At 40.5% G+C, this 72,089-nt stretch overlaps 1 protein-coding gene and 3 pseudogenes across 1 annotated transcript; 1 reads left to right on the top strand and 3 right to left on the bottom strand.

The window, feature by feature from the left end:
* Positions 1-25,809: 25,809 nt before the first annotated feature.
* Positions 25,810-26,740, top strand: LOC129677392 (vomeronasal type-1 receptor 4-like; annotated as a pseudogene).
* A 7,744-nt stretch (positions 26,741-34,484) lies between these two features.
* LOC129677393 (vomeronasal type-1 receptor 5-like) lies at positions 34,485-36,076 on the bottom strand (annotated as a pseudogene).
* An 850-nt stretch (positions 36,077-36,926) lies between these two features.
* LOC129677386 (putative vomeronasal receptor-like protein 4) lies at positions 36,927-38,011 on the bottom strand (annotated as a pseudogene).
* Positions 38,012-71,051: 33,040 nt separating this feature from the next.
* LOC129677401 (putative vomeronasal receptor-like protein 4) lies at positions 71,052-71,942 on the bottom strand. The gene has a single exon (XM_055608046.1). It carries the CDS (start codon positions 71,940-71,942, stop codon positions 71,052-71,054), a length of 891 nt encoding a protein of 296 aa, XP_055464021.1.
* Between the last annotated feature and the right edge of the window lie 147 nt (positions 71,943-72,089).

Raw genomic sequence — 72,089 nt, forward strand, 5'->3', positions numbered from 1 at the left:
GTTTGCTAGTTACCTGGACTGCTGGGTATCCTGAGTGCTGATATTGGTATTGCCCAGAAAGAACCCAGTGGTCCTACCCAGCCAGAAGAAATAAAGAGGTCTATGGCCCCTTTTCATTTTAAGCTTCTTTCTATCCTACCTAGGGTTGGGAGTTGGAAGAGAGGTAGAGGTATTTAGGAGTGCCAAATAAAGTAGAGCATAAAAATAGCACCAACAAACAAGAGATTTCCATTTTAAAAAGTTTTATTTATTACAATTTATTCACTTTGTATCTCAGCCATAGCCCCCTCCCACAACCCCTGCCAATCTCACCCTTCCTCTCTCTTTTTCTACTATGGCCCTTCCCCATTCCACTAATAGAGGAGGTTCTCTCCTTCCATTTGACCCCAGCCTATCAGGTTTCATCAGGACTGTCTGCATTGCCTTCTTCTGTGGCCTGGTAAAGCTGACCCCCAACCTCAGGGGGATGTGATCAAAGAGCCAGTCACTGAATTCATGTCACAGACAGCCCCTCTTTCTATTACTAGGGAACTCACTTGGAGACTGAGCTGCCATGGGCTACATCTGTGCAGGGGATTCTAGGTTATTACCATGCACGGTCCTTGGTTAGAGTATCATCTCAGAAAAGACCCCTGTGCCGCAATTTTGGGTTCTGATGGTCTCCTTGTGGAGCTCCAGGCCCCTCCAGGTCTTTCTATCTCCCCCTTCTTTCATGTTTCCCTGCATTCTACCCAAAAATTAGCTATGAGTCTCAACATCTGCTTTAACACCTGCTGGGTAGAATCTTTCAGAGGCCCTCTGTGATAGGCTCCTATCTTGTTCCTTGTTTTCACCCTCTTCTGATGTCTGTCCCATTTGCCTTTCTGAATGAGAATTGAACATCTTACCCAGGCTCCTCCTTCTTGTTTAGCTTCTTTGCTGTACAGATTTTAGTATGATCAGTTTATATTATATGTCTAATATCCACTCATAAGTGAGTATGTACCATGTGTGTCTTTTTGCTTTTGAGATACCTCACTCAGGAAGATCTTTTCTAGTCCCCACCATTGGGCTACAATTTTCATGATTTCTTTGTTTTAATTGCTGAGTAGTATTCCATTCTGTAAATGTTCCATTTACAATTATTATATCCATTCCTCAATTGAGGGATATTTGGGTTGATTGAAGATTCTGACTACTATGAATAAATTTGCTGTGAATGTACTTGTATACTTGAACATATTTTGCATATATGCCTAGGAGTGATATAGCTAGATCTTGAAGAAGTGCAATTTCAAATTGTCTGAGCAAGCACCGTATTGATTTCCAAAGTGGTTGTACAAGTTTACATTCCCACCAGCAATGTGGAATGGGTTTCCCTTTCTCCACATCCTACCTAGCATGTGTTGTTACTTGAGTTTCTGACCTTAGCCATTCTGATGGATATAAGGTGGAATCTCAGGGTCTTTCTGATTTGCATTTCCATGATACTAAGGATGTTGAGTCTTTTTTAAGTGTTTCTAAGCCTTTCGATATTCCTCTATTGAAAATTCTCTGTTTAGCCCTGTACCCCATTTTTTAATTAGATTACTTGATTTGTTGCTTTTTAACTTCTTGAGTTCTTTATATATCCTGGATATTATGGAAAGATCTCCTAGGCTCATGGCTTGGCAGGATAAACATAGTAAAAATAGCCATCTTACCAAAAGCAATCTACAGATTCAATGCAATTCCCATCAAATTACCAACACAATTCTTTACAGACCTGGAAAGAAAAATTCTCAACTTCATATGGAATAACAAGAAAACCAGAATCGCTAAGACAATCTTCTACAATAAAATATCTTCTGGAGGTATCTCCACCCCTGATCTCAAGCTGTACTATAGAGCAACAATAGTAAAAACTGCATGGTACTGGCATAGAAACAGAATGGTGGAATCAACTAGAAGACCCAGAAATAAACCCACCCACTTATGGACACCTGATCTTTGACAAAGATGTCAAAACCACACAATAGAAAAAAGATAGCATCTTCAACAAATGGTGCTGGTCTAACTGTATATCTACATGTAGAAAAAGGCAAATAGATCCGTACTTATCACCCTGCAAAAAACTAAAGTCCAAGCAGATCAACGACCTCAGCATAAAACCAGACACACTAAACCGGTTAGAAGAAAAAGTGGGGAAGAGCCTTGAACTCATTGGAACAAGAGACAACTTCCTGAACAGGACACCGACAGCACAGGCTTTAAGATCAATAAATAGGACCTCATGAAAATTAATAGCTTCTGTAAAACTAAGGACACAGTTTTAAGAACAAACCGACAGCCTACAGATTGGGAAAATGTCTTCACTAACCCTGTCTGATAGAAGGTTAGAGTTGCTTTTCTTAAGAAGTCTAGCACTTCTCACTTTTCTAAAGACTGGTTCAGGGTTTCTGGGCAGGAACAGAGTGGATTCTGAGCATTTTCTCATGCTATCATCTCTATCATGTGGCTTTAAGCTTCTCATTATTCCTGGGAAAATACTGGAATTAAGCTTCTATCAGAAGCATGTATTTTATTTTCCCCTAAAGACAGAGTAGGAAAACAAGATAGAGGATGTGGAGGTGAGGAGGTGACCCATATTTGAGCTTTGCTTGCAGAGCAGAGTGAAGATGACAGAGAGACAAGTGAAGTCATCACAGCAAGGAACATTGTTTGACATTGCTAGGTTCAGAAACTGCTAAGAAAACTAGCTTCGATGAAATAGGACTATGACAATGACAATTATAATGAGGTTAGACCTTAAAGTAACACAATAGGACACTGGGAACCAGGTTTTCTCAAATAGTGTTATCAAGAGACCATGCTCTTAGCCAGGACCTCAAGGGCACACTGATGTATTAAAACATGATGACAGTATCTTTTTTTTTTAAGTCAGTTGCATTTATTTACTAGATGAGGCATTTCTTTTTTTTTTTTCATGTTTTTTTCTTTTTTTCTTTTTTTTGAATTTTATTTTTTTTCTTATCAGTTACATTTTATTAACTCTGTATCCCAGCCGTGTCCCCATCCCTCATTCCCTCCCAGTCCCTCCCTCCCTCCCTCATCTCCACCGTGCCCCTTTCCAAGTCCACTGATAGGGGGGACCTCCTTCCCATTCATCTGATCCTGTTTTATCAGGTATATTCAGGACTGGCTGCAAAGCTCTCCTCTGTGGCCTAACAGGACTGCTCCTCCCTTGGGGGGTGGGGAGGCCAAAGAGCAAGTCATTGAGTTCCTGTTAGAAATAGTCCTTGTTCCCCTCACTATGGGAAACCAATTGGTTACTGAGCTACCACAGGCTACATCTGAGCAGAGGTTCTAGGTTATATCCATACATGGTCCTTGGTTGAATGTCAGTCTCAGAGAAGACCCTGTGCCCAGATATATTTGGTCCTTGTGGAGCTCCTATCCTTTCCTCATCAGACTAACTCCCCTTCTTTCTTATGATTCCCTGCCAGAGGTTTGGTCATGAGTCTTTGCTTTGAAAACACTGCTAGTTAGAGTCTTTCCAATGCGCTCAGTAGACTCCTGTCATACATTCAATGCACATCCCATCTGTCTTTCTAAACGAGTATTGATCATCTTACCCCATGTCTGCTCTCTTGATTATCTTTTTTAGGTGTACAAATTTCATTATGTTTATCATATCTTATAGGTCTATATAAGTGAGTATATACCGTGTTTGTCTTTCTCCTTCTGAGATATTTCACTCAGGATGATCTTTTCTAGAGCCCACCATTTGCCTGCAAATTTCATGATTTCCTCCTTTTTGATTGCTGAGTAGTATTCCATTGTGTAAAAATACCACAATTTCTGTACCCATTCCTCCGTTGATGGACATCTGGGTTGTTTCCAGGTTCTGGCTATTAGAAATAAAGCTGCTATAAACATGGTTGAGCAAATATCCCTTTTGTGTACTTGAGCAAACTTTGGGTATATACCTAGCAGTGGTATAGCTGGGTCTTGAGGAAGCACTATTCCTAATTGTCTTAGAAAGCGCCAGATAGATTTCCAGAGTGGCTATACCAGTTTACATTCCCACCAGCAGTGGAGGAGGGTTCCACTTTCTCCACAACCTCTCCAGCATGTGTTGTCACTAGAGTTATTGATTTTAGCTATTCTGATGGGTGTAAGGTGAAATCTCAGGGTCATTTTGATTTGCATCTCCTTCATGGCTAAGGATGTTGAACATTTCTTTTAAGTGTTTCTCTGCCATTCTATATTCCTTTACAGAGAATTTTCTGTTTATCTCTGTACCCCATTTTTTAATTCGATTACTTGATTTATTGCTTTTTAACTTCTTTAGTTCTTTGTATATACTCGATATTAGTCCTCTGTCAGATAAAGGGTTAGTGAAGATTCTTTCCCAATCTGTAGTCAGTCTTTTTGCTTTGATGACAGTGTCCTTTGCTTTACAGAAGCTTTTCAGTTTCATGAGGTCCCATTTATTGATTGTTGCTCTTAGAGCCTGTGCTGTTGGTGTTCTGTTCAGGAAGTTGTCTCCTGTGCCAATGAGTTCTAGGCTGTTCCCCACTTTTTCTTCTAACAGATTTAGAGTATCTGGTTTTATATTGAGGTCTTTGATCCACTTGGACTTTAGTTTTGTGCAGGGTGATGAATATAGACCTATTTTCATTTTTCTGCATGTGGACATCCAGTTGGACCAGCACCATTTGTTGAAGATGTTGTCTTTTTTCCATTGAATGGTTTTGGCTTCTTTGTCAAAAATCGAGTATTCATAGGTATGTGGGTTTATTTCTGGGTCTTCTATGTGGTTCCATTGATCCTCCTTTCTGTTTTTATGCCAATACCATGCAGTTTTTATTACTATTGCTCTGAAGTACAACTTGAGATTGGGGATGGAGATACCTCCAGATGATCTGTTGTTGTACAGGATTGTTTTGGAGATTCTGGGTTTTTTGTTTCTCCATATGAAGCTGAGAATCTTTTTTTCAAGGTCTGTAAAGAATTGAGTTGGTATTTTGATGGGAATTGCATTGAATCTGTAGATTGCTTTTGGCAGAATGGCCATTTTCACAATGTTAATCCTACCAATCCATGAGCACAGGAGATCTTTCCATTTTCTGAGATCTTCTTCAATTTCTTTCTTCAGAGACTTGAAGTTTTTCTCAAACAGGTCTTTCACTTGCTTGGTTAGTGTCACCCCAAGGTACTTTATGATATTAGTGGCTATTGTGAACGGTGTTGTTTCCCTAATTTCTTTCTCGGCCCTCTTGTCTTTGGTATACAGGAGGGCTTCTGATTTTTTTGAGTTGATTTTGTGTCCTGCCACTTTGCTGAAGGTGTTTATCAGATGGAGGAGTTCTCTGATTGAATTTTTGGGGTCGCTCATATATACTATCATATCATCTGCGAATAGTGACACGTTGACCTCTTCCTTTCTGATTTGTATCCCCTTGATCTCCTTTAGTTGTCTTATTGCTCTGGCTAGGACTTCAAGTACTATGTTGAAGAGGTAGGGAGAGAGTGGGCAGCCTTGTCTTCTCCCTGATTTCAATGGGATTGATTTAAGTTTATCTCCATTGAGTTTGATGTTGGCTATAGGCTTGCTGTATATTGCCTTTACTATGTTTAGATATGTGCCTTGTATTCCTGATCTCTCCAAGACTTTAAACATGAATGGGTGTTGGACTTTGTCAAATGCTTTTTCAGCATCTAAGGAGATGATCATGTGGTTTTTCTCCTTCAGTTTGTTTATGTGGTGGATTACATTGATGGATTTCCGTATGTTGAACCACCCTTGCATGCCTGGGATGAAGCCTACTTGGTCGTGGTGGATGATATCTTTGATGTGTTCTTGGATTCGGTTTGCAAGTATTTTATTAAGTATTTTTGCGTCAATGTTCATAAGAGAGATAGGTCTGAAGTTCTCTTTTTTTGTTGGGTCTTTGTGTGGTTTAGGTATCAGGGTGACTGTTGCTTCATAGAATGAGTTTGGTAATGTACCTTCTGTTTCTATTTTGTGGAATAGTTTGAGGAGAATTGGTGTGAGCACTTCTTTGAAGGTCTGGTAGAATTCCACGCTGAAACCATCGCGCCCAGGGCTTTTTTTGGAGGGGAGACTGTGAATGACTAATTCAACTTCCTTGGGGGATATAGGGCTGTTCAGTCTTTCTACCTAATCTTGACTTAATGTTGGGAGATGGAATCTATCAAGAAAATTGTCCATTTCATTTAGGTTTTCAAATTTTGTGGCATATAGGCTTTTGTAGTATGACCTAATGATTGTTTGAATTTCCCCAGTGTCTGTAGTTATGTCACCCTTTTCATCTCTGATTTTGTTGATTTGGATAGATTCTCTCTGCTTTTTAGTTAGTTTGGCTAAGGGTTTGTCTATCTTGTTGATTTTCTCAAAGAACCAGCTTTTTGTTTCATTGATTCTTTGAATAGTTTTATTTGTTTCTAATTGATTGATTTCAGCCCTGAGTTTGATTATTTCCAGCCTTCTGCTCCTCTTGGGTGTATCTGCTTCTTTTTTTTCTAGGGTTTTCAGTTGGGCCATTAAGTTGTTTGTATGTGATGTTACGAATTTCTTCTTGCAGGCACTTAGTGTTATAAATTTTCCCCTGAGCACTGCTTTCAATATGTCCCATAAATTTGGGTATGCTGTGCCTTCATTTTCATTGAATTCTATGAAGTCTTTAATTTCTTTCTTTATTTCTTCCTTAACCCAGCTGTCGTTGAGTAACAAGTTGTTCAGTTTCCATGTGCGTATAGGCTGTTTGTTATTTCTGTTGTTGTTGAGGTCCAGCTTAAGTCCATGGTGGTCAGATAGAATACAAGGGATTATTTCAATCTTTTTGTATCTGTTGAGGCTTGCTTTATGACCAACTATATGGTTTATTTTGGAGAAGGTTCCATGAGGTGCTGAAAAGAAGGTATACTCTTTTGAGTTTGGAAGAAAAGATCTGTAGACGTCTATTAGGTCAATTTGATTTAGGGTCTCTGTAAGTGTTTTTATTTCCCTATGTGTTTTCTGTCTAGTTGATCTGTCCCTTGGTGAGAGTGGAGTGTTGAAGTCTCCCACTATTAGGGTTTTAGGATCAATGTGTGATTTAAGCTTTAATATTGTTTCATTTATGAATGTAGGTGCTCTTGTATTTGGGGCATAGATATTCAAAATTGTGATGTCCTCTTAGTGAATTTTTCCTTTGATGAGAATATAGTGACCCTCCTTATCTTTTTTGATTAACTTGGGTTGAAAGCCTATTTTATTAGATATTAGGATGGCTACTCCCGCTTGTTTTCTGGAACCATTTGCTTGAAAGACATTTTTCCAGCCCTTTACTCTGAGGTAGTGTTTATCATTGTTGCATAGGTGTGTTTCTTGGATGCAACAGAATGATGGATCCTGTTTCCGCAACCATCCTGGTAGCCTGTGTCTTTTAATTGGGGAGTTGAGTCCGTTGATGTTGATAGAAACTAGTGACCAACAATTGATAATACTTTAAATGTGGGGTTGGTGGTGTCACTGAGTTTCATTGCTTGTATTCTTTTGGGGTTTTTTGTTGTGTAGTTATCTATTTCCTCTGTTTTCTTAGATGTAGTTGTTTTCTTTGGTTTGGAGTTTCCCTTCTAGTAACTTCTGTAGAGCTGGGTTACTATGTAGATATTGTTTAAATTTGGTTTTGTCTTGGAATATTTTGAATTCTCCGTCTATGTTGATTGAAAGTTTTGCTGGGTATAGTAGTCTGGGTTGGAATATGTGGTCCCTTAAGGACTGTATGATTTCTGTCCAGGCCCTTCTGGACTTCATAGTTTCTGTTGAGAAATCTGGTGTGATTCTGATAGGTCTACCTTCATATGTTACTTGGCCTTTTTCCCTTGCTGCTTTTAGAATTTTTTCTTTGTTTTGTAGGTTCAGTGTTTTGACTATGATGTGACGTGAAGAATTTCTTTTCTGGTCTAGTCTACTTGGTGTTCTGTAGGCCTCTTGTATGTTTATGGCCATCTCCTTCTTTAAGTTGGGAAAGTTTTCTTCTATAATTTTCTTGAAAATATTTTCCGGACCTTTGAGCCTGATGTCTTCTTTTTCTTCTACTCCTATTATTCTTAGGTTTTGTCTTTTCATGGTGTCCTTGATTTCTTGGATGTTTTGTGTTTGGAACTTTTCTGATTTTATTTTCTCTTTGAGAGACATGTCAAATTCCTCAAGTGTATCTTTGGCTCCTGAGATTCTCTCTTCCATCTCTTGTATTCTGTTGGTGATGCTTACCTTTGTAGTGCCTGATCTTTTCTCTATGTTCTCCAGCTCCTGGTTTTTCTCTATTTGTGTTTTCTTTATTGATTCTAATTCTGTTTTCATGTCTTGCACCATTTCCTTCATCTGTTTGAATGTGGAGTCCTGCTTTTCAATGATAGCTTCTATTTTTTTTTTTTGTCCGTTTCCTCTCTATGTATCACTAATTGTGCCTCTACTTCTTTGGGTATAATTGCCTGTATTTCTGTGATAGCTTTGTTTATTTCATCTTTATTTGCCTTCATTTGTGTGGACATTTCTTTGAGAGTTTTGTGCATTTCTTCTCTGTTTGCCTCAATTTTCACGGTCATTTCTCTGACAGCATGATTTGTTTCCTCTTGGTTAGTCTGGATTTCTTTGGTTATTTCTCTGAGGGCTTTGTTCATTTCATCTTTATGGGCCTCTAATAGCTGGAGAAACATAGTTTTGAGGTTGTTTTCTTGTATATCTAGTGAATTGAAGTGTCCATTGTTTTGTGGGGTTGCTGGTGAGGTCATTATGTCCTGATTTTTGTTGGGAGTTTTCTTATGTCTGCCTCCATCCATCTGGTTATTTATAATCCTCACTGTTTGTTCCTCGATATTGTAGTTTGGGCTATGATCCTCTCTTTCTGTTTTCTGGACTGTTTTTTCAGGAAGATGAGAGAGGTTCACTGCTTTGGGAGTGTGCACTGTGTTTTCAGTTTTGCCTAAGTAAGGAATGTGACGCTGGCGCTATTTGCGTGCGCTTTTGGTGGGTGCAGTGTGCATGCGAGGATTCTCTGACTATTGCAGTGGCCTGCAAGCCACTATTAAGCAGTTCTGACTGAGATCCAGGGATTGTTTGCCTGGATTACCCTGGTGGACCCGCAAGGCAGAGGCTTCAATGTTGGGGTCGCTATCCCAAGAATCCCTATGATGCCCACACTAGGGGTGTGGATGGCAGGGATCTCATCTGGTTGCTTCTGTGGAGAAGCCCTGCGTCTGGGGCAATCTCTCCCTAGAAGGCTCACTCACTCTCTTGCAGGACCAGTTGGAATGCACAGGGGTTCCCCTTGCTCACTACTCTCTGTCTTGGTCCTGCTTCGGAAGTGCACGGGTAGGCTAACAGTCAGTTCTGTGACACTGTGGCTGCAGGACTCGGTGTCCACCTTTCCTGTGTGCTGCCTCTTTGCCCTTTCCCTCTGCCAGGAGGGGTTATGTTGACTGGTCCCTGGGTGGTGCAGGAAAGAGTTAGGTTGAGTGTACTCAATCCCAGATCCCGGGCCCAGATCTCTCTGCCAGAAGCAGCCTGGCGGTAGAATCTATGTTTGCTGATCCCGAGAGAGTACCAGGTAGGGTTGAGTGTCCTCAGATCCAGAGCTTGGGTTTCTCTGCTAGGGGCCGCTGGGTGAGCTGGAGAGAGGTTGCTGTGTCCTTGGCAGTCTGCCTCTCTGTCCTTCCCCTCTGACCTTCCCCTCTGCTAGGGCAAGCTTATGGAGGTGCTCTCAGGGGAGTGCTAGCAGGGGTTGGGGCTTCTCAGTCCAATCCTGAGGCGGCGTTTCTCTGCCAGGAGTCGGGGGGGCCGCCGATGATAGAACTTGCTGCTAGACCTTATTGCGCTGGACCCAGGAGAATCTCAGGACGTGTAGAATGACCACAGTCCCAGATCCCAAGCTGTAGTTTGTTTGCTAGGAGCAGCTGGCAGCACTGGAGTTCCAGCACTGTGAAGCCACTGTGCACCTCTTTATCCTTCTGCTCCACTGCGGCAGGGTGATGGCGGCCTTTGGGGGAGTGCCCGAAAGGATGGGGTTTTCTCAGCCCCGATCTCGGGTTGGGGTACAGACAATGTGGTCTGTGGCAGATTCTGCTGGATGCGTTCTGCCTCCTCCGAAGAGGGAGTAGGGATTTTGAGCTGGGCGCACAGCTTCTCTCCATGCATGGCAGGAACTCAGTTGTGATGGTGGCAGGTACCCGTGGTTGGAGAGACGTTCCAGGGAAAGACTGGGTGACCCGTGACCAGTCTGGCAACTTTCCTTCCCTGTGGGGTTTTTTTGCGACTGGGACTCCCAGTCTCAGGCACCCTTGTGCCCACTGATCAGCCTGGGAAAGTGATCGGGACACGCAGGCTTGCGACACCAGCCCAGAGACCCAAAGCCCGCGTTAGCCAGGTTCTCTTCCGGGTTCTGGCTAGGCAGCCGAGAGTGGACCCAACCCATTCCCACGCCATGGGAGCCTCCCCTCACTTGGGAAACACGATCGCTGTTGTTTTAGGGCCCAGAGTTCAGTCTCCTGGTCACTGCATGGAGTGTGTTGTCCCGCTTCTCAGTCACGGTGTTCTCCCAGCGCCGCCATCTTCCCCCGCCATGAGGCCTATGACAGTATCTTAACGCTGGAGCTTCAACTGCTCACTCTGGGTCACTCACTATGACTAACACTAAACATTGCAATATTTGCTAGGCCTCCTTACCTCCTGAACAACTGACTCTATCTTCCATGATGCTGTTTAGTTCATGCCGCTGAGCTGAAGAAAAGAAAATTAAGGTTCTGAGGGCTCAATAAGGGATCTCTTTGGAGGAAGCAGGGTCGCATGGCTATGCCAAGTGGCAGGGCAAAGGGAGCCTTTTGACATCCACAGTCTCTGGCCCAGGAAGACCTCAAGAGTCAAGAATTATCCCAAGTGTAGGTCAGCAAGATATTGTACTGCAGTCATCCCAGGGAGGCTCCTGTCTGCTCTGAGCTGTGTGAACGTCACTCCTGATAAATGCAGGACCAAAGCTGTCCTTCAGCTCACTGCGGTTCCTTTCCAAGATAAGCAGAAATATCCCAACAGTTTTTGCAGGGAGTGGGGCTGAATTCTTTCTCTGCAGTTGAGTACTGTGGCTGGAGGAGAGCCGAGGCTGCCTGTATTCTTTCTGGTCCAAGACCAAAGAATGTCTAGAAAAAGCAAGAGCTGAACCAGGCTGGGGGTCTCTGAAATATTATGTTTTTGCTAAGATATACTAGGTTCTTAAAGTTTTGGTAATATAGATGAAATACCATTATTATGGTTAGAGTCTATGTCAATCTCCTGAGTAGGGAGGCTCACCCTGAAGAGTTTGTGAATTGTTGCTTTTATTTCCTCAGAGGAAGCAATGAGATAAGAGTCTTACCCATGCTTTAGGAACACATGGCTTGGGCTGAGCCCAGAGTGTTTCTATCTCTGTTCTAAGTATTTCTAGGCCTAGGCCTGGAAGCTTGTAGCCTCCCTACAATCTAATCTTCTGCAAGCACAGACCATGAAGTGTTTAGCTTCTATCCTCCACTGCTAACCTAGAATGTTTCAGCTTCTAAGAATTACTGCTGGATGAAAAATGAACTCACCTTTTCTAGTTTTTTCTGAACTCTAGATGGCTGTTTCATCTCAACTGTTCTGGTTCAAGCTCCTCTCCAAATTGACTGATTATAATTGGCTTCTTTCGGGTTTCTGAGTAATTTGCTCTGCTTGGAAGAACAGCTTCTGAACTCCATGAACTGAAATGCACTGGCTACAGGAACTGAACAAACTGCACAAACTACCAGGAACTGAACTGATCTCCATTGCACTCTCTGTGGGCTTCTCTTTAGTGGCCTCTCTTTCCTGTCTGTTCTCATGAGAGTTCAGTGTATCCTATCTCTAACTCATTCTGTCAAATCTTCCTCTGATTTCTCACTTTGTCTACCCCTCAATTAGAGGTCACTTTCTTTTTTATTATCATTATTTTATTAATCACACTTTATTCATTTTGTATCCCCCCCATAAGCCCCTCTCTCCTCCCTTCCCAGTTCCACCCTTCCTCCCCCTTCTTCACACATGCCTCTCCCCAAGTCCACTGATAGGGGAGGTCCTCCTCTCCTTACTTCTGATTTTAGTCTATCGGATCATATCAGGAGTGGCTGCATTGTCATCTTCTGTGGCCTGGTAAGGTTGCTTCTCCCTCAGGGGAGGTGATCAAAGAGCATACCAATCACATTATGTCAGAGGCAGTCCCTCTTCCCATTACTATGGAACCCACTTGGACACTAAACTGCCATGGGCTACATCTGTGCAGAGGTTCGAAGGTTATCTCCATGCCTGGTACTTGGTTGGAGTATGACTCTCTTGGAAGACCCCTGTGTTCAAATTTTCTGGTTCTGTTGCTTTCCTTGTGGGGTTCCTGTCCTCTCCAGATCTTACTATTTACCACCTCTTACATAAGATTCCCTGCACTCTGCCCAACAGTTGGCAATAAGTCTCATCATCTGCTTTGATAGTCTGCAGGGCAGAGCCTTTCAGAGGCCCTCTGCGGCAGGTTCCTAGGTTGTTTCCTGTTTTCTTCTTCTTCTGATGTCCATCCTCTCTGCTTTTTGGGATGGGGATTGAGAGTTCTATTCAGGGTCCTCTCTCTTGATCAGTTTCTTTAGATATGCAGATTTTAGTAGGTTTATCCTATGTTATATGTCTATATGAGTGAGTATATACCATGTGTGTCTTTCTGCTTCTGGGACAGCTCATTCGGGATGATCTTTTCCAGTTCCCACCATTTACCTGCAAATTTTATGATTTCCTTATTTTTCATTGCTGAGTAATACTCCATTGTGTAGATGTACCACAATTTCTGCATCCATTCTTCAGTTGAGGGGCCTCTGGGCTGTTTCCAGCTTCTGGCTATTACAAATAAAGCTGCTACAAACATGGTTGATCAAATGTCCTTATTGTGTGCTTGAACCTCTTTTGGGTATATACCTAGCAGTGGTATGGCTGGATCTTGAGGAAGCACTATTCCTAGTTGTCTGAGAAAGCACCAGATTGATTTCCAGAGTGGTTGTACAAGTTTACATTCCTACCAGCAGTGGAGGAGTGTTTCCCTTTCTCCACATCCTCTCCAGCATGTGTTGTCACTTGAGTTTTTCATCTTGGCCATCCTGATGGGTGTAAGATGAAATCTCAGGGTCGTTTTGATTTGCATTTCCCTAATGGCTAATGAGGTTAAGCATTTCTTTAAGTGTTTCTCTGCCATTCGATATTCCTCAAACATGGCCACTTACTTCTACAAACTAAATTTATTCCAGCCAGAGAATTAAAGATATATACTGAGGGGTAACCACAATGCGGGATTAAAATTACTCTACAAGTTCTTCTGTTGTGGTTGATGTGGGAAGACCCACCCCAGTTGTGGGTGCCCCCTAATGGTAAGTGTCCAGGTCAAAAGGGTGTGTCAGAGGGAAGATCATCCTGCCTTGAGCTTGCTTTGCCTTCTAGTTGATTTGCTCTGTGGCTGCTGCTGCTAGGGCTGATTCCTTTGCTGTTAACAGAACCAGAGGCTCTCAGAAACTTCCAGGCTTCTGGAGCCAGATTGAGGCTGCTGAGGTGCCTGCCCTGTGCACTAAGTCATGGCCCCAGTTAGAGACAACTGTGGTGAGACTACTCCAACTGGTGAGGCTCACAGGTTCAAGGACCAAGTAAAACACTGAGTTCTCAGCTGCTCCAGTGTGATTTAGCTGTTTTTATTGTTTTAATGCTAACTTAATAAATTCTGGAATCATATGTACATGTTTCTTATATCAGATCATTTATTTTGTATTATATATTATACTTTTCAACCCCTTGGTTCTGTTCCTCTAAAGAACCCTAACTAAAACAGCTACCATTTCCAGAGTGTTCTGGCATAAAGGCATGGCTTAGGAAGAGGGCTGTTTCTACAAAGATCTTATGAGTATTTATAGGGTGTATTCACTGCCTTTCTTGTAGATTGGTCAGTGTGGGTAAGAATGAGATGTCAGTGCCTCACAAGACATTTCTATGAAAAGTCATTTAATTTTCTGTATTTTTCATGTGTTACTAAAAATAAAAGTGGCATGTAATTAACCTTGAATCGATGCAATTTTGATATAATTTTGAAACCTCAGATGAGCTAAATTATCACATCTCCTTAGTTGTCTTTGGTGGGTAAAGTGAAAGTCCCTGAAATCTCAGTGAATTCTCACTGTATACTGAAATATACACCAAAATCACCATGGTTTCACTATCTCCATGAAATTACTCTACCTGAGAACAACCTTGCTCCTGTGACCAACAGCTCACCTACTTCCTACCTCCCTGTCTTAGAGAAGCAGAATTGTGCTCTCTGCCTCTGTTGTTTCTGATACTCAGAGTTCCTACAGTTTTTTTTTCCTTTGAGAAATTCCTAAGTAATGTTTGTAAAAGCATGAATTACATATAACAGTTCTCTTAACATGGATATCTGCTCTCCCTGTTACTCACTGTGGTCCAGGATGTCACCATCAGTTGGAGGAACACCTGTTATTAAAGGTTAAACCACAGACTAAGTGACAAGCTCTTGCCTATTTAATTTCCTTTGGGATCTTTAATTTCTGATGAGCTTCAAATCTCTCCACAGTCAGAAGCATAAACAGATCTGGAGCTGAAACGTATTTGGGAGTGTTGCTGTATGATACAGATACTGTCTAGAAGTCTTTCCTGGATTCATTTTCTCTGCAAATTAAAAACTTAAGAAGCAGTGGGGAGATCTCAGACATAGAAGGAAAATTAACAGACAGAAGGAGAAAAGGGTTTTTTTCATTAGGGATGAGGATACACACACAGTGAGGACCTGACTCCTTTTCCTCAGCATGATCCTAACAATGAAATGAAGGGATTATTCTCTTCTCTTCTCTTCTCTTCTCTTCTCTTCTCTTCTCTTCTCTTCTCTTCTCTTCTCTTCTCTCCTCTCCTCTCCTCTCCTCTCCTCTCCTCTTCTCTTTCTTCTCTTCTCTTCTCCCTCTATACATATGTATGTATGTATATATATACACACACACACATATATATACATATATATATGTATACATATATATATATATCCTCTCTTATCCTCCTTTTCCTCCACTTTTTGTGATATAATCTTTCAGAGTTTTATGGGTTTTAGCAGTGGGCCAATGCTAAATCACAGATGTGTCCTCTTCCTTCACAGTTACAGATTAGCAAACAATCCCAGTTCAGAAACCAGAGCTGCACAGAGTGCTCTTATCTTCATGACCTGTGTCCTTAATTTTTATTGAGTAAGTTTACTTTTATCTTCTTACAAGTGTTCTAAGTATTGGCCATGGCTATGCCGTTTGGTAAAACTCTTCCATTATGGTGAAACTGTGACAATTCCCATGAATGAATTTCTAGAAGTAATTTCTTTTTTCTAGATTCTTGTATCCTCACCTTATGGACTATTAGTAATGGCTAACCATGCTTACTGTTAACAAAATCTAGCCACAGACCATAAAAGAAAACTTTTCAATCTCCTTCCCTAACCTCTCCATGTGAAAAAAAAAATCTAAGAAGGGTCGGCATTGTACCCAATGACCAGATCTCTCTTCAGAGTCTCTGCATGCTGCTGCTGTCCCTGGTGTTGATAACACTTCTAACAAATTTCTAATCCTCAAATGATGATCCACCTCAGTGTCACCCTTGAGCTCTAAGTTGAAATGATTCACTAACCACTAACATGATACGTGCTTCTTCAAAATTAGATGTTAAAATATTTCTAAAGCTTGTCCAGGCTGTACTCTGTGCCCTTTCCCCGATCAGCAGGGATGCAGATACTGCTAAATGACAAGTAGCACACTGACAAATGCATTAGTTATTGTTTATACTGATTTCTCTGTGTACCTAAAGTGTACTTATATACATATATATATACAAATATTAAAAAGTGCTGTGCCATAATGTTCTTATACATCAAATCATTAAGTTAATCATGGCTTTTAAAGATAACTTTGCATTGTTTTTACAGAATTGGTGCTAGGCAATGGAAGAGTTGCCCAAGGAGCCTATAAACCTTAAAAGAGAATTCCTACCCACCTACAACTCCACTGTGCCCATCATGTGGCTTTGGGTCTCTTGCTTATTGAGAAAGATAATGGAGATGACCTCATTATCTGGAAGCTAAAGCTATAAATAAAAAAGGAACAACTATAGACCATCTATGCTTATATAGGGCTTTCAGGGGCATTGTGTCACAGAAGTTCCCAGCACTTCCTATTTGTCATGGATTCTCCCAGAGATCAAAATCAAGAGACCAACAGGAAAAGAGATGTCATGATGTAACTGTCCTGTCAGGAGAGCAGATATTATAAAGAGAGACATCTGTCCTCTCCTTTTCACTACTAGAATATTGATAAAATAAATCCAAAGAGTTAACATTTGCCACTATATATATTACAAGCTGAAGTATCCCAGTGTTCTAATATATCAAATCATTAAGTTAATCAAAGCATTTAAAAATTGGCTTGAAGAAAATCAGGAAAGATGCTTATAGCCTTCTCCTCTCTCTAATAACCCAGCTAATGCCAAAGTCTCATCCTCAGCTCTGTAGCAGAGCACACATGGCAGCCTTCCTTGTCCCTCCACTCCCGTCTTCTGTGCATCTCACAGATATTCCCTGTCTAACCTTCCTCCCCCAATTATGTATCATTTTTCCAGACCCCATCTCTACCAGGAATCACTGCTCATCCAATAGCTGCTTCCCTAGAGCAAGAAGAAGGCTGAAGGTGGACTCACAAGTCTTCTATAGCTCCTGAGATCAAATTCCCCCCAGGCAATTTTCAGCTTTGTAGCAGAAAAACTAGTGTGATATCTCTTTCATCTCTAACACTATCACCAAGGGATAACAAATACTTTCTCCTCTAACCTTCCTTCCCCCAACTCATCCCGGTATCCCAGCCTCCAACACCAGCAGGCAATCTCTGTGAATATACCAGCTGAGCAGGCCAGGTAAACAGGTGACAAACAGCCCTCAGACTCTCTCAGGGCAATATGCTTTCACTAGAGCCTACCTATTCTACCATAGCAGGTCCTGAATATCCCAAAACAGCTGAAGCACAGGAAAATACCATAAAACCACCCATATAAAAATGATGGAGAGACTTAAAGAGGAAATGAATAAATCCCTTAAAGAAATCTAAGAAAACACAGAAAAAAAATGGGAGAAATAGATAAATCCTTTAAAGAATCCAAGAAAACACAGACAGTGGAAGGAAATGAATAAAACTTTTCAATATATGAAAATTAGAAGACAACGTTAAAAGCTGCAAGGAAAAAGATTCCAGTAACATATTAAACCAGACCTCTTAGAATTACACCCGACTTCCCAATGGAGACTCTGAGAGCCAGAGGGGCTTTGAAAGATGAGCTGCAGACTCTAAGAGACCACAGATGCCAGCCCAAATTACTATACCCTGCAAAACTCTCAGTCACTATAGATGGAGAAAACAGGATATTCAGTGATAAAATAAAATTTCAACAATATCTGTCTTCTAAAAGAAAAAATGTCAACCTAAGTAGATTAACTTACACCCATAAAAATACAAGATGTAAATGGCAAAATCCAAAGAAGGAAAGAACATACACACACTCACATGTACCAACAACAAAATAACGGGAATCAACAATCATTGGTCATAAACTCAATAAACTCAATAAACTCAAATTTCCCAAAAAAATGCAGACTAACAGAAGGGATGTCAAAACAGGAACCATCTTTCTGCTGCGTCCAAGAAACATACATCATCACCAAAGTTAGATACTACCTCAGAGTAAAAGACTGGAGAAAGATATTCCTAAGAAACGGCAGTAAGAAGCAAGTTAAGAAGTATCCATTTTAATATCTAGCAAAATAGATTTATAACCAAAATTAATCAAAAGAGATGAGGAAAGATACTATATACTCATCAAAGGAAAATTCCACCAAATAACATTTTAATTCCTAACACCTGTGTCCCAAACACAAGAGCAGCCACTTTTGTAAGAAGAAACACTTCTACAGTTTATGTCACGTATTGACCCTACATACTTGTAGTGGGAGACTTCATTATCCCCTCTCACCAATGGACAGGTCATCCAGAAAAAAACTAAACAGAGAAATATTGGAGCTAACAGATGTTATAGACCAAATGGACCTACCAGATTTTTTCAGAACATTTCACCAGGGCACAAGAGAATACACCTCACAGAAATTTAACCAAAGTTGGCTACATATTCAGACACAAAGAAGGTCTACAGATAAAAGAAAATTGAAATAACCTCCAACAGCCTATCAGATTACCAAACAATAAAGCTCAAAATAAATTTAAAAAAAACAATAAAAAGAAGAGAAAGCTTACAGAAAAGATTTATTTATTTAAGATTCATTTATTTATTTATTTATTTATTTATTTAATGGAAACTAAAGAACTCTCTACTGAAAGAAAAGAGTAGGTCAAGAAAAAGTAAAAATATTAACGACTTTCTAGGATTTAATGAAATGAATACACAGCATATTTAAACCTGTAAAAGTGGTGTTAATGGGAGACTTCATAGCATTAAGTGCCTACATACTGAGAAATTGAGAGATTTCATGCTAGCAACTTAAAAGCATAACTGAAATAGAGAGAGAGCAAGAAAGAGAAAGATAGAGGTCAAACCTAACTGGTAAGAAATAGTCAAAGTGAAGGCTGAAATCAATAAAACAGAAACAACAATACAGACAACAATACAAAAAAAAAATCCATGAACTAAAAAGTTAGTTTTGAGAAAATCAACAAAACAGACAAACCCCTATTCAAACTAATGAAAGGGTAGAGAGAGAGATTATCCAAATTAACAAAATGAAAAGAGGGCATAACAGACTCTGAGGAAATCAGAGAATCATAAGGACATACTTTTAAAACCTGTACTCCACCAAATTAAAAAAAAATCTAAATGAAATGGATATGTTTCTTGATAGATACCCCTTACCAAAGTTAAATCAAGATTGAGTAAACAATTTAAATAGACAGAACACTCAGCAAAATAGAAGCTACCATTAAAGGCCACATACTCAAAAAAAAAAAAAAAGCCCAAGGCTAGATGGCCTTAGCACAGAATTCTACCAAGCTTTTACAGCTTTTACAGAGGAGTTAATTAGTATTGACTCCTCACATTGTTCTGCAAATTAGAAAGAGAAGGAACATTGACTCATATCATAAAGCCACATTTAGCCTGATACCTGAACCACATAAAGACAAAAAAAGAGAAGCACAGACCAATTTCTGTTATGAACCTAATTGCAAAATTAATCGACACACACAGAGGCATGCCCACTGTCATGTGTCAGAATGCAGGAGACAACAGTACAATGAGCAAGTGGTGAAGAGATGGGAAAGAAAGTGGACCAGTTCATGCACTACGAGGAGAGGAGAAACTGGAAACACGAGAATGGTGAGGAACAACCTGATATGACCAGCTTGTGCTGCCACCTGAGGCCATGGTGACATCCTGGTTCATGCTGCTGCCAGAGGTTATGTCTGGGTCTACGGCCCGGCAGTAGTCTGTGTCAATGTCTGTAGCCCACGTTACCAAAGACTGCAGACAGCCCTACTCTGGGCTGTCACCTGGGGTCAGCTTGATGTCTGAGGGCTGAGCAAAGCTGGCCTTGCTCCTCACTGGCTGCATCACCTGGGAGAGTGTCCCTGCACCTCAACTGGGCATAACAGCAGAGCTGGCCCTGGTGATGTGGGCACCAGTAGGTCAGCCCTAGAGGGTGATCAAGGGACAGCTGGTCCTGCCTCTTGCCTGAGCAGTTTGAGAGAGCTGTCCCCAAAAGTATGAGAACAGGTGATCTGGCCCTGCCTCTTGCCAGTTGCAGTACTCAGGAGCCCTGTCCCCTGCCTGGGAAGGGTGGGAGGCCTGGCTCTGATGGCATGGGTGCTGGAGAGCTGTTCCTACCCTCACCTGGGCAAAACAGGAGAGCTGGCTCTGGTGGTGCAGGCACAGGACCATTGACAACATTAGACCAGATACACTGAACAGGAGAGAAGAAAAAATGGGCAATAGCCTTGAATTCACTGGCAAAGGAGACAACTTCCTGAACAGAACACTGATAGTACAGGCACAAAGATTAATAAACGGGATCTCAGGAAACTGAAAAGCTTCTGTAATGCAGAGGACACAATAAAACAAAGCAGCAGCTTCCAGAATGAAAAAGACTTTTGCCAACTCCACATGCAATAGAGGATTAGTATCCAAAATATATAAAGAACTCAAGAAACTAGATGTCACAAAAAATTAATCCAATTTTAAAATGGGGTATAGATCCAAACATAGAATTTCAATACAGAAATATCAATTGACTGAGAAACACTTAAGGAAACATTCAACATCCTTAACCATCAGGGAAAGGAAAACTACTAGTAAGTACTAGTAAGAGATTCCATCTTACTCCTGTCAGAATAGCTAAGAGCAATAAAACAAGTGACATCTCATGTTGGCAAGGATGTGAGCAAAGGGGACTCTCTTCCATTGCTGGCAGAAGTGCAAATTTGTAGAGCCGCTATGGAAATTAACATTGCAGTTCTTCAGACATTTGAGAATTGATCTACCTCAAGCCCTAGCTATACGACTTTTGGGCATATACGCAAAGGATGTTCCACTACACCACAGAGCTACTTACTCAACCATGTTCATTGTGGTTTTATTCATAATATCCAGAAGATGGAAACAGCCCAGATGTCCTTCCACAGAAGAATGGATAAAGAAAACGTGGTACATTTATACAGTGGAATATTATTCAGCTGTTAATAAAAAATGCCATCAAGAAATTTTGCAGGCAAATGGGTAGAACTAAAAGCAAAAACATCCTGAGTGAGGTAACACAGACCCAGGAAAATAAGTATGGTATGTATTCACTTATAAGTAGACATTAACCTTTAAGTAAATGATAACAAAGCTGCTACCTATAGACCCAGAGAGGCTAGAAAAATAGGAGGGGTCTGGGAAGGACAAATGGATCTCCCTGAGTGGGGCAAATGAAATAGATTCTTTGAGAATCTGAAGAGATGGCTCAGGGTTAAGACCACTGGCTGCTCTTTCAGAGGTCCAGAGTTCAAATCTCAGCAACCACATGGTGGCTCAAAACCACCTAAAATGAGATCTGATGTGTGGGCATACATACAGGCAGAACATGATTAAATAAATAATTCCTTAAAAATAATAGATTTTATAGGTGGACTTGGGTCATAAGAGGACAGGAACAGGAGGATAGGGTTGAGAGGAAGCTAGGGTGGAGGGATAGCTCTCTAGAATTAGGGATTATTTGGATGGTGATGTGGAAATCCAGTGCAGAGGTAACTTCCTGGAATGACCCTATGAGTCCTAACAAAGACTCCTAGTAATGAGGATTATGGAGTCTAAACTGGCCATCTCTTGGGGCCAGGTGAGGCTTCCAGTGGTTGGACTAAGGTGCATTCAGTTGAGTTGTTTGCCAAGAGTGTTCCACAAAATCCCCCAAATATCCGAGGTTGTTGCTAAGATAAAGGATTGTTCTCTGACACCCGAAAGATGGGCTCCATTGCTGAGGACATCTACAGAATAACTTATACTTAGAGAAGTTGAGATGATGCCTACATGGACCCGTCAACCATAAATTCTAAACTCTTTGGTATGAGAAGGTACTCTTGCAGGCTTCATAAAGAGAATCATAGTCACCAACCAAGCCATAAACCTTTGACCTTCAATCTGTCATGCCTGAAAAATGTGCCAGGGAAATAGTGGCAGAGAAGTTATGGGACTAGACAACCAATGTCTCCTTATATTTAAGGCCTACTCCATGAGAAGGAACTCATACCAAACACTGCTTATGTGACCAAAACCAGAGACTGGAGAGTCCACAGAGCTAGGGTAAAACCCAACACTACTGCTTTAAAAAAAAAAGAAAGAAAAAATCAGTAAAATGACCCCTAATGATATTTTTCTGTATTCATAGATCAGTGTGTTATCCAGTCATCATCAGACAGGCTTCCTCTGGTACCACATAGGAAGATGCAGAGACCCACGCCCAGACATTAGGCAGAAAGGGAATCTATCTGGGAGGTCTCAATCAAATCCCTCCCTGCAGAGCACAGGGGGTCTATTGGAAGAGGAGGTAGAAAGACTGTAAGAGCCAGAGGGGCTGAAGGACACCAGGAGAAAAGGTCCCTCGGAATCAACTAAGCAAGGTGCATATGAGCCCTCAGAGACTGAAGCCTCAAGCACAGGGCCTAAATGAGTATATAGGAGGTCCTCTGGAGATGTGGGAACCTCAGTGGACAGAAAGTTGGTGAGTTGTTCATTTTCTCACCCCACATTCTTTCTCTCAAAATAATAAACCCCAAATATGAAATAACTTCTGAGCAAAACAGATGTAGTAACTGTGGGGACAGAGGGAAGCTTTCTTCAGGGACTGTGTCTCTGCAGAGGGCTTCCTTCCCCTGACACTGTGACAACAAAAAACTTGAAGTCCACAACACCTGATGGCAGCCAAGAGCCCCACAGATTCAGACAGTACAAATATGAGCTGGATAGTGTCACTTTTCCAGAGCTGCTCCAGAGCCTGTCTGCACCACAGAGGTCCAGGTGAGTCCATGGAGGTAAAATCATTCTCAGCTGTGCTATGGAGAGTTTCACTAAAGCTAAAGTCTTTCTCTGACTAAGCCAGGGAGTAGCTTAGAGGCTCTGTGAGCTTTGGGCCCTCTACTTTCCTTCTGACTCTGACAAGGCTGGTCCCTGGCTCCAGAATGTTCAAAAAGACAAGTCTTGGAGATATGGAAATGGAACTAAATGCTGAGGCATCGCTATCTGGCCTCAGGCTGATATGCCATGGCAGAGCTCTGGGTGGATTTTTGCCTAAAGTTACCTTCTTGTTTTTCTAAAAGAATCAATAAGATATAGAAGATATTCAGAGGTCTATCAAAAATTTGAGACAATAATGAAATTGTCTCATAACTGTCTCATAATATTATGAGACAATTTCAATATTATGTCCGTAATATTATTACTAAAGAGACTGAGGCAAGGTAATTGTTCAGGGCTAGCCTGGTTTACACAGGGAGACACTGCCTCAAATAATAACAAGACAAAACAAAAACAAACAGAAATAAAATTTGAGGGTTCATGTTTGCCAGCGCTGTGATTTCAATGCTTTCACTAGTGTTTGTGAAATTTCTACTTTTTACTTTTGAGTCATTTTCACTTTCAAATATTGGCACATGTTTTCTTTTACAGTAACATTGTAACTCCTAACTTGAAGGTTTTTCTTTTATATCCATTTTCTTTTATTTTGAATTAATACATTTTCTTTTTAATTAATTTATTTTTATTAATTACAGTTTATTCACTTTGTATCCCAGCTGCAGCCCCCTCCCTCATCCCCTCCCAATGCCATCCTCCAGCTCTCATCTCCTCCCATACCACTTACCAAGTCCACTGTTAGGAGAGGTCCTCCTCCCCTTCCTCTGACCCTAGCCTATCAGATCTCATCAGGACTGGCTGCAATGCATTCCTCTGTGGCCTGGTAAGGCTGCTCCCCCCTCAAGGGGCGGTGATCAAAGAGCCAGCGACTGAGTTCAAGTCAGAGACAGTTCCTGTTCTGCTTACTAGGGAACCCGCTTGTAGAATGAGCTGCCATGGGCTACATCTGTGCAGGGGTTCTAGGTTATCTTCATGCATGGTCCTTCGTTGGAGTATCAGTCTCAGAACAGCAGAAACAGATATATAATAGAGTACATATAATACAGGATAAACATACTAAAATCTATACAACTAAAGAAGCTATGCAAGGAGGAGGACCCAGGGTAAGACAAGGACTACCTTTTAAAGATATCTTTAAAGTTAGCATTCATAGAGTGAATTCACATAATGATCACTTAATATACAAAGTTGTTGAAACTTAATACTTTAAGTTAACATATTAAGATATAAACATATAAAAAACTTAATGTATTAAGATGTAGAAATTGGCTGTAAGTCTCAGCATCTGCTTTGATCCCCTGCTAGTTGGAGTCTTTCAGAGGACATCTATGGAAGATGTCCTGTTCCTGCCCTGTTCCCTCTCTTCAACAGCTTCTGGTGTCTATACTACTTCCCCCAATGAATGACAATTAAGACTCCTCCCTAGGGTTCTCCTTGTTACTTACCTTCTTAAGGTGTGTGGATTGTAATATGATTATCCTGTATTGAATTGCTACTATCCGCATATAAGTGAGTATATACCATGTGTGTTTTGGGAGGACTGGGCTACCTTACTCAAGATAGTCTTTTCCAGATCTATCCATTTGCCTGACAATTTCATGATGCCCTTGTTTTTAATAGCTGAATAGTATTCCATTGTGTTAGAAGTACCACAGTTTCTTCATCCATTCTTTGGTTGAGGGACATCTGGGTTGTTTCTAGTTTCTGGCTATTACAAATAAAGCCACTATGACCATATATGAGCAAATGTCCTTGTTGCACGGTAGAACATCTTTTCAGTGTACACCTAGGGTCTTGAGACTCACAGCCAAACTTTGGGCAGAGCATAGGAAGTCTTTGGAACAGTGTGGGGATAAAAGGACATGGAGGCAACAGGAGCTCCACAAGGAGACCAACAAGCCAACAAATCTTGGCCCAGGTGGGGACTGTGTAAACCGATAGACCAACTGTGGACCATGCATGGAGAGGACCTAGGCTCCCTGCTCAGATGTAGCCATTGGCAGCTCAGTCTTCATGTTCCTTGTTAGGGGATCAGGTTCGGCTGTGTCTGACATAAACTCTGTTGCCTGCTCTTTGATCACATCTTGCCAAGCCACATAGGAAGAGTGTGCAGGTAGCTCTGAAGAGACTTGATAGTCTGGGTCAGTTGGTAAGGGAGGAATGTTCCCCCTTTCTGAGGACTATGGGATTGGGATAAGGAGAAAGAGAGAAGGAGGGTAGGACCAGGAGGAGACAAGGGAGGGGGCTACAATAGTGATGTAAAGTAGATTAATTCATAAAAAAAATTTAAAAGATGCAAATATTGAATTTATAAAGCTTTGAAGCCAAATACAATTCTAAAAATTGTTGTACTATTCAAGATGCAGATACAAATAAATTGTCGCGCAAAAGAGGAGACAGTGTATACTGTAAGAGATGTCACAGGTGCTGACCTGCAAGGTTTCCTACTGTCTGTGTGTGGCGTAAGGAAGGCAGACTGGTTAAGAATGAGCTTTAGGTTTTGGGAATTGAGGGATTGGTTGGGGAAATATCATGAAATAGAATGAGAATCAGAGGAAGAAATTTTGGTTGGGAACCTTGGAGTTCAATTTGACTTTGCTGAGAGGTAACAAGGATAATGCATGCATGCAGACAGACTGACCAAAAGACTGACACACGCCCAGACACACACACACTTGGACAAATCAATTTTGCTAGTGTAAAGCTTTAAAAAAAAATCTCCTTTAAGTTTTTAGATTTGAACATAGCATTCCAGAATCCACAGGAGAAAAAAAAAGGGGCGGGAATTCAGAGACCTAATCCGCAACATCACAGCAATGCTATTAAGCAAAATGTGCTCTTAAGATTCATGTCTAGGGCTGGAGAGACGGCTCAATGGTTAAGAGCACTGTCTGCTCTTCCAAATGATCCGGGTTCAATTCCCAGCACCCACCTGGCAGCTCACAACAGTCTGTACCGCCAATTACAAGAGATCTGACATCTTCATACTAATGAACATAAAATGAAATTAAATAAATTATTTAAAAAAAAGATCCATGTCTAGAATTTCTGATTCTTTCTTCAAACGTATTTGTATCCTGGATACATGTTTTTCTATCTAGGAGGAAGAAATGGTTTTGAAGTATACTAAGGGAACAATTGTCCTCTTTATCACTGTGGTTGGCATTCTGGGGAACCTGTCTGTTTCCGTGAATTATATGAAAGGCTCTGAGAAGAAACCCATACACCTTATTCTCATCCACTTGGTTTTTACAAACATCATAATCCTTCTTGCAAAAGGATTACCAAAGACAGTTGCAGCTTTTGGCTTGAGAAACTTCCTAGATGACATAGGCTGTAAGATCCTCGTTTACCTGGAGAGGGTGGCCCGTGGCCTCTCCATCTGCACCAGCAGTCTCCTCACTGTGGTCCAGGCCATCATCATCAGTCCCAGAGCATCATGGTGGAGGAGGTTCAGTCCAAAGTCTCCATGGCACATCCTTCCATTCTTCTCAGGTTTTTGGATACTCAATGCATTAATAAGCATGAACCTAATCCATTCCATCAAAAGCATAAGTCTGAATATATCTCAGCTTAAGAATGACTACAACTATTGTTATTTTATGCCAGAAAGTCAGGAAATAAAATGGATTGTTCTCCCTCTCATGGTCCTGAGAGATGCAGTGTTCCAGGGTGCCATGGGAGGGGCCAGTGGCTACATGGTATTTCTTCTCCACAAGCACCACCAGCATGTCCTCTACCTTCAGAACTCCAAGCTTCTCTACAGAACTCCCCCTGAGCTGAGAGCTGCTCAAAGTGTCCTCCTTCTCATGCTCTGTTTTGTTTTCTTCTACTGGGCTGATTGTGCCTTTTCTTTAACTATAAGTATCTCTTCAAGGGACAATTCTTTGATGGTAAATAGTAGAGAATTTCTGACCCTTGGTTATGCAACTTTTAGTCCAGTTGTGCTGATTCACAGGGATGGACTTCTGGTTGGATGTTGGCATGCTCAATGGAAGAAAGTGAGAAAATATTTTTCTCCTTTACCTGTTTAATAAGCGTAAATGAACTTGCAGTTCTGCAATATTGTGGATAAGACAAAATCTCACAAAACAGTTTAGGCACGTGTTTATTCTCAAACACATTTCTTAGTGACTCAAAACGTTGTGCTGAGAGACAGAGAGGGAGAGGAAGATCCTAGCAAATTACAATGATATAGAAACTCATTCTCTGTTTTCCCCTATTTTAAATGCACTTTTTTAAAAAACTTTTCTATATTTGTACTAATTTGTGTAATGAATACTATGCCTACATTTATGACTGTGTAGGATGTGCATGCCTGGTACCTGTGGAGGTTGGAGGAGAACATCAACAACCACTAACTGACTGGAGTTAGAGGATTCTGAAACATTGTATAGTTATGAGAAATTTAACCTGCCTTCTCTGGAAGCCCAAATAATGCTCTTATGTGCTGAGCCATCTCTTCAGCATTGAAAACAAAATGGCTTTAATTAGGATTTGTAAAACTGGTTTGCAGCTACCATAACTGTGGTCATGAAAATTAAATTTGTAAATCTTATCAAAATTCATAGTGATTTAATCATGTTAGTCCAAGAAATTTGATACCTTGTACTTGATGCTGTGCTTTCTAAATGTTAGTAACTCAGGCAATTTTGAACAACTTCAAGGTGTTTATCAGTATTCATCCACAGAAAACATTTTCATACAATTAAGAATGAATGATATTTACTGTGAATATAGTCAACAGAAGCCCAACGTATATCAGTCACAGATCTTAAATTGACAGAAACATTTCACTCAGTGGTATATTCTTGAAGGTTCTCTGCAAGAGCAAAAACTGAAGATATGGTATAAACTAGATAAAGAATACACAGTAAAATTTCATTATATAACTGATTATAGTACGAAGTTGATTTTAAAATGTAGATTTTTTTTTCAAAATGCATCAATAAATGTGACTGAAGCAGATGGAGGCTTTTTCAGCTGCCCTTTGCTAATGCCCGGGTGCTTGCCACAATACCATCCAGCTCTTTCTCACCAAAGAACTGCAGCAGTATCTGATTCTACATTCATTTAAATGAGAGATTTACTGCTTAGCTTCTTAAATTGGGTCCCTACAATAAGATATTGACATGGTTCTAAAAACCTAATGGACACATTCTGAAAATACTTCTTGATATTGAACCTGAAATTGTTGAATCATTAGAGGTATTATTCTTTCTTATTTTTAAAAACTTACCTGTCATATATGACTAGATTTGTAACTTCTGTGAACATTTGGGTGCATCATGGATCTACTTAGCAATGATGAAGAAGTATTTATACTTTGTTTGGTTACACTGTATACACAAAACATTTAAGTAACTGATGTGTATTTTATTGTGCTATAGATTATAATTACCTTGTTTTCTAATATAAAGATTTGGATTTTATTTATGTGTGTGCATCTGTGTGAGTACATGCCACTTTCATATAAGTGCCCACACAGGCCAGAAGATAGCATTGGGTCCCAGGGAATTAGAGCTACAGGCTGTCATGAGTTCTATGATGTAAATGTTGGGTAATGAACCAGGGACCTCTGCAAGAGAAACAGGTCTCTTCACCATCCTTCCAGTTCCTTGTCTTTATCATCTAAATGTGACTTGTTTGTAGAAAACATCCATTGCTTGTATTGTTTTTACAACTCTTTGTTGAAGCATTTTGTAAGTATCTGATATAAAGAATCAGACAAATCAAACAACTTTTAAATCAGCCTACATACTTTTGACTCAAAGGAAAGTGATGTAATAACATGAAGAAAGAGTGAAAAAGATGTATTTAATCTGCATGATGACAGAGTTGCTCAACATCAAAAATTGACAGGGCCCTGGAGACATAACTTAGTAAGTAAAAGCACCTGCCAACACTCAGACAGACTTATCTGTCTCTGAAGAGGAAAACTGACTCCCACATGCTGTCCTCTAATCTTCACATGCATGCCGAGGCACACATATGAGCATACAGAGGAACATACAAAATAAACTTTAAAATGTAATTTAAGAATTAAAAATATGATAGGAGAGGTATGATTTTTGACAAAGTATGACCAAGGATAGCCTGGACTCTGAGTGTCAAATAGAGTTGGTATTTTTAGTTTATCTCTAAAAGTCAGAGCAGATTGGCCAGAACTAAACTAAAATATTAATCAGAACATAATTTTAAAAATTTAATACATGATAAAAGGTAGTTAGAAATCTAATACGTAGAGGATAGTGAAGGCTACCTGGAAATGGAATTAACCTATACTTTCAGATGCCTCACCAGAGATTTGGCAACTAGATTAATAAAAACATCACCTCAAGGTTTATCATTTCTTTAGTCTGGACACATCGGTTGTCTTTAGGATGCAGTAGTGGAATGTTATAGTAAAAGAAATAAGTCAGCTGCACGCAGACAAATATTTAACAAGTCACAATTACTTTGCTAATATGTGGAATCTAAGTAAAGACGAGAATAGAGCCTTCAGTGTGTGGTAGGCGGCCTACAGCCCTCAGAAACCGCCTCCATGTGTAAACCCTGCTGGTGCCTGGTTCTTCATATGATCTGAAATAAGAAGCCATGGCTAGTCAGAGCTTGCCAGACTTCACACTCAAAATTTCCCTGTGACTTTTCCTAGGAAGATGTTATTAAACATCTGTTCTCCCCACATATGACAAAGAAAAAAACATACAAAGAAATGGTTCTGTTGAGCTGAATGAACCAGTTTACTTGGATCACCTGGGTACATGGAAGGTACAAACACAACTGCATTATCAGAACATCTGGATCCAATATGGGTAACAACACAGAAAAAAGCTGTACAAAAAAGATCCCAACTGTCAATCAAGCTTTTACTTCCAACATTATTCTATAAGACAACAGGAAGCTACACAGGAAGAAGGAGAGACTGGAATCTCAGGTGCAGATGTGAAAACAGGCTGCAATCCCTTCCAGTACACACACACACACACACACACACACACACACACACACTTTAACTATTTCATTGCCAGTGCCACAGGGCAAGATACCACTCTACCATTCTGCTGATTTCATTGCTGTGGCTAAACACAAATGTTTTCTGTGGGACACACAGTCGCTCTGCTTCATGATGGCCAACAGCATGTCACACTCGAAGGAAATAGATCCACTACAAAACTGCTTGGCTTGTCTGGTCCATGCATTCTCTTCACTCCTTCCAAACTGCTCTCCTAATATCTTCAGATGCTGAATTCCAGGCTCAAGTGCATCCCTGAGGTGGTTCATAGCTGTGAAATGTAGACAGAGGAAAACAGGTCTGGGGAAACTGCAGGCTAGTTAAAGAAACTAGTTGGGCTTTTATGCTGTTGGTGTTTGGTTTGTTTTTATTGCCAGTTCGCATCTTCCTTTTGAAAAGTTAAACCCTGATGACTGCTAGATTAATGTGTGAGGCAAACAGATGTGATGTAATGACTGTGGAGGAAGAAGGAAGCCATACTTGAGGAACAAAAATTGCATAATTTTCTGACAAGGTGTCATTAACAACTGAAGTCTTTGCCAGGTTTTCTTGAAACAAAGAACCACAGGCATCCCAAAGTACAAATACAAACTGAGAAGTCATACCCAGGCAAGCCTGGCCAGTTACCTTCAGCACAGGCCCTGGATGAGGGCCTTTAGTTCACTTGAAGGTACAAAAGATTTCTTTACAAGGAAGCATTTTAATCTCTTTCACTAAGCAACAGAGCTTCAGAGGGGCTTTGGGACTTAAAATCTCAACTCCTATAATACCAGAAAGATTGAGGACCAGTCAGCTGGCTCTCACCCCACAAATACTGAAGCATGTCTGTCCCTGTGTTCAGTATCAGACAGCCCTGGAGTGGCTTTCCCCTGGGATTTTCATTTTACATTTTGAAAAGAAGATGGAAGCACCTTTCAGTATATTAAGAAAACTTCTGGAAGCCTGGCCTAGTGTCCCATGCTTTTAATCCCAAGAACTTGGGAAGCTGACCTAGGTAGATATCTGAATTTGAGGCCAACCTAGTTTTTACAGGAAGTTTCAGGACACACAGGGCTACAGAGAGAAATCCTGAGATTACAGGCTTGCACTACCATACAAGGCAAGATGGTCATATTTTGGCAAACTTTAAGTTTGTTTGGGGAGGAGCTGCTTTTTTTGTTATGTGGGAGTTTGTTTGTTTATTTGGCTTGGTTAATTGCTTGTTTGGTTTTTTTTTTTGAGGATTGTTTGTTTGTTTTTGTGTCAGAGTCTCACTATGTCACCATAGCTGGGATAGAACTGGCTATGTGGGCCAACATGGACTGGAACTCACAGTAACCTACCAGCCTTTGCTTCCCAAATACTGGGATTAAAGATGTTCAGCACCAAGCCTGGCTTAAGAGTCATCTTTTTTTTTTAAGTCAAATTACTTTTTACATTTATTTACATTTTTATAAATTACAGTTTATTCACTTTGTATCACTGCTGTAGCTCCCTCCCTCATCCCCTCCTATCCCACCCTCCATCCCTCATTTCCTCCCATGCCCCTCCCCAAATACACTGATAGGGGAGGTCCTCCTCTCCTACCATCTGACTCTAGCCTTTCAGGTCTCATGAAGACAGGCTGCATTGTCTTCCTCTGTGGAAAAGTAATCATTTTAAAGAGCTTGTGAGCTCTGACAAAATAATTAAGTACTCAGTAGTCCGCCTTGATTAATGAATACTACAATGCTCATGATGGAAGAGTATTGCATAATTCATTAAACATTAGACACTCAGGACTTCATACTTCTTCCTTTAGTGCAATGATGGAATCTAGTCCCTCCCCCATATAAAATGAAATAAAACAGAATTTTAAAGGCAATAACTAAAGTCAGGTGCTACCTGCTACCAACTCTAGGTACAAGCCAGTGTTCTCATGGTTTAGGTTTACAGAAAACTGCAGAGAAGGAAACTCTAAAGCAATCATATATTAATAACTAGGAAGTAGAAGAGAAGGAGCTGAAGTTGGCTTTACAACTCTTTAGAGTATATGCAAATCTCAGGGATCAAACATCACAGTTTTCCTTACCGTAACATAGTGTTATATATGAATATGGCTATATGGGAGATGTGTTGTTACGGTTCTTAGATAAGAAATAGTAAACTCCTGTACACTCTAGAAATAAGAAAATCAACTTGATCACACTGACACAGTTATTAACAAGATTGAGGAAAAAGAAATGGGAAAACCAGAGGAAAATTCAAATTTGACTTCAGAATTCCTGAAATGATATAGTATCCATTACACCCAGGATGTGTTTTCATTTCAGTCCATGACCAACTTGCTTTGCTGAAGGAAGCTGTTACTACACAGTCCATGTTCACAGATTTCCGTGATCCCATGGCAGTAGACTGCAGCAAGTTATTCTCCTTCCTGTGAAAGTTCAAGAACAGAACTAACTCCATCTTGTCTTTCAAACACCATTTTGAATGGCCATGTCCTTTAGTTGATCCAAGTTCCTCCACCAGGAAATTGGCAAATACAAATACCCACAGAAGAAAACTGGCAAGTGAAAAATCACAGGAGAAACTTGGCAAGAGCAAATAGGCCCACTGGAAGACCTTGACAAGAATAGTTAGGCCCTGCTCCTGGAGCCAACCAGTGACATAAAAGTACATACATAGTTCTGGGTCTTGCCTAGGTCAAGGTGTTTCTTTTTCAATAGCCTGTTTTTCTCTTCAGGATTGGCCAACTGGCCTGAAACAATAAGCTTAAAGTTCAATTTACCTCAGTCTGCCCACTCCCCTCTTACCCAATCCTGTAACCCTAAGGCATAGATTTCCTACTTGCTGTTTTTCTCTTTAAAAATTTACCCTCCCTGTGTTCAAATTTCTGGTTTTGTTGCTCTCCTTGTGAAGTTTCTGTCCAGAACACAGGGGTCTTCCCAGAGACTCATACTCCAAACAAGTACCGTGCAAGCAGATAACCTAGAACCCCTGCACAGATGTAGCCCATGGCAGTTTAGTGTCCAAGTGGGTTACATAGTAATGGGGACAGGGACTGCCTCTGAAATAATTTGATTGGCCTGCTCTTTGATCACCTTCACCTGAGGGAGGAGCAGCCTTACCAGGCCACAGAAGATGACAATGCAGCCACTCCTGATTTGATCTGATAGACTAAGATCAGAAGGAAGGAGAGGAGGACCTCCCCTATCAGTGGACATGGGGAGGGGCATGAGTGAAGAAGAGGGTGAGAGTGTGGGATTGGGAAGGGAGGAGGGAGGGGCTTCTGGGGGGATGCAAAGTGAATAAAGTGTAATTAATTAAAAAAAAATCCTGTTCACCCAGAGCTCAGGGTCCCACTTCTCTACTTCTGCGCCAGTGAGACTTGGGTTCCAAGTTTGATCACTCTTGTAATAAAGCTCTCTTGCAATTGCAAAAAAAAAAAAAATTACCCTCCCTAAGCTCAGGGCTGCTCTTTCTGAACTGATGCATTAGAGACAATTGATAGCCCAAGCTCGAGCTTCAATAAACACCTTTTGTGTGTTTGCACTGGACTTGTTTTCCTGGTGGTCTCTTGGGATTCTTGTGATCTAGGCATAGCACCTGCAATCTACCTTGGAAAGCATCAAGATGTAAAAGGATTTTAATTTAGAGGCTGTCCTGGCAAGAGATCGCATCGAAAGACCTTCCAGGTCTGTATGACCTGCTGCCAAGAGACCACATCCAAAGATCTTGCAGGTAAGTGTGATCTGGCTAGAATACAAACACGCCTATAATCCAGGAGTCAGAGGCAAGTAAATCTGAGTTCAAGGCCAGCTTTGTATATAGCTGTCAAGTAAAGAAAAGTTTAGGTACAGGCATGGTGGTACACACGCTTAATCCCAAACAATGAAGGAAAAGTTAGTTTGTAGAAGGAGGCAAGCATGTTTGAAACTTATGGCTAATTAAGTGGCCAAAACAATGACAAATCAGAGAAAGACTTGATAGAATAGAATATGCCCAAGGCAAAAAAGGGAAGCCATTTAAGAGGCAAGGCAGAAAGATAGAGGCAGTTTTACTGGGAGAGTTTTATAGAGAGAGGTTGAATGAGAGAACAAGCTAGACACAGATGAAGACAGAACAAGTCAGAGAATTTGAAGGTGCCAGAAGTTTAGAAAAGATTAGAAAAGGAGTTAGTTTGAGGACTATGTATAGACTGGACCTATATAAACGATGGACCACTTGGTCTTTATATGAGTCTCCTAGCAAGGGGAGCAAGGGCTATCTCTGACAAGGACTCTTTTGCAAGCCTTTTGATGACTTCCCCCTGATGGGGCTGCCTGGCAGGCCATTGTGGTAGAGGATGCACTCAGTCCTGATAGGACTTGATGGGATGGGAAGGTGGCAGTCGGTGGTACATTTGAGGGGCACTTGAGGGGGATACAGGGAAAACAGAAGGAGGGTGAGATGGGAGGAGAAGTGGGAGGGGGTTACAATCGGGAATAAATAAATACATTTTAAAAAGAAAAATATATCATTATAATATTTAATTTATCATTATTGTACATTACATCACTAAGACAAACAGCATTTTAGTGAGGAATGGCTGTAATCCAGCCTTTGGGATGCTGAGGCAGCTCAAGATCAGTCTGTGCTTACACAGCCAGGTCAGCCTAAGCTATAAAGCAAACGTTATGTCCCCACAACTAAAATTCATCAGGACAAAGCAGTTTACAATGTACATATTTTTAGCTCATACAGAATAGACACAGAATATAATTTCTACACTTCTCAGTCAGCATACAAGACATTAAAAATATGGAAATCTCTGCTAATCAGAACATAGGAGCTGAAAACAACATAATCAAGTTCTAAAAATGGTTTAATATTTAGTAAAAATGAATCATATGTCACTGTGAAACCTATGTAGATGGAGAACATAAAATCTACCCAATAGAAGAAAAGGAAGCAGGTCATAAGAATGAGAACATTCCAGGGAGCCCTGATTTCTAGGGGGGAATTGTTGGCAAACGTGGAGCTGTAAAGGTAGAGGACACGGTTGTGGTGACTATACAGATGGAGAGCCATGGTACCACCTCTCCAGACCATCAGACTCTGAAAGATGACATCACAAAGAGTCATGAGAGAGGAAAAGCCACTTGGTGATATGTCTGGATGGCAGCATAGAGCAGTGGCCAATGAACATTCTAGGTATAGACCTGTTCAAGACATTGCCTGCTTTGATGTGGCAGAGTAAGTTATAGCTTATGAGAATATTAACAGTCCAAAAGAGGAGCAAGGGGAGAAGAACTTTCCATGCTGTCCAAAGAGTAGTTCTGGGACAGATAATGACAGCCTGGACCCTGCTGAGGAGGTGCTGCAGACGGGAGGACCCAAAGCCATCCTTGCCAGATAATCCAGAGCTTTACAACCAATATCTCTTAGGAAATTCTGAAATAAAACATTGTGGCTATGCCTTTAATTCCTATGCTACAATTAATGATCATATTAGAAAATGCCAAGAGGATGACAACAATTTCTACATGCTTTTCTCAGTCTTAAAGGTGGAAGTGTACACATGCTTCATAAGTATTAGGCAGCCATTCTCCACAAGGTGGTTTTTAATCTAGGTAGACATTAAAATTTCAAAAACCTCAAGCCAAGACTCTTTCATGTGTTCTTTTGGAGAGGTCAATGTTTGACCAGTAAACGAGTGTGGTGTTGGAACCCCAACCAGGTGCTATTTTGTACTTCTTAGTGACTGTTGAGGTTTTTCCATTTCTTGCAAGTTGCAAGTGGACAGCTTTGTTCAAACGCCCTTTGCCACACAACAATACAGCAGTCAGTGCACACAGGGCACTGTCAGGAGCTTCCCTCTGAAGCCTGCAGGACGGGTATACTAGATGATGTGTGGTCGAAGTTATATCCGGGCCCTCAGTATATGCCTGGGTTGGAGGCTAAGCAGTCCTCAGAGGCCCAATGTCCTGTTGCCATACAAGGAAAAACTGTATGAGCTTCAGCAGGCAGTTCCCTCTGTGCCTTCAGGACTGCTGTCCCTATGACCACAGCTGCACCCCATGTGGAGCCCTTGAGTGCATGGCTTGCATGCAAGAGCCAGGTGACCTAGCAAATGACACATGTTCTGTGTAAGCCCTAATGAGTGAACAGAAGTGAGAGCCAGTAGCTGTGGAACAATGTTCCTGATGTATTTTCACACAGCACTGTGCACAAGAGTGAGGTTCTCCTGTGGAGCTTATCTTCCAAACCTTGATGAGAATCTCTGAGAGATGAAATTTCCCCTGAGAGTTCTTACTTATTTTGTGACCACATATCAATTTCTTGAATGTGTTTGGAATTGACTTACAGTATTTATTCTTAGCCATTCTTTAGTGCTTTTGCTGGCAGCTTTTACTAGCTGTGGTGAAATAGTTTATTTCCCTGGTCTACTCCACTTTGCAAAAGGCCTTCAGATAAAGAATATTTCCCAACATCCTTCTTATTCACTTACTCTCCTGTTTATTGGTTTAGAATAGCCACTGGGATAGAGTAAGTGCTTTGGTTGGGGGGGGGGTTGTTCTTATTTATTTATTTAAATTCATTTATTGTAATTTACATCCTGATTGTAGACCCTTCTCTTGTCCCCTCCTGGCCCCACACTCTGTCTGTCTTCCTCCCTCTTTCATTCCTCTAGTCCTCAGAAAGAGGGATCCTTTTCTCATACCATCTGACTCCAGCCTCTCAAGTCTCATCAAGACTGCCTGTATCCTCTTCCTCTATCAAGACCACCTCACCAGGGGGAAGTAATCAAAGAGCAGGCAAGAGACCATGTCAGAGACAGCCCCTGTGTGAAAAAGGTGAGGAATCAAAAGTACATTAGAAGAAACAGGAAGGTAGAAAAAGTTTGCAAGTCCTTGTAAAAGTTAAACTCTGGCATGAGGAAAATAAAATTCTAATTTTGGGTGACTGCATGCCCTCCTGCATTTCCTCATGATGGACGCAGAAAGCTAAACTTCATGAGAGAAATGGTGAAATGGTGGGATAATAAAAATCCCTTCCAACTTCCTAGAGTATGAACCAGTGTTGATTTATCTAAGACAAGTTGACTGTAAAAGAAATAATCTATTCTCTCAATCAATTTATTGCTGATACATTAAAATGGTGAGGCAAACCCATTCCAGTGCATATAGCTTTAGATAATAAAAAAATTTCATATTAAAAAGAATTTATTATTTCTCAGGAGACACAGCAGGGCTTAACAAGACGAACATCCCTGACGATCAGGACAAAGGGACTGAGCGCAGCATAACTAAGTATTAAAAATGCTTTAATATTTAGCACTGTGGAATCATGTGTCACAGTGGAACCTATGTAGAAGGAGAAAATAAAATCTGCCCAATAAAAGAAAAGGAAGCAGGTCATGAGAGTGAGAACACTTTTTGTAGCTCTGATTTCTGGCCTGGAATTATGTGCAGACCTGGAGCTGTGAAGGTACAGAACATGTATGTAATGTTTATAGAGATGGAGAGCCACAGACCCACTGCTCCAGCCCATGAGACCCTGAAAAGTGACATCACGAAGAGTCATGAGAGAGAGGAAAAGCCACTTAACTGTGTGCCTGGATGGCAGCATATAGCAATACACAGTATACATCCCAACTACAGACCTGTTCATGCTACTGCCTGCTGTGATGTAGTGGAGCAAGTTGGAGCTTATCAGGGAATTAAAGATCCAAAAGAGAAGGAGAAAGGCTAGAACATGCCATACAGTCTGTGGTTTGAGCTTTCTCCAAAGGCTGGTCCTAGGACTGATGGTGACAGCCTGGACCACACTGAGGAGAGAGGTGGTGCAGATGGAGAGGCCACGGGCAACTCTTTCTAGATAAACTATAGCTTTACAGCCAACATCACCTAGGAAGTTTCTAATATAAAAAACTGTGGCTATGTCTCTGACTCCAGTGCAATAAATAATTATTGTGTTTACAAAAGTCAAGTTGATTAGAATAACATCTGTATTTTTTCTCTCAGGACCCATGAAAACATACACATATCTCACAAATGTAAAGATGTTCCCTAAAACTCCAAGTCCAATAAGTGAAATGAAAATAATTCTCTGGATGAGGTCACTCCAAATTATCTTCATGGTTAAATCTAGGAAAAACCTTCTGAGAAACATAAGGAAGTAAAGATGGTATAGTTCATGCCTGTGGGTTTTCTGTTTTCTTTAGTGACCTGTGCAGCATAGTATATAATGCATCGAGTTCATTGTTTAGAGATGCCTCATTTTGTTCTTGAACCTTCTGTTCTTACTTTGACTAACATGGACACGAGGATGACAACTGGACCTGAGCACCATGCTGATGCCTTCGCTGCCTTTCCAGAAGAGTGTTCTTTATGTTCTTCATCTCTAAATCTTTCCCACGAGAATATCTACACAAACGACAGCATCACTCAGTTTCTAAGCCATGATATTGAGTATCAGTTTAGATATCTCTCTTCTCAGATCCACTTTGCCATCGTGTACACACTCATCTGTAAAGTAAATATTGAGCTAATAGAAACTTGAAGCTCTTCAAAGAAGTGAAATACTTGCCCAGATGGGGTTGCTTTCCAGGAAAGTCATGTGGCTTTTCTTTGTCTCCAACTCTGAACTGACCTTGGCAACAAATAACACATAGATTAATTAGGTAGGACAACAGTGTGTCCATCTTCTTGTCTTGAGCAGGATGGTGTAATTAACTCCTGTTCCCTATCATCTCATGTGTGGGATTGTATTAAAGACAACCCACCCCATGACTTTTGTGCTTTTATGACAATTCCCAAGGAAACATAAAATTTCAGCTCTCAGCTTATGCATTGTTCTTTTGGACATCATACAAAGGTACATTCTATTTTATTCCAAGGTTCATCAAATTGGTGATTTTAAGAGTCAGTAATGATATCTGCTATGAATGACAAGTAACCTAATACCTCATACCGATATGTGTAATTTTACACATTGTACCCCTTTTCTGTTTTCTCATTCTGTTTAAAGTTAAAATAAGGCTTACAATCTGAATGTATTCATGTTGACTCCATTTTCACAAATCATAAAATAGTTTTATGTGGAAACCCTAGGTCTATTTGTCTTCCACAATTTAGTTTTCTCTGCTACTTACCAAATTTATCTGTGGATAGCTTTCAGCTTCTCCTGAGCAAATGTAACAGTGGCACTCACCCTGCCACAAGAGAACACATCATGTTCCCTTCCTGATCTGATTCCAGCCATGATCCTTCATAGCTAAGTGCTGCCCACAGGTCACAAATATGTCTCCTACAATTTCGCTGAACCCTAAGGTCTATGTTGTCTGTCTGTCTGTTTATATGAACCCCTCTGTGCTGAGAAGTGTGCATCAGTTACCTTGCATACAGCCTGTTATGGGGTGATATAAAATGGCTTATGCATAAGCCATTAACTGAGTGACATGGTTATACTATCTATGTAAACCACAGAGATGAAGTAAAAGGCTATTCAGGAAAGATGATTTGGTTGTTTTCTTTCCTTAAAGTTCTGGGAGGCCAATCCAGTTTTGAATACTAATTCAGTGAATGATTTCTTGAATGCACAGGTAAATTTCCAAGCTCCCAGAGACCCATTGATTATAATGAACTATCTTTAATACATTTATCAATGTATATAAGTTTCATTTTCCTTACATCTATAATGATCTTTATGCCTGTGCATTATTAAATATATTCTTCTTGGTTCTTTGAGATACCAATAACATATATTGAAATAAGGAAGCTGTCTCTGTTTTCTAAATAGTGTCACTTCTGGACTAAAAAAAAATACTCATTTACATCAATTCAAGAAACTGTCAGAGAGACATTTATATGTTATTTTGTTTATTTTAAATAGTCATTGTTGTGTGTGGGTGTTTCACGTGCATGCAGTTGTAGGCACTGCTGTGTGCCTGGTGCTTGCAGATGCCAGAATAAGGCACTGGATTGCTGAAACAAGACTTGCCCATGACTGTTAGCTGCCATGTGAGTGATGACAGTTGAATGAGGGAACTCTGGAAGAGCACTGAGTGCTCTTCACCACTGTTCTTTGAAGATATCTGTGCATTTTAATTAGCAGTCACACGCTTCTTATTTCCACCACGTTAGAATCAACCAACTCAGTCTGTGTTACACGTATTTTAGACACTTGACTGAAATGAAAACTTTGGAGATATAAAGTTTAGGACTCACAGAACATGTTTGAGACCACCTAGTGTGAATTAAAATTCTGGCTTTTAAAGTTCATATCATTTTTTTAGTGTATTTATTTAGATTCTTTAAAAAGAATTTAATATGTAAATTATGCTTTGTGCAATTTAGGTGTATTTTAGTAAGCAAAGACCTGGCATGAATAGTGACTGGCAATGTTCCCATCATGCATTAAAGATTCATTTTTTCAATCAGTTGTTAGTGTTAGTATATACCCCCATGTCTGTTTTATGTACAATTCTCATATTCCTTGGTTGACATGGTTTACATTGGGTAAAGAAAGAATGCTTCATCTCTGAAAAACTGAAGTCACCAGAAGTCATACAGCTCAGATCAAAGTTCTCAGTCTTTGGAGGGAAAATCACACAAAGATTGTGCAGAAGCTGAGTAAGCAATAGCTTCCTACTCCAGCTGCACTGCAGCTGCCTCTGTCTCCTCCCCCTGCCTGCCCAGGGGAAGGAGCAGCTCTGACCACGCACACACTCCTTGTGGACAATGACACAATTCTGGATTGCAGGTTGGAAATGATAGTCCATCTCCTCCCTGAATCCTGCCACTTTCCTCTTCCAGAGTGACAGGGAGCCCACATCCTTCTCTCCCACACTTCAGCCCTCCACGGCTTTTTCTGACATCAAATGCAGCCTCATCCACCATGACATGCAGCACTCACCTGTGCAGTCTGTGCAGGACTCAGGGTCACTGTCCTCACAGCACCAGCCAGGCCCTTTTATCAACCCCAAGTCCCTGTGCTCAAGCAAGGTGTCAGGATGTCACACTCAGGAGTTTGGCTTATCAGGGGAAAAGTTCCTTCTGTCTCCATCCCTGAGGCCGCCCTGCCTCTCCCTGGTGCTCTGTCATTTGCTGAACCCAAAAACTTTCTGATTGTAATTGTAGTCTCTGTGAGTAAGAAGAAGGATAAAGCATAGTGCCCAAGGGGTACTGGTTCTGTGGACGTAATTCCATTCTGGCCTCTTGCCTCAGTTTACCCCCTAAACCGAGAACTGCTTTGAAAAGAAATTCTGACAACACAAAGTAATCACTTTTGAATAATCTTCAAGCACATTCTTTATTAATATTAAAAGATCAGTAAGTACTACAGCAAGGGCTGTCTGCGTGTCGTATTTAGGACAAAGACATGAGGAAATTCCGGTAGACTCTGTGCTCTTGGCACTACCTAGAGTGCCTGCTGCTGCTTTACAGCTCTCCCTGAGTATTTTGATTTTCTGATGTTATTTTCCTTTTTCTATCTTAGGTTTTATTTTTTTCATACAATAGATTTCGATCATGTCATTCCCTTTCCCTAACACCTCCCACATCCTCCACACTCTCTACACAACCAACTTTATATTTGTTCTCTTATGATTTCCTCCCCCAAACACAACAAAACAAAGGTCTGAAGAAAAGGATATCAAGACAACAACAACACAAAGCCCAAGCAAAACAAAAGGCCAACGACACCAAAACATGGGGTTGCTCTGGAGTATGGCTGAGGTCACCCAGTGGCATTCATTGCAGAAAACCGATTGTCGTATTTACAGGAGGTATTAATTGAAAATAGTTTCTTGGTTTGTGTTACAACTCGATGTCCACCTCCCTCTCTTGGTGCTAGGACCTCACTTACCATGAACCTGTGCAGCTCTTGTGTGTGCTGCCACTATGTGTATGAGCTCTTCTGTGCATCAATTCTGTTTGATTTGGAAGAACTGGTTCCTTAGAGTCCTCTGTCACCTCTGGCTCTTCCAGTCTTTCTGCTTCCTCTTCCAAATATATCCCTGAACCTTGAGCAGAATGAGTTGATAGAAACATTCCATTTTAAAACCAAGTTCTTCAGTATTTCTCACTCTCGGTACATTGTCCACTTGAGGGTCTCTGTTTTAATTTTCATAAACTGAAAGAAGCTTCTCTGATGAGGATTGAGAAATACACTGATCTACGGGTATAGAAAAATGTCACTTGAGGCCCACAAAATATTTTCCCTTACCCCCATAATCTACCTAGTCTTAAGTGTTGGTGACTTTAGCCATATCTGGTATGGTTTTATTTCATGGCTCTTAAATTGAAGTGAAGTTGTTGGTTCCTCCTGTAGCAGTTGTGTCACTGTCGTAGCAGTCTATTTTGTGGGCAGGTTACTGTCGTAGGGTGCAGTAGATGCATGGTTTGGATAATTTCCTTTCTCCTGGTGGAATACAGACTCTTCCCGTACCATGAATGCCAGTTAGCAGGAGTGAAGCTTCTAGTATAAACCAGCTTGACACCTGTTGTTTGATGATGTAAACATTGCCCTCAGCAGTAGGATCAGGATCAGGATCAATAGGACCAGTAGGATCAGGCTGTGGAAAGCAAACTCTAGCCTTTGCGTTAGCCTGTGATGTTAGCAAGAGGGTCCATGGGACACCTTTGCTAATGATTCAACGAGATGTAGCACATTCCTGGAATAGAAGTGTTTATTTGGCGGCATAAGATTTTCTAGTTCAGACATTTTTTTCCATTACACGGAGACTTTATTTATATTCATTTCATATATGTATATATTTTAGGAAGCTTCTATAGCAGTAGGTTTCTACATGGCTTTTCAAAAGGCCTTTAGTGGTAGTTGTCCTTCTCGATATTCCCTCCTTTCCCTTTATTACTTCCCTCCTTATTTCATCCATTCAGTCTCTTTATAACACTATGTTCTAATTCCCCTTCCTTAGAAATTCCCTCCTCTACCCTAGACCCTCATTATATACCTGTCCTCTGTGGTATATGGATGGAAGCACACACAGAGGAAGTTTAAAAGTTAACATCCACATAGAAGAGGAAACATGGAACATTGTAACTTTTGCTATTCCAAATAGCAAAAACAATCCTATACAACAAAAGAACTTCTGGAGGAATCTCCAACCCTGACTTCAAGCTGTACTACAGAGACATGGTGATGAAAGTGCATTATACTGTAATAGAAATAGACTGGTTGATCAATGGGATCGATGGAAGACCCAGAAAGAAATCAACACACTTATGGTCACTTGATTTTTGATAAAGGAGCCAAACCCATACAATGGAAAAAAAGACAGCATCTTCAAAAGATGGTGCTGGTCTAACTGGATGTCTACATGTAAAAAAGTGTAAGTAGATCCATGTTTATCTCCCTGCACAAAACTCCAATCAAAGTGGATCAAAGACCTCAATATCAGATATACTAAATCTATTAGAAGAAAAGTTGAAGAAGAGCCTCAAACTCATGGGTACAGGAGACAACTTCCGGAACAGAACACCAACAGCTCAGGTTCTAAGATCAACAATTAATAAACAGGAACTCTTGAAACTGAAAAGCTTCCATCATGCAAAGGCACTGTCAATAGATCAAAGCAACAGTCTACAGATTGGGAAAAGATTTTCACCAATCCTACAGCTGACAAAGAGCTAAGACCCAAAATTATAATGAACTCAAGAAATCAAACACCAATAAATAAAATAACCCAATCATTTAGTTCTGGGGCACAGAACTAAACAAAGAGTTCTCAACAGAGGAATCTCAAGAGGAATCTCAAGAGGAATCTCAAATGGCCAAGAAGCACTTAAAGAAAAGCTCAACTTCCTTAGTCATCAGGAAAATGCAAATCAAAATGATGCTGAGATTCCATCTCAGGAATCAGTAAGGACTGGCTCCTTCATGTGCTCCAGCGGTCCTATGGGGTAGATGTTGGAGTGGCCAACTCAAAGCTCTGGATCATAGCCTGGATTTGGGCCTAGGAGGTATGTGAGCTGGTCAGACTTCCACCTTTCCTGAATACACATGTCCAGGGTCCAGTACCGCCAGGGCTAGCTCTTCCAGTGCCTCAGGAGACAAGGGCAGCACCATCTCTCCCATGCCCTCTCTCTCATGCCCTCGGGGCCATGCAGCAGGTTAGCAGATCCTGTTCCACTGTGCTGCTCAGGTGAGGTTCAGGGCCCACTTTGTAAAGTGCTGCAGCAGCTGAGGGACAGGTCCGGCCCTCCAGCTTTCATGGCCCTGGCTCCAGGTTTCCCACCTGTCACAGGTGGCAAGGAGTGAGAGTGAGGGATGGCATCTCCCCCTCATCCATGTGTGCAGACCAGTTGCAGGACCATCTCTCCCACACACACACTCTGTGGATCAGCTCACGACTCCTAGACCTATAATCACCCCAAACCCAGATGACTAGATGCCAGATTAACATCAAAATTAATAGCAGCCAGGGCAATAGTTCCAGCAGAGCCTATCCTCCTACCTCAGCAGGCCCCGGATATTCCAATACCAAGAGCCATGCAGAAAGGGCCTGGGACAAGCATATGAAGTTCCTGGAAATGGCCCCACACTTTGCACACTCTCCACTGAGTGAGCCAAGGCCCCAGACACATTGTTTGGGTTGCTTCCTGGTGGTACTTTGCCCTTCCATGCTTGTGATTGCTGTATCATCTCTCATACACATTTGCAAATGATATGGTCGTATACATAAGTGACTCTATAAATTTCACCAGGGAACTCCCACAGCTGATAAACACTTTCAGCACAGTGGCTGGACACAAGACTAACTTAAAACAATGAGTAGACCTCCCATATACAATGACAAATGAACTGAAAAAAATCATTGCAATAGTCCCTTTCACTGTAGCAACAAACAATAGAACATATTTGGGGGTAACTTTAACCAAATATGTGAGCAACCTGTATGATGAAAACTTCAAGACTTTGAAGAAAGAAATGGAAGAAGCTATCAGAAGATGAAAATATCTCCATGCTCATGGTTTGTAAAAATTTACATAATAAAAATGACCATCATACCAAAAGCAATCTCTAACTTCACTGCAATTCCCATCAAAATTCCAATACAATTTCTTACAGACCAAGAAAGGCCAATGCTCACCTTCAAATAGAAAAACAAAAACCCAGGATAGCTAAAACAATCCTGAACAATAAAAGTGTTGCTGGAGGTATCACCTTCCCTGATTTCAAGCTGTGCTACAGAGCTAAACTAGTAAAAACACAAAAACATGTGGTATTAACATAAAAACAGATACGTTGATCAGTGGGATCAAACTGAAGACACAGGCATAACTCCTTACATGTATGCGCACATGAGAGAATTACACAATGGAAAAGAAAAACATCTTCAACAAATGGTACTGGTTCAACTGGATGTCTGCATATAGATGAATGCAAATAAATCTTTATTTACCACCATCCACAAAACTCAAGTCCAAGTAGATTAAAGACCACAACATCAAACCAGACATGCTGAACCTGATAGAAAATAAAGTAGGGAATGGCCTTGGCACTGTAGACAACTGGTACATGGGACAATTAATAAATGGGACCACATGAAACTGAAAACTTCTGTAAGGTAAAAGTCACTGTCAATTGGACAAAGGAGTGGCCCACAGAATGGATTTTTTTTTTTACCAACTCCACATCTGATAGAGGTCTAATATCCAAAATATATAAAGAACTCAAGAAATCAGGTATGGCCAAGAAACACAAGTTCAAATAGATCCATACTTATCACCCTGCAAAACACTAAAGTCCAAGTGTATCAAAGAGCTCAATATAAAACCAGACACACTAAACAGCTTAGAAGAAAAAGTGGGATGAGCCTTGAACTCATTGGCACAGGAGACAACTTCCTGAACAGAACACCAATAGCACAGGCTCTAAGAGCAACAATCAATAAATGGGACCTCATGAAACTGAAAAGCTTCTGTAAAGCAAAAGATTGTTGTAAAAACAAAACGACTGCCTACAGATTGGGAAAGGATCTTCACCAACCCTCTATCTGACAGAGAGCTAATATCCAGACTATATAAAGAACACAAGAATTTAAACAGCAACAAATCAAGTAATCCAATTTAAAAAAAATGGGGTACAGAGCTAAATAGAGAATTCTCAATAGAGGAATCTTGAATGGCAGAGAAACTTAAAGAAATGTTCAGTGTCCTTAGTCACCAGGGAAATGCAAACCAAAAACAACCCTGAGATTTCACCTTACACTCATCAGAATGGCTAAGATCAAAAGCTCAACTGACAACACATGCTGGAGAGGTTGTGGAGAAAAAGGAAGCCTCCTCCACTGCTGGTGGGAATGTAAACTTGTACAACCACTCTGGAAATCAATCTGGTGCTTCCTCAGACAATTAGGAATAGCATTTCCTCAAGATCCGCTATACCACTCGTAGGCATATATCCAAAAGATGCTCAAGTACACAATGAGAACATTTGCTCAACCAGGTTTGTAGCAGCTTTATTTCTAATAGCCAGAACCTGGAAACAAACCAGATGCCCCTCAATTGAGGAACGAATATAGAAATTACGGTATGTCTACACAATGGAATATTACTCAGCAATAAAAAACAAGGAAGTCATGAAATTTGCAGGCAAATGGTGGGAACTGGAAAATATCATCCTGAGTGAGGTATCCCAGGGGCAGAAAGACACACAGGGTACATACTCACTCATAAGGGATATTAGACATATAATAGAGTATAAACCTACTAAAATCTGTACACCTAAAGAAATTAATCAAGAAGGAGGACTCTGGCTAAATTGCTCAACCCCTATTCAGTAAGGCTAAGAGGACGGACTTCAGAAGGATGGGAAAACAGGGAACAGGACAGGAGCCTGCCTCAAAGGGCCTCTAAAAGGCTCTACCCCGCAGGGTATCAAAGCAGATGCTGAGATTTATGGCCAACCTTTGAGCAGAATGCAGGGAATCTTATGAAAGAAGTGGGAAATAGTAAGACCTAGATAGGACAGGAGCTCCACAAGGAGAGTAACAGAGCTGAAAAATCTGGGCACAGGGGTCTTTTCTGAGACTGATACTCCAACCAAGGACCATTGATGGAGATAACCTAGAACCCCTGCACAGACATAGCCATGACCACAGACACGTAGTTCAGTGTCCAAGTGGGTTCCATAATAATGGGAATAGGGACTGTCTCTGATATGAACTGATTGGCCTACCCTTTTATCACCTCCCCCTGAGTAGGGAGCAGCCTTACCAGGTCACAGAGGAAGACAATGCAGCCAGTCCCAATGAGACCTGATAGACTAGGAATAGAAGAAAGCAGAGAAAGACCTCCCCTATCAGTGTACTTGGGGAGGGGCATGCGTAGAGAAAAAGGAGGGAGGGTGAGACTGGAAGGGAAGGAGGGAAAGGGTAAAGGGTGGATTCAAAGTGAATAAAGTGTAATTAATAAAAATTTAAAAAAATAAAAAAGAAATATGTTGTACATATTATGCTAGCACTGTGTCAACAAAAAAGTATATTACAAGATCTCATTCTAATTGATGTATCACATATTTTTACATGATACCTTAAAAAAACATATTCTATCATTAAGAGGTAGTCATAATTACTGTTAAAATAGAAAACTTTGACAATGAAGGATGAAAATAAAGATTTGCTTAATAAAAAAAAAAATAAGTTCAACATCCTTGGCCATCAGGGAATTGCGAATCAAAACTACTTTGAGATTCCATCTTACACCTATCAGAATGGCAAGATCAATAACAGAAGTGACAGCTCATCCTGGCAAGGGTGTGGAGCAAGGGGACCATGCCTCCATTGCTGGTGGGAGTGCAAACTTCTATAGACACCACAGAAATCAATATGGACATTCCTCAGAAAATTAGGAATCAATCTACTTAAGACCAAGTTATACCCAGCTATACTCTTGGGCATATACCCTAAAGGACGCTCCATTCTACCACAATGAAACTCGCTCAACTATGTTCATAGTAGCTTTATTCCTAATAGCCAGAAACTGGATACAACCTAGATATACCTCAACTGAAAAACGAATAAAGAAAATGTGTCCGGCTGGAGAGATGGTGCAGAGGTTAAGAACACTAGCTGTTCTTCCAAAGGTCCTGAGTTCAATTCCCAGCACCTTCATGGTGGTTCACAACCTTCTAAAGTGAGTTCTGGTGTGCACATGCAGTATAAAAAATAAATCTTAAAAAAAAAAGAAAATGTGTCATGTTTATGCTATATAGCATTACTCAGCTATTTAAAAATATATGACATCATGAAATTTGCAGGCAAATGGGGGCAAAAAGAAAAGATCATCCTGAATGTGGTAACCCAGAGCCAGAAAGACAAACATGGTATATACTCAGTTATACTAAGTGGATATTGGCTGTTAAGTAATTTTTAATCAAGCTACCATATATACACCCAGAGACGCTGGGTAAAGAGGAGGGCTCTAGGGTGGACAGATTGATCTTCTTGAGAAGGGGAAACAGAATAGATTTTTCTGGTAGACTGGGGGTGGTTGGGGAAGGGCCTGAGAGGGATCTGGTGTGGGGAAGGGTGGAGGAAGAGAGTGTGGATAGAGATGGTGGAATTGGGGGCCCCTTGCAGGCTGTGTACCTACTGTCATGGAAACTTTCTGCAATCCATGATGGTGAGCCAAGTGCGGGCAGTCAGAAATGGAGGATAGAGTATGAACTTGCATCTCTTGTAGCCAGGCAAGGCTACAAAACCCTCCACCCACAATCTGTCCTGCTTGCCAGATGTGCTGGGCCAGTGGTGGGATTAGTCAGCTAATGTGTGGTTTAATTTGAGGCCGCTGCCACTAGAGGGCGCCCACGCCGTGCACTGCCTGCTTAGGTGTCCTGAGAGGCTTCCTCGGGCATCAAATGGGGACAGGTGCAGGACACATTAACTGCTAAGACTAGACAGTGTGAGGCATTCCAAACACATTCGCGATACTGATGTGTGGTCAGGAAAAATATAGGAAAACACGAGGGAAACATTATCTTTTACAGTACGCCATCACAGTTTAGAAAACAAGCTCTACTCGAGAATCTCACTCCAGGACAAAATGCTGTGTAAGAATAGCGAGGAACATTGTACCACATCTACTGGCTCTCATGTCTGTTCATCCATTAGGGCTTACACAAACCATGTGGCATTTGCTAGGTCACCTGGCCTCCTGTATACCATCCACACACTCATATTTCATGACTCTGTTCTCCTGATTGCTGATCAGGCACATGAGGTCTCTCCTCTCTGAGGACAGATTTTAGGAGCTGAGCCAGAGGATATGGAGGACGTCAAGAGAACCCGCAGAGACTGAAGCATCAAGCATAGGGCCTGCATGAGACTGCTCCAGGTTCTCTGTTAGTTTGGTGTTTTTGTGGGACCTCTAGCAGTGGGATTGGGCATGTCTGAAGTGGACTTTCTGGTTTCCTTGAAGACTCAGTTTTGTCAGGTGATGTTTTGTCACAAGCTGGGCATGTGATGTTTTACTGGAGGTTGGCTTGAGAGAGAGCACATGATGTTTTGCTGAGAGCCCTCACAAGTGAGGGGCTTGACTTTGACCAGCTGAGACCATCCACAGGTGGACTCTGAGGAGAGGAGATATACAGAGGCCCACACAGTGAGACAGCGCCTTCTGGAGTGACATCACTGCACTGATCCTTATGCTTTGAAACTGGCCTTCTCAGAGAGAAGCATTCCAGAGACCTTCCAGCTGAGTTTTTCAGCTTTCACTGACTTTCCTCGATCTTCTGAATCCTGTTGCTGCTCGGTGTTGGCCTTCAGATTGGACTGCTCCTATCCGGACGACCGAGTTTGGTAATCCCCTAAAGAACCATCAACCCTAATCAGCAGGAAGTAGATAAAAGAGGTCTACACCCCTTTTCCCTAATAATCTATTTAAGGTGTGTATAGGGGGTGAGGGACGGTGAGCTTGGAAGGGAGGTAAAGGTGTCTAACAACCCTAAATAAAGTAGGTTTGGTGAAAAATCCAAGGCTACATATGTCCCTGACTTGTTTGCTTTATTATTATTATCCTAAAGTTGTAAACACTGGAATAAAGTGATACATTGGGATTTCTTTAAAACATTCAGGTGAAGTAAGAAAACAATAAGATAGATAACCTGAAAAAGAACCTCAAAGTGCAAGTGCTGAAAGTGAAATGCAAATCCTCAGTTCTCTTAGGACATGATGCTGCTCTCTAGAGATACATGTTTCACCTGTTCAATAGTACATAGAAGCCTCCAGGCATAAGCTGGGGAAACTGAAGCCAAAAGGGGTTCTTCAGACCATTCAAACTTCCTAGGACCTGAAACATCTCCTAGGATTTGTAGCAGGCCAGGTGCCCTGGAAAACAAAATGGTAAAGCATTCTTGAGGTCAAAGGTGATAAGAAGCCACCCAAACAGCTCTCTCAACCTTCCCTTCCTCCAATCATGTGAAGACAGACAGAAGACTTCACCAATCAGCCATAGATGAGTGATTGCTTCAGTGAACCTAAAACATTCTTAAGCGATTCTGTGTTTTGTGCATTGCTCATTTTGAATAATCTGCCAAATCTTTGCAAATGCCTCTCATGTAGGACTTGTCTGTTGTTTTGGTTAGGAATGAACTGGAAAAATGAGTTTAGGGAGACAATGCCAGGGAGATGAAGTGTCCTTTTCCTCCCTTCTGTTATAGACCAGATGCCTCCCCACCCCCCATTTATATGTCGGGATTCTAACCTGCATTGGGGTGCTACTTGGAAGAATTGCATTTGGGAGATAGTTGGGTGAATTTGGCCTTGAGGAAAGAGACATCATCTGGGGTAGAGCCTGTTAATACGACGTACCACTGGCGATTTTAAACATGATTTTAAACAGTGTTTCTCAGATTTCCATTATAGAACAGAGTTACTATATTTTAGACTTTCGATATTTTTTGGAACTAGGTGGCTTGGCTCTACCCTTAATGAAATGAGGAATGACCGTATACCTCAAGGAAAGACTATCTCCAAGATAATTTCAATATTTTCTGTTAAGATTTTTTTTTGTTTATTTATGCAAAAAATCAACTTACAAAAGTATGCTGTCATGGATTATGTTATGTTTCCATGACAAAACCTTTGAGGCTTTTTCCCCTTGTTTGGATTGTTTGTTGAATTTCTTGTTAAAATATCCCAACCATATATGTGTGTAATTTTTGGAATGAAAATTGGCTGCAAAGATATATTGAAGGGTAAAATATGACTAATTTGTAAAAACATAGACCCTAAAGATATCAATACTTCCCCCAAGAGGTTAGTTTATAAAATTAATTTGGGTGTGTGTTAAAAGTAACAAAAATAGCAAAATCTTGAGGGAAAATTATATGTAATTCATACCACGTAAATTTTTTGTATAGGAGTATTGAGTGAACCTTAGAGGCACAGAACACTTGGACCATAAATGAGCCTCATTATGATATATATGTGTATATAATTGACTGTGCATATATAATTGACTCAACATTGGGCTTTCTCTGTCTGATGAATGCAAACACATAAGACACTTCTGCATTATCTTTTCAAATGACAATATCTTCTGAAGTGTAAAAGATAGATTAAACTCTTCTTCTGGGCCAGGAAAAATCAAGACATACTACCATGTGAACAAGGTATTACAAACTTTAACAATATACAGATAGACTGTCAACAGGCATTAGAGATCATCAATAAAAGAGATGAACGTTGCTGAATAGCACAGAAAGAAGGTTTATTTTTGAGCACATTGGGAAAAGGAGCAATAAAAGAGACCAATGTCCTTAACTCAATTTTCGAAGTCATGTTATGAGTTTTAGTTTTAAGCAGAGCACAAGACTTGTGCACAGTTAAGCAGTCTTGCTCATCCCTGATCTATTACTGCCTCAACTTAACTCTACCTTGCAAGTTGTTTTCATAAACCGTCAGCGCTTTATTAAATCCCTCAGTGGGAGGAAACTTCCTTCTCTCCTGGAGCCAGGGTGGCAGCCTTTCTCATTACATACCATTTGGGGAGAGTTATAATTATTTGAGATCTGTGTTTCAATAGTCTGAGAGCCACAGGGAGGGCCAGGCACACACTGTTTCTCTGCAGACTGTTTCCTTGCCTTCCAGGAGGTGATAACACCATCCTTGATGGTAAAAATGTGAACTGAACATTTCTTCTGTAAGAGTAAGAACATGAGAAGAGTGTCTACAATGCATCACTGGAAGTCTCAACTAGAGTGATTAGAAAATAACCAGAAATGAGTCATCAAATCAGAAAGCAAGAAATACAACATGTATGTTCACTAACAAATATTTCAAATCAAATTACTTATAACTAAGAAACAAAATTTATAAAACTTTAAGATACAAAAACAATATGTATGAATCAGGTGGGTATCTGTATACCAATAATGAAAACTCTGAAAAGGCAATTAATAAAAGCAATTTTATCAAAATAGTCAGGAAGAATATGGAGACTTCTCAGAGTTTTATAAAGGCATTTTCTCAGTTGAGGTCCTCTCCTCTCAGGTGACTCTGAAGATTGACCTGAAGGCAAATCTATAGGACCCTAAAAAAATAATTGATGGAGGGGGGGGGGGTCCAGCCAACTGTGGGTGATGCTACACCTGGGCTGGTGTGGTGGTCTTGGGATCTATAAGGAAGCTGAGCGATGAGGAGCAAATCAGTATGCAGTACTCCTCACGACCTCTTCATTGGCTCCTGCCTCCAGTTTCCCATCCTGCTTGAGTTTCTGCCCTACCTGCTTTAGTGATGAACACTGCCATGAAAACAAGAGTCAGATAAACTCTTTCCTTCACAAGTTACTTTTGGTCATGATAATTGTAACCCTAACTAATACATAGCTCATAGCCACAGATTAAAAAAGACAATGTTGCTATAATGTCAATACCAACAAAGCCAAATGTTCAACACAAGCCATTCATAATTTCTAACATGTCCTGGGCTAAATCAGAAAACTGCCATATAGAAATCAGAAAGAATTATGGAGGAATGCAAATGTCTTGAGAAAAAAAATCAGAATTAATACATTAATATTGTATGAATGGGTATGTTACCAAAGCTGATGTACAGATTCCACCAAAATTCCATAAAGGTTCCAATGACCTTCATGTAAAGAGAAAATTATTCCTAAAATTTGCATGAGCAAATGAAAAACCCAAATGTCCAAAACAATACTAAATAAAAAGAATATCTCTGGAGGAGTTACACTGTGCAGCTTCTAAATACAATGTAAAGTCACGGTAAAATAACAGCATGGAAATATCACAAAGTCAGAGATATAGACCAGTGAGATGAAGCAGAGGACCAACATGTGAATTCACACACCTCAGCCATCTGATTTTGTACAAAAGTGGCTGGCAATATTTTAAAGAAAAAAGTCCCTTCAACATATACTGCTGGGAAATTTGGAAATCAACATGTAAAGAATGAATTGAACCTGATTTCTTGTCTTTTGTGAAAGGCAGTTCAAAATGACTCATGGACCTTCACATGAAGCCCCAAATTCTGAGACTACAGAATAGAAACACAGATTAAACACTTCAAGATGTGGACATAGCCAAATGTGTTCTCCACAGAACATTTTTCTGTAACAAATCATTAGAAGAATAGCTTGCATCTACACAGCTCTTTCCTAAGATATAGCTAAAAATAATGTGTGTGTGTGTGTGTGTGTGTGTGTGTGTGTGTGTGTGTGTAAAGAAATGTCAACCTTGCATAAAAACAATACAGTAAAAAGAAATGCAATAGACATTGGAACCAGGAGAAGACAGGTAACAGAACAGGAGACTACCAAAGATGGCCTCTGAAAGATTCTACTTTTTTTTTTTTTTTTTACTAAACCTCTTGTTAACATGTCCAAAAAAAAAAAAAAACAACAACAACAAACAAAAACTCTACTGGGGACAAGAGCTCCACAAGGAGAGCAATAGAACCAAAAGATCTGGGCACAGGGGTCTTTCCTGAGACTGATACTCCAAACAAGAACCATGCATGGAGATAGAACCCTGCACAGAAGTAGCCCATGGCAGCTCAGTGTTCAAGAGGATTTCCTAGTAATGGGAACAGGGACTGTCTCTGACATGAACTCTTGAGTTCATGTCATGTCCTGAGCTGGGAGCAGCCTTACCAGTCCATAGAGGAAGACAATGCAGCCACTCCTGATGAGACCTGATAGGCTAGGGTCAGATGGAAGGGGAGGAGGACCTCCCCTATCATTGGACTGAGGGAGGGGCATAGGAAAAGAAGAGGGAGGGAGGGTGGGATTGGAAGAGGATGGGGGAGGGGGCTACATGTGGGATATAAAATGAATAAACTGTAATTAATAAAAATAAAAATTAAAAATTAAAAAAGGACAAAACAAAGAGAAGCTTTTTTCTTTGCCTCTATGTTTGTCAGCATCGTGACTTCAATAGTGTCACTAGGATTTGTGACGTTTGTATTTTTCACTTTCAACATATTTCCACTTTTCAAATATTGCTTCATGTTTTCTTTTACAATAACTTTATAATTCCTAAACTAAAAGTTTTCTTTCTATATCCATTTTTTAAATCTCTCAATTCTATCAGATGATATTATACATACCTATATCAAGTTCAGTCATTGCACGTTGGCAGATGTGTAGAAGCATAAACCACTAAGTGTAACAGTTACCGTTATCATCTTGAGAATTCCTGCTGTAAAGGATCCCAGATAGATAGATAAAGCCTGCTCTTGGGGCTTAAGCCCATCATGTGATGATCAATCTAACTATACACAAGTCTAACCTGTCTTTTAAATTAATTTCCTATAGCATTTCCCATGATAATGTGGGAGATGAGTTGTCTCTCCCTCCTTCTAGAGTCCATGTCAGAGACAGGAATCACTTATTAAAAGATCAAAATCTGGTGTTAGAGCTGGAGAGATGGCTTAACGGTTAAGAGCACTGGCTACTCTTCCAGAGGTCCTGAGTCCAATTCCCAGCAACCATACGGTGGTGCCTTCTTCTGTTGTGCAGGTGTACATGCAGATAGAACACCTGTATACATAAAATAAATTTTTAAAAAATTGTAAAAGAAAAGTCTGATATCAAATATGGTTTAGAGTTTGAAAACAGGAAGATGGGGGGAGAAGAGTAGAAATCCCCAGGAAAGCAAGCATTAAACAAGCAGACAATGTTAATATTTTCCATCAGGGTTTGGGGTGAATTGATATCAGGGATTTTGAAAGCTTCAAACCTTTGACTAAAACTTAACATTTATGGTAAATATGTTAATGATGGTTGATGAGCTTGCCATTCATGTCTGGAGCAGACTGGAAAAAAATAACTAAAACTGTTGATCATTTTAATACATGATGAAAATAGTTACAAACCTAAGTAAGTAAAGGCTGGTAATGGCAACTAACAAATGGATTAATTTTGCCTCTTGACTAACTACGAGTTACAGTAGTACAAACATCACCTCAAAGTTTATCATTTCTTTAGGTTGGACACATTGCTTGTCACTAGCATGGATTAATGGACTATTATTCCAAATGAGATAAGTTAGCTGTATGGAGACTAATCTTTACTAAATCACATGACTTTACTAATAAGTGGAATATGAATAAAAAAGAGGATAGAACCTTAACTGTTTGGCAGGCAGCCTGCATCCCTCAGAAACTGCTGACTTGATATGGTTTTGTTCACTAGTCCAGGGTGGGGGTGATGGACTGGGGCCAAGCACAGCCAGGGTCAAAAGAGGATCCTGAGCAGTGGTGAGCATGACTGGGAAGAACACTGGGAGACTTAGTAGGAGGACAGCTGCTTTGTTAGGAGGGCGGGGGAATATTTATACCCCAGGGAGAATGGCTGGTTGGATCATCTGGTGGTATGTTATTGACTGGGGAAGAATACTGAGGATGCTTCATTTGCATATCTGGAGCAGCAGGGGAAGGAACCTTATGAGGTCATAAAGAAAAGAGAGGAAGTCCAGCCCAGCCCAGGATGTTTCAGCAGTCAGATAAACAGCAACCAGCCTGGTAGCTCCTACTGCCTGCAGATGTTCCTGTCACTCTGTTGACTTCCTTCTCTGGCAAGTATTGATACAAGTCAGGAGTTTCTCAGGTCCTCTGAAGCTCTTTTTAGTACGTCATAATCAGTATCATTTTCTGTTTCTTCTCTTCTATTGTTAGAGTCAAAATGAACTTGGCACAAAAAAATGTTTCTTCTTCACCTGTTACACATCATATAGTGTTTAAAGGACAATCTTAACTTGTCCTCCACAATTTAATATGCTACAAAAAAAATGAAATTGATATAATTGCATTCTACAACTCCCAAACAAATGTAGCATGAGAACATACATGAACACGTGATATTCATAATATCTCTACTTCTAAAAATAAGCCCAACCACCACTTTTTAAAGTTAGCATCTGCCCAACCATTACAAACAGCCTCATAGTCTCCTGGTATATTAGAAATTAGGCTGAACAAGCCATGAGGAGCAAGCCAATGAGTCCTCCTCCATGGCCTCTGCACCAATTTCTGCCTCCAGATTCTAGCCTTAAAGTTCTTGCCCTGACTTCTCTGGATGATGGGTGTTAACTGGAAACTAAAATAAACATTTCCCTCTCTGAGTTGATTTTGGTTACGGTGTTTTATCACAGTAATCATATCTCTAATTAGACCATCCATTATTGTCTTTTTAGTTAGTGGCACAGAGGAGTGTATAATTTAAGACTGAAACTTTGCCTAGGCACAGGGGTCTTTTCTGAAATTGATACTTCAAACAAGGACATGCATGGAGATATCTTAGAACCCTTGCAAGGAAGTAGCCCATGGCAGCTCACTGTCTAAGAGTGTTCCCCAATAATAGGAACTGTCTCTAACATGAACTCATGGGCTGGCTCTTTGATCACCTCCACCTGAGAGGGGAGCAGGCTTACCAGTCCACAGAGGAAGACAAAGAAGCCAGTCCTGATGAGACCTGATAGACTAGGATTTGATGGAAGGGGAGGAGGACCTCCCCTATCATTGGACTGGGAGAGGAGCACAGGAGAAGAAGAGGAAGGGAGAGTGGGATTAGAAGGGGATGGGGGAGGGTGCTACAGCTGGTATACAAAGTGAATAAATTTTAATTAATAAAGATAAAATAAAAAAGATTGAAACTTTGCAATGGCTTAGTTTGTAAAGGCTGGTTATGTGGGAAATTTAAGACAAATAAGTTTGGTTGTTACGTTGTTCTATTAAACAAATGGGCTAAGCACACAGTAGAATACCAATCTTAAGTCTTTAGGTACTTCAACATATATTATTAACTGGGCTTGTGGCCTAGCAAAAGTTGCAGTCTTATAGAATCAAAAATATATTCAACAATTGGATCATTATGGGTGTGAATGTGAATGTGTGTGTGTGTATGTGTGTATGTGCATACCACTAGGTGATGTTATTGTCTGTCCTAATCACTACATCATTTTGTGAGAATAGGGTCCAAGGCTGCACTGAGATTTTTTTTAATATGGTTTCTAGGAATCAAACTCCATTCCCCATGTTTGCTCAGAAAACACTTGAGCAGTTAAACCAACTCTCTAGATGCTTCTTGAATTTCCCAGATTAATTTCAGTGATAAACACTGTTTATATGTCTTCTGGCCATCTGTATATGTTCTTTAGTAAACACATCTTTCAGCCTTCTCTATTTTTTAACCATGTTATTTTATTTTAAGGTAAAAGAATCATATATGTGCCTCACATGCTTTGACATTAGCTGCTTACTATGCCTGTAGCTCACAAATATTGGGTCCATTCCATGCCTGATTTGTCATTGTGTTGATTCTTTTCTTTGTTAATGTTGCCTTTTATCTTGATTTAGTCCCATGGGGCAATTTTATATCACTCTTACTTTTGCTGTCCAATCTAAATGCCATTGGCAATAACAGTATCAAGGAGTATTATCCCCAATTCTGCCACTAAATTTTAATTTGTGCTACATTGAGCTTTGAGTATAGTATAAGATAAGAGTTCTAACTGAGTCCTGTTGCATAAGGAAATCTAGTAGTAATCATGTCATTTTTGCAGAAATTGAGGATGAGAGTTCATGATGAGAGTCTTACTGGGATGAAACCAGTTTGGGCACTACTCTTGTTGAACTGTACTCCCTAATAAAAATGGGCATGACCTCATGTGCCACATGAGGAAAGATAATTGGCCATGAAGGATATGTTTATGCCTCAGGGATATTTGGCAATAACTAGTTTTCAATGTGTTTGTTGAAAGAAAACATATGAGATGTCTGCCAACATCTTCCTGTAAGGAGTAAAGCTGTATACTTATTACAAGAGGGCTGGCTTGGAAGGCAAGAGTATATAGTTAGTGCTCCTCATTCACTCCTATAATTCAGTCAGCTTTCAGACACACAGAGTCTTAAACAAAGTGGAATGTGCACCCCCAGGTGGGCTTTGTGCACTTCTAGAAATGTGCTCTGCTTCATCTCATTCTTCCCAAAGGCTTCTGTAGTCATTGTCCAAGGAAAGCGTATTGGAGAGAAAGATAAAATTAGACAATTCAAAGTTGAATTCATTTTAGGATACGGATTTGCAGCTTTGCTAGATATCTGGTGATCAATAGTATTTTGACTGAGGTTTAAAACATTATGTGAAATAAACTGTCATACAAGAATACCCAATGCCTTGTAGGTTGTGCATTATAGTACTTTTCAATATTTTTATTTAATTCCTAAAAACTTGATCATGATTACTCTGAATATAAACATTGTTTATTCCTGATAGGGCCTTCTGTTTTTGTCTTTGTTTTGAAGTTTGGAAGCTTTTATCTTTTCTACCAAACTCTATGACTATTGGATCATCTTTACTTGCAATGTCAAGTAAGCTTTTCTAAACCTAATTTGCTTTTTGTGGTCATGATAAACATCATAAGCAAAAGCATCTTGGGGAAGAAAGGGTTAATTTGGTTTACTCTCCATCTGAGAAGGAAATTACAGACTATCACTGAGGGAAACTGCAGGAACTTTAGCAGGGGCAGAAGCAGGAACCTAGAGGTATGCTGCTTACTGGCTTGCTCCCTCTTGAATGCTCAGCTAACTTTCTTTTACCGCACAGGCCCACCTGCCAAAGACACTCCCATGGTGGAATGGGCCCCTTTACATCAACTAGCAATTAAGGAATGCCTCACAGAACAGGCCAGTTGGCTAGTTTTTTTTTGTTTGTTTGCTTGTTGTTTGGGGATTTTGTTGTTGTTTGGTTTTTGGCAATTTTTCAGAAGCTAGCATCATTTCATTTAGGAACAGGAACACTCAATTGAGAAAATACCCCTGTAAAATTGGCCTATAAGCCAGTCTGTCTGACATGTTCTTGCATAATGATTGACATGGAAGTCCCCAGCCAACTGTGGTAGTGCTACTCCTTGGCAAGTGATTTTGATGTGTATAAGAAATTAGACTGAGCAAATCATGGGGAGTAAGCTAGTGAGCAGCTTTCCTCCATGACCTATCTCCAGGTTTCTGCCTTGAGTTCCTGCCATGATTTCCCACCTTCATGGAGTGTGATGTTGAGAGTATATACTACAATGAATACTTTCTTCTACAAGCTGTTTTTGGTCATGATGATTTATCAGAGCACTAGAAATCTTATCTAGGACACAGGCCAACAAGCCAATCTGCTCTGGTCAATTCTTCAATTGAGGTTCCCTCCTCACAGGTGACTCTGGGTTGTGTCAAGTTCACAGATGAAGCCAACTGTAACAGCATTCACAGGAAAAATGATGAAGAGTTTCCCTCAGTACTTGTCCTTGACTTGGAACTGTGTTCTAATGCTTCATGCTCCCACTATCTACTTTGTAGCTCCCACTCTGTTAGACATGCAACAATTCTACTCATGCATCCTTCTCTAAATTATTTTCTACTCTATTAATAGTGGTGCAATTTACTTTTTTTTATTCTAATTTTTAGTGGGAAACAAACAACTTTGATTTGTGGGAGTCATACAGTACCTAAATCTTCAACATTCATTTTGTTATTTTATTTATTCATCTAGAAATACTCTATTTTTCTTGCTCAATCATCTTGTCTCCATGTTTCACCATTTACATGTCATTCCTAATTGCATTTCAAGGATTAACATTCCTTGCTTTGTCATCAATTACCAATAACATATTCAGGAATAGCTTCTCTTGTCTTGCCCTCTTCACAAGCTCTTAGGACAAGTCTGCCAAGGGAAACAAGAATGGATACTATAGTATTATTTTTAAGCAAAATGCAATTTTATGAAGAAAACAATCCCCCCAAACATGTTATAATATGATATATAGCACTAGTAAAATCTTAAAAATTTGTCTTGATATTGTACAATTTAGAAAAGAAACATTCATCATATTTAATAGAGAAGTGGAAAACCCAAGTATACACAGTAAGGGAAGAAAGAAATAATAAGAGTGTAAGTCTCGGGACGGGGCAAGATGGCGGCGCCAGAAGGACTCTCATTCTGAGCAGCAGCACAGCAGGATCGGCACAGCGACCAGCAATCAGAACTTGCGGCCATAAAACACAAGTGATTGTGTTTCCCAGGTGAGAGGATACCCCACGGTGGGGGATTCAATCAGCTTTAACTCACCCGGCTAAACCTCAGAAGAGATCCCGATTCCGCCAGGCGCTTGGTCGCCAGCCCCAGCCCATAGCAACACGCTAGCGTGAACTGGTCACTGTCCCAGACTGAACTGTGTACACTACAACATCAGAGATTGGAATTTCCAGTTGAGAGATAACCCCATGGTGCAAGAAACAATTGGGACCGACCTTAGGTCATCCAGACATCCCCTGGAAAAGTCTCGGGTTCCGCGGACGCCCCAGGAGCCAGCCCAGAGCCAGAGCCAGGGAACTCAGGCTCCAGCACAGAGGCCTGCCTGCACGCCTGATTCGCCGCCTCAGATAGAACTGTGGACCCCAGGGCACCAAAGACTGAGTTTCACTGTTGGGTGCAAACCCAAAGGGAAGGAAATGGCTGGTCTGATCTCAGAGCACTCAGTGATACCACCACCCCGAAAAGGTCTCGGGAAAATTACCCAGTTTAGGCAGATGCCTAGGCTCCCAAAGGCCAGAAAGGCAGAGCCATGGGCGGGCATCTGTGCCTGTGGGTTCTACTCGCCACCCCAGACAGAACAGCGGTCCCCAAAGCAAAATCTGGGTGTCCCTGGCAGGAGGAAACCCCACAGCGAGGGGGATCATCAGGTTTAGCGCTCAGGACACACAGTACCAAAAGACTTTCTGGATTCGTGCAGACTAGGCTCTAGGTTTCTACTGCAGGCAGGAGCACTGTGCTCAGCCACCATTGTTGAGTTCCCCTAGGGCACTGGGGCACACAGCTGCATCCTCAGACATACAAAAGCCAGAAAGCCATTACAGCAGATACTATGCCAAGTATCAACCAGTTATCCCTAGCTAGGCTGACAAAACTGTGGGAGTCCCTGGGCCTTCAAGAGGGCTGCACCCACAGCTTCCGGACCAGAGCAGTGCCCAAGCCACCATCCCAGACAGGGACACACAGCTTCCTGTCCAAAGTGAGGCACCCAGCTTTCAATCAGAGTGGAGCCCTGAGTTACCAGCCTCCAGACAAGAGCAGCACCCCCAGCGCCAACTCAACCTAGGTGCACATTCTTCAGGCCCAGAGCGGAGCACTCAGCCTCTGGCCCAGAGACTTGCTGGGTGCTCCTCTCACTTTCCAGGACAGAATTGTGTGCCCCAGGATAACAGACTGAGTTTCCTTGTTGGGAGAAAACCCCACAGCTAGGGAATCAGCAGGTTCTTCAAGAGGACTGTACCTGGAAAACTAACAACAGCAGCAGCTCACTGAATTTATAACGAGAAACCCAGCAGTGGGGCAGCTGTCTTGAGAACTTCTATGGGTGAGAAGAAACCCCCCCCCTGCCTAACAAAGACCACAGCTACTACTCAGGTCTATACCTGAGGTGAGCAGTGGCAATTCCTGAGAAACACTGGCCATACAGTGACCATACCCAAAAAGAAGAGGAGGACTCCTTCAGGAAAAATCATCTTCCAGCCAAGGGGATTCTCCCTACCTCAGGAGTCCAGGAAGCACAGAAACTAACAGCCAACACCTAAAACAGCTAAATGGGTAGAGGTCAGCGTAAAAGATCAACCAACAAAAGACAGAGCAATATGGCATCTCCAGAACCCAGTCATCCAGGGGCGAACAGCCCTGGACAACGCAGCATAATAGAAAATCAAGAAGATGACCTTACATCTAGGCTGATGAAGAGGTTAATAGAGGAAACAAATAAAATACGTAAAGAATTAGAGGAAGATAAAACCAAACAGATCATGGCTATCCGTAAAGAAATGGAGGAAGTTAAAGACAAGCAGATTATAGCCATCTGTGAAGAAATACGGGAAGATGCAGCCAAACAGTTTGCCACATTCAGAGAAGAAATAATTAAATCACAAAAAAAAAAAGGAACAGAGTTGAAGGAACTAAAAGAAAAACAGGAAAATACAAGTAGACAGGTGAAGGAAGTAAACAAAAAAACTCAAGACCAGAAGATAGAACTGGAAAAATTGAAGAAAACACAAATGAAGGAAATAATGGAGAGGAAGAATTTAGGGAAGAAAACAGGAACTACAGAGGTAAGCATAACCAACAGACTACAAGAAATGGAAGAAAGAATCTCAGGTGTAGAAGATACAATGGAATAAATCGATGTATCTGTCAAAGAAAATGTTAAATCCAAAAAATTCCTTACACAGACCGTCCAAGAAATCCAAGACAATATGAAAAGACAAAATCTAAGAATAAGAGGTATAGAGGAAGAAGAAGACTCCCTTCTCCAAGGCCCAGAAAATATTGTCAACAAAATCATTGAAGAAAATTTTCCCAAGTTAAAGGAGAGGCCAATAAGAATACATGAGGCCTACAGAACACCCAACAAATTTGACCAGAAAAGAAAATCCTACCGCCACATAATAATCAAAACAGTAAGTATACAGAACAAAGAAAAAATACTAAAAGCTGCAAGGGAAAAAGGCCAAGTAACATATAATGGCCAACCCATTAGAATCACACCTGACTTTTCAACAGAGACTATGAAAGCTAGAAGGGCCTGGACAGATATCATGCAGACCGTAAGAGAACACAGATGTCAGCCTAGGCTACTATACCCTGCAAAACTCTCAGTCCTCATAGACGGAGAAAACAAGATATTCAATGACAAAAACAAATTTCAACAATATCTACACACAAATCCAGCATTACAGAAGACACTGGAAGGGAAAATACAACCCAAGAAAATTAGCTTCTGTCAAGAAAACACAGGAAATAATTAACCTTACTACAGCAAAACAAAAAGCAACCAAGCACACAAACTTATGAACACAGCCAACATCAAAATCAAAGGATCTAACAGCCACTGGTCATTAATCTCTCTCAACATCAATGGACTCAACTCTCCAGTAAAAAGACACAGATTAACAGAATGGATATGCAAACAAAACCAGCAATCTGTTGCATACAAGAAACACACCTAAGGAACAAAGATAGACATTACCTGAGGGTAAAAGGTTGGAAGACGACTTTCCAAGCAAATGGACCCAAGAAGCAAGCAGGAGTAGCCATTCTAATATCTGATAAAATAGACTTTCAACCAAAATTAATAAAAAGAGATGAGGAAGGACACTTCATACTCATCAAGGGAAAATTCCACCAGGAAGACATCACAGACCTGAACATCTATGCCCCAAATACAAGAGCACCCACATTTGTAAAACAAACATTGATAAAATTTAAACCACATATAGATCCCCACACATTAATAGTGGGAGACTTCAACACTCCACTCTCAACAAAGGACAGGTCAACAAAACAGAAATTAAACAAAGAAACAATATCTCTGACAGAGGTCATGAATCAAATGGACCTCACAGACATTTACAGAACTTTACACCCAAACACAAAAGAATTTACCTTCTTCTCAGCACCTCATGGAACCTTCTCCAAAATAGGTCATATAGTTAGTCACAAAGCAAGCCTCAACAGATACAAGAAGATTGAAATAATCCCTTGTATCCTGTCTGATCACCATGGAATAAAGCTGGACCTCAACAACAACAGAAATAGCAAAAAGCCTACACACACATGAAAACTGAACAACTTGTTACTAAATGACAGCTGGGTCAGGGAAGAAATAAAGAAAGAAATTAAAGTCTTCCTAAAACTCAAAGAAAATGAAGACACAACATACCCAAACTTGTGGGACACAATGAAAGCAATGCTAAGAGGAAAGTTCATAGCACTAAGTGCCTTCAAGAAGAAATTCGAGACAGCTCATTCAAGCAACTTAATGGCCCACTTTAAAACCCTAGAAAAAGAAGAAGCAGACACACCAAAAAGGAGTAGACGGCTGGAAATAATCAAACTCAGGGCTGAAATCAATCAATTAGAAACAAATAAAACAATTCAAAGAATCAATGAAACCAAGAGCTGTTTCTTTGAGAAAATCAACAAGATTGACAAACCCTTAGCCAAGCTAACTAAAAGGCAGAAAGACACCATCCAAATCAACAAAATCAGAAATGAAAAGGGGGACATAACTACAGACACTGAGGAAATCCAAACAATCATTAGGACTTACTTCAAAAGTCTATACTCAACAAAATTTGAAAATCTAAATGAAATGGACAATTTTCTTGATCGATTTAACTTACCAAAGCTGAATCAGGACCAGGTAAATCAATTAAATAGCCCTATATCCCCAAAGAAATAGAAGCGGTCAACAAAAGTCTCCCATCCAAATAAAGCCCAGGACCAGATGGCTTCGGCGCAGAATTCTACCAGACCTTCAAAGAAGAGCTAACTCCAATTCTCTTCAAACTATTCCACAAAATAGAAACAGAAGGAATATTACCAAACTCATTCTATGAAGCCACAGTCACCTTGGTACCTAAACCTCACAAAGACTCAACAAAGAAAGAGAATTTCAGGCCAATCTCCCTTATGAACATTGATGCAAAAATACTTGCAAACCGAATCCAAGAACACATCAAAGATATTATCCAGTATGACCAACTAGGCTTCATCCCAGGTATGCAGGTGTGGTTCAATATACAGAAATCCATCAATGTGATCCACCATATTAACAAACTGAAAGAAAAAAACCACATGATAATCTCCCTAGATGCTGAAAAAGCATTTGACAAAATTCAACATCCATTCATGTTTAAAGTATTGGAGAGATCAGGGATACAAGGCACATATTTAAACATAGTAAAGGCGATATACAGCAAGCCTATAGCCAACATCAAACTGAACGGAGAGAAACTTAAAGCAATCTCACTGAAATCAGGGACAAGACAAGGCTGCCCACTCTCTCCATATCTCTTCAACATAGTGCTGGAAGTCCTTGCTAGAGCAATAAGACAGTTGAAGGAGATCAAGGGGATACAGATGGGAAAGAAAGAAATCAAATTATCACTATTTGCAGATGATATGATAGTATACTTGAGTGACCCCAAAAACTCTGCCAGGGAACTCCTACAGCTGATAGACACCTTCAGCAAAGTGACCGGATACAAATTTAACTCAAAAAAAATCAGTAGCACTCCTGTATACAAAAGACAAAAGGGCTGAGAAAGAAATTAGAGAAACAACACCCTTCACAATAGCCACAAATGACATAAAGTATCTTGGTGTAACCCTAACCAAGCAAGTCACAGACTTGTATGAAAAAAAATTTCAAGTTTCTGAAGAAAGAATTAGAAGATATGAGAAGATGGAAAGATCTCCCATACTCATGGCTTGGCAGGATTAACAGTAAAAATGGCCATCTTACCAAAAGCAATCTACAGATTCAATGCAATTCCCATCAAATTGCCAACACAATTCTTTACAGACCTGGAAAGAAAAATTCTCAACTTTGTATGGAATAACAAGAAACCCAGAATTGCTAAAACAATCCTCTACAATAAAAGATCTTCTGGAGGTATCTCCATCCCTGATCTCAAGCTGTACTATAGAGCAAGTTATAAAAACTGCATGGTACTGGCATATAAACAGAATGGTGGATCAGTGGAACCAAACAGAAGACCCAGAAATAAACCCACACACTTATGGAGACCTGATTTTTGACAAAGATGCCAAAACCATACAATGGAAAAAAGATAGCATCTTCAACAAATGGTGCTGGTCCAACTGGATGTCTACATGTAGAAAAATGAAAATAGATCCATACTTATCATCCTGCACAAAACTGAAGTCCAAGTGGATCAAAGACCTCAACATAAAACCAGACACATTAAATCGGCTAGAAAAAAAAGTGGGGAATACCCTAGAACTCATTGGTACAGGAGAAAACTTCCTGAACAGAACACCAACAGCACAGGCTCTAAGAGCAGCAATCAATAAATGGGACCTCATGAAACTGAAAAGCTTCTCTAAAGCAAAGGACACTATCGTCAGAACAAAACGAAAGCCTACAGATTGGGAAAGAATCATCGCCAACCCTTTATCTGACAGAGGACTCATATCCAGTATATATAAAGAACTAAAGAAGCTGAAAAGCAACAAACAAAGTAATCCACTTAAAAAATGGGAACAGAGCTAAACAGAGAATTCTCTGGAGAGGAATATCGAATGGCAGAGAAGCACTTAAAGAAATGCTCAACCTCATTAGCCATTAGGGAAATGCAAATCAAAACAACCCTGAGATTTTTACCTTACACCCATCAGAATGGCCAAGATGAAAAACTCTGTTTTTATCATCTGCTGTTACAATAATTCATTATTTTTACATGGCATTAAAATGTAAATTAATCAATAGAGGAAACACATCTGTGGACTGTTAGTTAATAAAACTACATTCAGCAAGTGAGTTAAGTAATAATAATTAATTAAATTTCACTGCCCATATATGCCTGTAATCATATATTTAAAGAGCATTTGCATAATCACATAATGGGATCTATATGATTCATGCTTTGCTGAGCATAATCTGGATGCACAAATTACCAATTCAAACTAGGGCTGGTTATAAAGATATCACAGAGACATTTTGCTTTTTTTTTTTTTTTGAGTCAGAAAATAATGTATGGGAAGTAAATAAGAAAAACTGCTTTCTAAATGTAAGTTACACATTCTTAAAATACAGCAGAGTAGCTGACTGAGAGCATTTAGTTCTGACGTAGTCCCAGCTGGCTTTGGTTCTGAGAATCACTCCCTGGCCTTCTGCTCTTGACACGTGGCATATTTAGTAGCATTTGATCATGGGAAGGGTCATCATTCTGAAGAGGTGGTTTATCAGTCACAGTGATGTTTACTTGACTCACATCCTGTACCTAATTAATTTAATTTTAAAAAAAATGGGTGAATTTAATTGCTTGATGGTAACATCCTGGGGTAAAATTGTTCCAACTGGACTTTAATATATACAAGTTTTGACATTTGAAGAAGTTTCCAGAAGTGACATACTGAAGAAAGCAGGGTTCTCTATAAAGCCATTTTGAGTACTGTCCACTCCATCTCCTCAGAACTTAGACCTCTCTAGTTGCAGCCTGATTGACTGAAGAAAATAGCTTTCAGCAAGTTGTGAATGACAAAGGCTTCATTCTTGCAGAATACTGTCTACTCCATCTACTCAGAACATGGGCCTCTCTAGTTGCAGTCTGATTAATTGATGAAAATAAAACATAGCAAGTTGCGAATTACAAAGGCTTTGCTCTGGAAGATATATTCAAATATTGAGATGCACTTTGAAAACATTAATTTGTTGTAGACAGTTCCCTGGCAGGTGCCCTTTTGGCTCATCATCATCTTTAGTTCAAGTTTAGGCCAGGTCCTTCACAGGGTAACCATTTTGTCATCCATTTCTGCTTTTTTGTCTTTTATTTAGATGGTTTGTTCCCTATTACTTGTTTAATCACCAGGAAGCCTCAATTAAACACAAGTTGAATGTGCCACATCATTTTTAAGAATAGAAAAATGCTGTCATGGATTAGACTATTTCAATTGCTCTGTTATATTCTCTTTTTTTTAATTTTATTTTTTTTCTTATCAGTTACATTTTATTAACTCTGTATCCCAGCCATGTCCCGATCCCTCATTCCCTCCCAGTCCCTCCCTCATCTCCATCGTACCCCTTGCCAAGTCCACTGATAGGGAGAACCTCCTCCCCATTCATCCGATCCTGTTTTATCAGGTATCTTCAGGACTGGCTGCAAAGCTCTCCTCTGTGGCCTAACAGGACTGCTCCTCCCTTGGGGGGTGGGGAGGCCAAAGAGCCAGTCATTGAGTTCCTGTTAGAAATAGTCCTTGTTCCCCTCACTATGGGAAACCAATTGGTTACTGAGTTACCACAGGCTACATCTGAGCAGAGGTTCTAGGTTACATTCATACATGGTCCTTGGTTGCATGTCAGTCTCAGAAAAGACCCTGTGCCCAGATATGTTTGGTCCTTGTGGAGCTCCTATCCTTTCCTCATCGGACTAACTCCCCTTCTTTCTTATGATTCCCTGTACTCTGCCAAAGGTTTGGTCATGAGTCTTTGCTTTGAAAACACTGCTAGTTAGAGTTTTTCAAATGCGCTCAGTAGACTCCTGTCAATGTTTAATGTGCATCCCATCTGTCTTTCAAAACGAGGATTGATAATCTTACCCCATGTCTGCTCTCTTGATTATCTTTTTTAGGTGTATAGATTTCATTATGTTTATCATATCTTATAGGTCTATATAAGTGAGTATATACCGTGTTTGTCTTTCTCCTTCTGGGATATTTCACTCAGGATGATCTTTTCTAGAGCCCACCATTTGCCTGCAAATTTCATGATTTCCTCCTTTTTGATTGCTGAGTAGTATGCCATTGTGTAAAAATACCACAATTTCTGTACCCTTTCCTCCGTTGATGGACATCTGGGTTGTTTCCAGGTTCTGGCTATTACAAATAAAGCTGCTATAAACATGATTGAGCAAATATCTCTTTTGTGTACTTGAGCAAACTTTGGGTATATACCTAGCAGTGGTATAGCTGGGTCTTGAGGAAGCACTATTCCTAATTGTCTTAGAAAGCGCCAGATAGATTTCCAGAGTGGTTGTATCAGTTTACATTCCCACCAGCAGTGGAGGAGGGTTCCCCTTTCTCCACAACCTCTCCAGCATGTGTTGTCCCTTGAGTTTTTCATCTTGGCCATTCTGATGGGTGTAAGGTGATATCTCAGGTGATATCTTTTGATTTGCATTTCCCTGATGGCTAATGAGGATGAGCATTTCTTTAAGTGTTTCTCTGCCATTCGATATTCCTCTGCAGAGAATTCTCTTTTTAGCTCTGTTCCCCATTTTTTAATTGGATTACTTTGTTTGTTGCTTTTCAGCTTCTTTAGTTCTTTGTATATACTCGATATTAGTCCACTGTCAGATAAAGGGTTAGTGAAGATTCTTTCCCAATCTGTAGGCAGGCGTTTTGTTTTGATGACAGTGTCCTTTGCTTTACAGAAGCTTTTCAGTTTCATGAGGTCCCATTTATTGATTGTTGCTCTTAGAGCCTGTGCTGTTGGTGTTCTGTTCAGGAAGTTGTCTCCTGTGCCAATGAGTTCTAGGCTGTTCCCCACTTTTTCTTCTAACAGATTTAGAGTATCTGGTTTTATGTTGAGGTCTTTGATCCACTTGGACTTTAGTTTTGTGCAGGGTGATAAATATAGATCTATTTTCATTTTTCTGCATGTAGACATCCAGTTGGACCAGCACCATTTGTTGAAGATGCTGTCTTCTTTCCATTGAAGGATTTTGGCGTCTTTGTCAAAAATCGAGTATTCATAGGTGTGTGGGTTTATTTCTGGGTCTTCTATGTGGTTCCATTGATCCTCCTTTCTGTTTTTATGCCAATACCATGCAGTTTTTATTACTATTGCTCTGTAGTACAACTTGAGATTGGGGATGGAGATACCTCCAGATAATCTGTTGTTGTACAGGATTGTTTTGGAGATTCTGGGTTTTTTGTTTCTCCATATGAAGCTGAGAATCTTATTTTCAAGGTCTGTAAAGAATTGAGTTGGTATTTTGATGGGAATTGCATTGAATCTGTAGATTGCTTTTGGCAGGATGGCCATTTTCACAATGTTAATCCTACCAATCCATGAGCACGGGAGATCTTTCCATCTTCTGACATCTTCTTCAATTTCTTTCTTCAGAGACTTGAAGTTTTTCTCAAACAGGTCTTTCACTTGCTTGGTTAGTGTCACCCCAAGGTACTTTATGTGGTTAGTGGCTATTGTGAAGGGTGTTGTTTCCCTAATTTCTTTCTCGGCCCTTTTGTCTTTGGTATACAGGAGGGCTTCTGATTTTTTTGAGTTGATTTTGTATCCTGCCACTTTGCTGAAGGTGTTTATCAACTGGAGGAGTTCTCTGGTTGAATTCTTGGGGTCGCTCATATATACTATCATATCATCTACGAATAGTGACACTTTGACCTCTTCCTTTCTGATCTGTATCCCCTTGATCTCCTTTAGTTGTCTTATTGCTCTGGCTAGGACTTCAAGTACTATGTTGAAGAGGTAGGGAGAGAGTGGGCAGCCTTGTCTTGTCCCTGATTTCAGTGGGATTGATTTAAGTTTCTCTCCATTGAGTTTGATGTTGGCTATAGGCTTGCTGTATATTGCCTTTACTATGTTTAGATATGTGCCTTGTATTCCTGATCTCTCCAAGACTTTAAACATGAATGGGTGTTGGACTTTGTCAAATGCTTTTTCAGCATCTAAGGAGATGATCATGTGGTTTTTCTCCTTCAGTTTGTTTATGTGGTGGATTACATTGATGGATTTCCACATGTTGAACCACCCATGCATGCCTGGGATGAAGCCTACTTGGTCGTGGTGGATGATATCTTTGATGTGTAGAACTGCAATTCTTAAGTCAAAATGTTACTTTGAAAGTAATGCTGCAGAATTTCTAAAATTTGTTTCTCAAAACTAAATGTAATGCATTTCTTTTCTTTGTAATATTTAACATGTTGATGGTATAATTTAGTGGGATTCACTGTGATAATTACACATTGCCTCTATCATGGTGTGCTGCCACGACTCTATCTCCTACCCTAAATGATGATCATCAATGACCCTTTATACACAAAAGAATATCAGCTATTTCAAGAAACATCAGCAAGATTTCAAGGTATCAGCAAGATGGAGAAAGAGACATTTGAGGCCTTGAAATTTCTTCAGCCTTATTACTAGCTAAGCACTGTCACCATTTGGTGAGTGAGAGCCACCTTTCTGTGCTTGAAATAATCTTAGTATATCTCTTATGTGCCCCAAAAAAACTATCAAATTTCCTATTTGCATGCTGAAAGGATCAATAGATGTTTATCGATTTTTGATCTATTACTAAGTATGACAATATTTAGTCAGATGTCTGTCTCTGTGAATCAGCATGAAGGGACTGAGAACTGCATAACCAAGGGTTAGAAACTCTGGAATATATAGTTCTGTGGAATAATTCTCTATCGTTAAAGTAATGTATAAACAAATAAAACAATCTGCCCAATAAAAGAAAAAACACACCATCAGAAGGAGGACACTTTGAGCAGCTCTCAGCTCAGGGGGAGTTCTGTAAAGAATCTTGGAGTTCTGAAGGTAGAGAATATGCTGGTGGTGCTTGTGGAGAAGAAATACCATGTAGCCACTGGCCCCTCCCATGACACCCTGAAACACTGCATCTCTAAGAACCATGAGGGTGAGAAAAACCCATCTTATTATCCAGCTTTCAGGAATAAAATAGCAGTAACTCTCAGTGATTTTACCCTGTGTTATGTTCACACTGTTGATATTTTTAACGTAATATGGTAAGTTCATACTGATTAAGGAATTGAGTATCCACAGGAACAGCAGCAAGGAGAAAATGTGCTGTGGAGTCCTTAGTTTGAGCCTCTGCCACATGGACTGTTTGGGACTGATGGTGATGGCCTGGACCACCGTGAGGAGACTGCTGGTGCAGAGTGAAAGGCCCCGGGACACTCTTGACAGGTAAACAACAACTTTACAAGTAGTATCATCTAAGAAGTTTCCAAAATTAAAGGCTTCTATGGTCTTTAGCATCCCTTTTGACAGAAGCATGGTGATATTTGTCAGTGCCAAGTGAGCAAGAATCAGGTGGATAGGTTTCTGCTCGGTGCTTTGGAACATGTGCATGTAACTCACCAGAACTAAGATGTTTCCAGCAGCACCAAGACCAGTGAGACAGAGGAAGACTGTGCCCTTGACACGGTCCAAAATCATCCTTACATCTGAGGCAGGAATACTTGATCCAGCAAACACCTTTTGGAAGAAATCATCAGTAGATCATTATAGGTATCAGCAAAAATTCTTTCAAATCTTCTGACTTTTCTGGAGGATAAGGTAATGGCATTTTATTATGCAGATTTA

This window comes from Psammomys obesus, unplaced genomic scaffold, assembly GCF_907164565.1.
Source record: "Psammomys obesus unplaced genomic scaffold, mPsaObe1.curated_primary_1811, whole genome shotgun sequence".
Lineage (NCBI taxonomy): Eukaryota > Metazoa > Chordata > Mammalia > Rodentia > Muridae > Psammomys > Psammomys obesus.

What these genes read in the sequence shown, in the direction of transcription:
- LOC129677401 (XM_055608046.1), bottom strand. Translation starts at nt 71,942, where the DNA reads ATGATTTTGGACCGTGTCAAGGGCACAGTCTTCCTCTGTCTCACTGGT.